Source organism: Camellia sinensis, chromosome 15, assembly GCF_055761805.1.
Source record: "Camellia sinensis isolate YWXY chromosome 15, ASM5576180v1, whole genome shotgun sequence".
Classification (NCBI taxonomy): domain Eukaryota; kingdom Viridiplantae; phylum Streptophyta; class Magnoliopsida; order Ericales; family Theaceae; genus Camellia; species Camellia sinensis.
The window spans coordinates 79,017,447-79,089,535 of NC_138975.1; positions in this window are offsets into that span (position 1 = coordinate 79,017,447).

Below are 72,089 nucleotides of genomic sequence, written 5' to 3' on the forward strand. Positions count from 1 at the left end.
CAAACTGAAATGGATCAAGATATTCTAATTCCTCATCTGGACAGATCTGATCACGTCCAAACTCCCGACCAAAGCATCATCAACCGATGCCAGCTGCAAATTTGCTACACACCCCATCTTAGTGCAACCCCTCTGTGGGAGGAACTCACTGGCTGTGAGCGGAAGAAAGAGAATCTAGCATTATGCTAGGGGCAAGAGCCCGCAATTTCTTATTTATCCATCAACCACCCAAGGGAGGGATAAAAAATGAGAGATTGAAGAATAGAGAGATGTGCGTTGAGGGAAAAAGTGAGGAAAAGGGCTTTTTCAGAAAAACAGAGCTTGAGGGCCGAGTAATGTGAGGATCACAAATGAGAAAGGGTGGGAAACAATACCCGGAGAAACAGGCTCCCTGTGCATGTCTGAGTGTCGTGTCTTTTGTTTTGTCTTGATTCTTGTTTTGAGTCGTTTCGAGTGTTTCTTGATGTGTTTAGGTTGTTTACCTCTTGTCTTTCTTTGTTGAGTCGTTATGCGCTGTGTTCAGTTGTAGGTTCAATACCTGGTTGAGAACTCATTTCCTAATTTCAAAAAAATTGTTTTGTGCTCAGAGTGCTGTGCCGTTCTCCACATTTGTGCAAAACAAGATTTTGTTTTTTAAAAAACCGCAAGGTTGAACCCAGGTCATATGAGAACAGTAAAACCAGGACCTATCTGAAACTATATGGGTTCCAGACTGCGAAGCAAAAGAAAAGAAGGAAAATCGAAGCATCTTAGTGTGTTTCGATTTCGGTACATGCCGTGATTGTACTCCGGATGTACCTCTTCAGGCCTTGTCAGTGCTCCGAAGTATGAGTGTATCTCAACCGCAAGCTTAAGCCTGCTTCAAGTCAGAATGGCAATTAAAGCAACAGCAGATGTTATCTCTCGCCAATATAAACAGGGTGTACCCTTTTCAAGCAGAGTGTGCTACAAACCCCTCCGAGAGGTAAATCGGAGGTCGTGTCTGGATTTAGTCTCGTTAAGGCTTGTATTTCCTTATTCAGCATTTCGTTTCAAACACGCTTTTGAAGTTGCACATTCGTCGCATTGTTATGCACACCATTTCTCGCATTATTACGCACACCATTCGTTGCATTGTTATGCACATCTATCTAGCATTGTTATGCTCGTTACTTGCATTATTATGCACATCTATCTTGCATTGTTATGCGCCCTTCCACCCACATTGTTATGCACCTTACTTGCATAGAACATGCATTTTATCGCACTATCTTGTGCACTTACACTTTGTATCTCATTCACACTATCTTGTGCACTCGCGTTGTCTAAACGCATCACGCTGTCTAGCGCATCGCACTATCTTGTGTATTCATACTGTCTTGTGCACTCGCGTTGTCCAACGCATCGTGTTGTCTAGCGCACCGCACTATTTTGTGCAATTTATCACTCGCGCTCTCTTGCGCACCTCCATCGGACTATCTTGTGCATTCGCACTGTCTTGTGCACTCGCGTTGTCTAACGCATCGCGCGGTCTAGCGCATCGCACTATCTTGTGCATTCGCACTGTCTTGTGCACTCGCGTTGTCTAACGCATCGTGCTGTCTAGCGCATCGCACTGTTTTGTGCAATTTATCACTCGCACTCTCTTGCGCACCTCCATAGCATTTTTTTGTGCATCTCATTGCATTTTGCATGCATTTCATTTCACGCTATTTTGCGCATCGCGCTATCTTGCGCACCACAATCGCACTGTTTAGTGCATTGCATTTCAATCGTGCTGTTTTGCACATCGCACTGTTTTGTGCATTGCATTTTATTGTGCTATCTTACGCACCTTACCTGCACTTGTTAGTGCATTGCATTATTCGCGCTGTCTTGTGCACCCTCTAGTCTAGGAGACCTTAAATCCTCTAAAGGTGCAATTCCTTTGGTGTTTATCGTGGCCAAACGACTCTCAGTGGTTTGGTATAGCCACCTGCCTGTGTTTGTGGTGAGTTCCTAGGGGACCAACTGAGACAGTGGAAACTAGAGTTCTAATGGTTTACGCCTAGAACGCAAAGGTTCAGGATTTTTGAGACAAAAGTCTGGTTTAAATACCCTAGGTATATCCTTGGCTTGAAATCTGTATGGCAGCCCTATAGATTGAGATAGCATGTATATGCGCCTCAATTCTGGATACCGAATCAACCTACCCTGTTGGAGAATAGGAAAAGCTGCGACCATAGCCAGGGAGAAAAGTAGTACTTGTGGTTCAACCAAGAAGAAGCAAAAGATCTCCAGCAGCAAGAGGTAGGTCATTGCCAATTGCCCCTGTAAGGTATCTTCGCTTCCTAACTACTACATCATCTAGTATGTATATTACATTGTACATAGCATACATTACATGCATTCATTGCATACAGAATATATATTGCATTGTAGTGCACTTCCACCTGCAATGTCATGCACTCTTCACTTGCGTCGACACGCATGTTTCGTTTCCACCTGCATTGTCATGCATTCCTCACTTGCGTCGACACGCATGTTTCACCTCCACTTGCATTGTACATTGCATTGTAGTTTGCATGCATTTACTGCATTATCCATCTATGACTTGCGCCTTTCCATGTTGAGCTTGGTCTGGTAAGTGCCCATACTTTTCACGTTGAAACAGGGTTATGATATTATGTGTACGAACCTAGTGTTGAGGGTGATGACACCGTTTCCGTGTTAAACGTGGTTTGTTTGTGTCCATGCCTTTCCTAGGCAAAACTTGGTTTGGCCGCGCGCCTTATCGACTGCATCCATTGCAATTTAGCTAATATGTATATTGCATTGTACATAGCACATATTGCATGCATTCACTGCATCACCTCCATCTATCACTTGCGCCTTTCCATGTTGAGCTTGGTCTAGTATGTGCCCATACTTTTCACGTTGAAGCACGGTTATGATATTATGTGTACGCACCTAGTGTTGAGGGTGACGGCACCGTTTCCGTGTTAAACGTGGTTTGTTTGCGTCCATGCCTTTCCTAGGCAAAGTACAGTTTGGCTGTGCGCCTTATCCATCGCAGTCATTGCATTGTAGTGTAGTGTGTTGCATCCAACATTTAGGATCACGGTCTTTCCTCAGCGGGTCATTCCTCACTTATATCATGCCACCCAATTACTTGTTTTATCTACGAAACGCATAGTTATGAGATTATGTGTGTGCGCCTAGTGTTGAGGGTGTCGGCACCATTTCTATGTCAGATGTAGTTTAATTTTTACATCTCCATCCCTTCATGATATTTGTATGGTTTTATACTGCTTGTGGTTTGATTATCTCATATGCATTGCATATCATTTGTATTGTTTCAATACATTATATATCAGTACATTATTTTGTAATATTGCATATCATCTTGCATCCAACCCGCATTGTTATGCGTCACACTTAGGTTGCATTGTCATGCATCCACACTTTGCTTGCGTTGTCACGCACTTTTCACTTGCATTGCTATGCATGTTGGTAACGATATTGTACTTGTTAAGTTTCATCCTCTTTCAGGCACGATATTGTGTGTACAGTTCATTTGAAGCTGGCACGACCATACAAACAACACATGTATTGTAATCTCCGCGTCAAACGTAGCAAGAATTACATAATTCTCTTACATCCTTTCTGCATTGTAATGTAGTTTGCTTTTTGGCTTGCTTAAAACTGTTACATTTATTGTATGTATTTTGCTTCGTTACAGCATCCTTTGCATGATCATAAGTTATGCTTGGCTTTGTGCATTGTTCTTGCATTTTTCCCCTGCCTTCGGGCGCATATCATCATCTGTAGCTTGTATGCTTTGCCTAAGTCTTCGGCCTTGTCAAAAATGGGTCGTCTCTGGGCTTTGACATTCACTCCCGTCATTGTTATGACATTCGAGTTCTGTCAAAGAGGGGCAACTGTAGACAACCCATTTTTCACCGTCCTCAAGACTTGGACGTCATCGTTTGAACACTCGATGATCATCCATGTTCGTGTTCGTCTTGAGTTGACGGAGGTCTCTGTCGCGCACCTTGGCTCAAGATCTCTCAACGTATTTGTTTTGTGCTTGGTTGGACCAAGGACTTGTGGTCTTTGCACCTGAGGGCGGGAAATGGCTTATTGGCCATCCCCACACCTCACCTTGGCTTGAGGTGTGGCTCTCCTTTTCTTGCTACCGGCCAAATATTTTGGTTGGTCGGCAATGTTTTTGGTCGACCGACCATTTTTGTTGGTCAATCGGCCATATTTTCCAGCCGACCTTTGTTCATCTACTTTATGCAGATATTTAGTGCCAGCTGGCACAGTTGGCACGCACAATTCCCTCCCTCCATACACGTGTATGGAGGGATTTGCCTCTTGGGTTAGCTTCTCTTAGAAGCTTTAGAATTGAACCTCTATAAGAGGAGAGCCCCTCCTCCCTCCTCAGAGGTTCCAGAGGTCTGAAATTAGGGTTAGAAATAGTTGTATCTATCTATCTCTATATCTCCCTCTCTTTACATATTTGTGTGTTTATAAGGTTGTTTTGTTCATACTTTTGCACACAAACACCTAGCATTACACCATCCTCTTGGAGCAGAGGTCCTTGGAGGTTGATTTTGGTGTTCTTGGGTTGCTTTGGACTCAAGAAGGTCTACAAGGGTGAGTGTTCTTGCTTTAGTTTCCCCATTTTTGCACAAGCTTTTAACCTATCTTGCATCTATTTTTAAGCTTAAGTTATAACTGGTAAAAGTTCTGTTTTTAAGTGCTTAAAATAGTTTTTTAAGATCACTTTGGGGTTTGGGGTTGTTTACCCCCTCTTAGGCCTTGTTTGGCGTTATTTTTGTGCATTTTTTGTGAGCTCCGGGACCACCTTGTATTGGCCTTCTCACCACTGAAGGGGATGGTGTTTTGAGGTCCTAAGAAGGAGAGGGCCCTCCCATCTCCTTGTTGTCTTCAATACTTGTCATATTTGCCTCATGTGTGAGCACCTTGTTTAAGTTCATGTTGGCCATGTCTTAGTTGATATTTGGTGTTATTTTGCCACGATTTACCTCTCTCCAAAGTTGGTTTAGACATGCCATGTATGCTTCATACACTTGTCATGTAATTCCATGTTTTAGCCTTAACATGCATCATGTTGTAACATGTGTTTTTAGCATGATTTTTGGCTCAATCTCATGAAGCTTCTAGCTTTGTTTTAACATGCTAAAGCTCTGATTTTGCTTTTTTTGGTCGTCCATGACTTGCTTTGTATAGCTACCATGTAATCTTGCTTGTTAGCTTCGAGTGTTGAATCCTCTAGCATGCTCCATTTGGATCATTTCAGTGGTTTGGCACCACTTATAATGCTATTTCAGTCCATATGTTATGCTTGTATGCTTGCATTTATAACTCCTTTAATGCTTTAAAGAGTTAGGGTTGTATGCCTCATGGATGTGTCATTTTGTATGCCATCGTTTCTAGGCATTTTGGGATGCTGTAGACACCCCATTTTTGACCATCCTCAAGACTTAGACGTCACCGTTTGAACACTCAGTGATCATACATGTTTGTGTTCGTCTTGAGTTCCCGGAGGTCTCGACTACGCGCCTTACCTCAGGATCTCTCGACTCGACTGTTTTGTGTTCGGTTTTGCACCAAACACTTGTGTTTTGCCTTAAACACTTGTGTTTTGCCTTTGAGGGGCAGGAAGTGACTTGTGGGCCATCCTCATACCTCACCGACCATGGATTGATGCCACCGACCAATGTTTTGTTGCCATCAGCCATATATTTGGCCGGTCGGCACTCTTTGTGGTCGGTCGACCATGTATTTGGCCATTTTGGCATTTTTGGCTGGCCGACCACTGTGCATCTGCTTTTGCAGGTATTTTCACGCCAACTGTGCTAGCTGGCATACACGTGTATGGAGGGATTTCACTCTTGCTTAGCTTGTTTCGTAAGCTTTGCAAGAGTGAAGCTCTATAAAGAGGAGGCTTCTCCCCCGTCCTCTAGGGTTACAATAAAAGGCTGAGGGAAGCTTTGGTTCTATGGTTGGCATGTGTATCTATTCTATCTCTATTTCTCCCTCTCTTTTGCTCTAAGTGTGTGTTTGTCCTTAGTTTTGCACTAGGACACCTACCGTTACACCTTACCTTGATTGTTGAGGGATTAGGGGTTGTCCTTGAAATTCTTGAGCTGGTTTGGAGCTAAGAAAGCTGCTGGAGTGATCCTTGTGAAGGTCTTCAAGGGTAAGATTCTTGCCCTTTTTACCCCATTTTTGCATAGTCTTTTTGCCTACCTTGTTTGCTGTTTCAAGCTTAGTGTATAACATATAAAAGTCTTGTTTTTACTTGCTTAAAATATTTGTTTAAGGTCGCTTTGAGCTTTGGGGTTGTTTGACCCCTCTTAGGCCGTGTTAGGCCCTATTTTTGTGCTATTTTGGTGAGCTCCGGGACCATCTTGTTTGGGCCTTCTCACCACCGAAATCTTAAGGGATTTCAATGGTAAGGATTGTGTCTTAAGGTCCTAAGAAGGAGAGGGCCATCCCCTCTCATTGTTGCCTTCAAAAAGTGCCATTTTAGCCTCATGTGTGAGCACCATTTTTAAGTTCATGTTGACCATGTCTTAAGTGTTATTTGTACTTACTTTGCCGTGATATAGCATTATTTTTACTTGGTTTAGACACACCACGCTTGCCTTGCATACATGTCTTGTAATGCCATGATTTGCCTTAACATGTACATAGCATTTAGACTACCATGCTCATGTGTTTTGGCCTAGCTTTGTGAAGCTTTTATGCTTGTTTTTAGTGTGCTTGAGGTCCGTTTTTAGTCATTCGGGTCGTCCATGCTTCACTTTGTATAGCTACCATGTAATCCCTCTTGTATGCCTTGAGCGTTGACCCCTCTAGCATGCCATCCTTGCTTTGTTTCAGTGGTTTGGAACCACTTGCCATGCCATTTCAGTCCTATTGGTGTGCTTGTATGCTTACATTTGATGCCCCTTTAATGTGTTAAAAGGTTGTTGTCTTGTGCCCCATGTTTGGACCCTTTTGTATGCTTGCCTGTTTAGACCATTTAGATGTCATCTAAGTGTGTCTTTGGTCTTATCTAGACCTGCATTGGGGCTGTTTGGAGTCCCCTTGGCCCTTTGAGTCTTGGTTGGCATGGCCATGGTTTGAGCCCTTTGGTTGGTCTCAAGCTTTGGGCTTGTTAGCATGCTTTGATTGCTTGGTTTAGATTGGTTTGGCACCATCCACATGTGTTTTTCAAAACTTAGTTTGCATGCCATGTGCTCATGATGTTCCTCTTTTAAGTGTGCTTAAGAGTTGTCTCTATATGCTTAAGTGTTGGACCTTGTATGCATGCATGCTTGTATGTGCATTTGGCCCCATTTCTTTAGCATTGGCCATTGTTTTGGGCTTGTTTGAGGGCTTCCTAAATTAGTTTAAGACCATCCTTCGCATGTGTTGCATGCTTGCCTTATATGTTGTTGCATATTTGGCCTTGTTCCATGCTTATTACATTACACATTTGCATGCTTAGGTTGTGATGCATTTGGCATGCATTCTACTTAACATGTTGTCCATGTTGCATCTTGCATGTTTGCATGGTTAAGATTATACTTTGCATGTTTGCTAACTTGTATACTTGCCCACATGCTCACGTTGCATACTAGCTCACATGCCTAGGTTGCATCGCATGAGCATGCATGCCTTGCCCCTTGATCAAGTGATAGAGATTGGGCCACTTGTTTGTTTTGGCGTGCATTGCATTTGAAATCAAAATGCACAACTCGGCCTCTTTGGCCATTGCGCATTGAAATGCACGATTGGTGGTCCGAGGGTTGAGTACCAAACTCCTTTGAGTCATAAACATGATAAGGAGTGTGGTTGGTGCAAACATTGCTTGAAATGCATTGCCATACCATGTTTTGCCCTCTGCTGCTGTCAAAACAGGTTTCTGCAGGAAGCTTTGGCCGGTCGACCACATACATTGTCGATCGACCAATGATGGATGGCCGATGGCTCCATTGATGGTCGATGACCACCCTGCCATGGCCGGTGATGATTCCTCATGGCCGATAGCATTCCCCAGTGTTCATAAAGTGCTCCTTGGGACTTTTGAAATTTCCAGAGGAGCAAAGGAGAGAAAATAGAGGCAGCTTGTGCATGGCATTGGATTTCCAGGCGAAGCCAATCTGAGCACGTGTGCATCCCTCTTCCCGAGGCCTTTTAATGCTTTCCTTAATTTTATTGATTTGTTAAATAATTAGGTGGCCTGTAAATTATTTAATTAGCTTGCAGGTTAATTGAATTGTATTATTCTTTTGGTCCCTCCGAGCGAGGGCGAATTTGTAATAAATGTGGGTGCGTGTGTGCATGTCTCCCAACCTCCACTTTTTTCTCCCTTTTACTTACCTGCTTTGATGGTTAGTATTAGGGCATATTTAAATTAGCATACCTTATGCTATGCATGTGTGCATTCATTCATCAGTATTGCATGCAACGGGCTCGACACATCATGCTAACTGCATAGTATTTCAAATTTAACTTGAATACATGTTACTTGTTGCATTCCACATGCCATCCTAGGATTAGCCGAGCCTATTCTAGTTACATTTTGTATGTGTTGCATTAGCCACTTAACATGGACTTGGATCAAGCATTTGATTGCTAACATGTTTTTTGTTTTGGCTCGGAGTACGCTGTAAGTATTTATGCTTTAACATCTCGCATGAGTGTGAATGTTAACATGACAGCATGCTTTCCATGTGGCTACGTGCTTATGTGATATTACTGCCTGAATGCCTGTGGGTGAAGGTTGGATTGCTCAAGTTGGAACAACTCGTTGAAATTCGTATTTTAGCCTACTTGCGAGTAGTAAATGTCAAACCATTTTTCGAACATATGGATAGGCAATGTTTTATTCCAAATTTGGCGATCTAGTCTATACTTTTGTGTTGTGCGCATCACATAGTAAGATTTGGCTAATAATCGGTTTAAGAACACATAACATTTTCAAAACTAGATATCATGGTTAGTGGAGGCCGATCTTCGGATCGGGCGAGCGGGGGTGCTCATAGCTGACCTTCCCCAATCGTACCCAAGTTCCTGAGCCGAGGCAACTTTGGTGATGATGGACACGTGGCCTTAGGCAAATGAGTCAGGGTTCCCTAAATTCTCCCAAAATAAATATTTAGGTGGCGACTCTGTATCTAGTAAAGCAGTCCATGCTTGGCACTTCTTTTCTAAAAATCTGTTTTCTCAAAATGATTTGCCGGATTTGGACTCTTTGGTTCAGATTTAGAACCGTGACAATTTGAGAGTCCGAACTATAGTGAGCCCAAATGAATAGAACGGGACTCATCCTCCCGGGGCGTTCGGGGATGCCTACAGTTTTGGGTGACTCCACTGGGGAGTTAGAGAACTTGACTCAAACTCATGATATCTTGTTTTGTTCACACTTATGTGTTTCTTTGCATTGCATGTATGCGCCTAGGACACCGTATTTGCCCTCTGCTATTCCTGAACGGTTTGCCGGAGGCTCGCTTTGTTAAGCGTACCATAAGGCTGACCGGTTACGGGCTCTGCCATGATGGGAACACAAATCCCGGTTTTACCGGGGCACCCTTTTGACTATTCGACCTAGTTCATATTCGAAATCTGTAGTGACTATTCCAAACTAGGACAGGTTGCTTACCCGATTATAGGTTGTTTGAAACCGCTGTGTGCGTAGTGAAACCCTAGTTCCTAACAAAATAGGACACGGAAACCCTACCCCAACATAGGGGTGCTTTGGTTCTCATTTACTTGCTATGTGCTTTTAGAATGTATCTCTAAAGGAACGCACATGTCAGTTTGCAAGTTTAATACCAGGCCTGAGGGCATCAGTATCAGTGTTTTGGGGAATCGGTTATATCTACGGGTATCAAATTCTGTTTTTTTTGGGCAGTGATTTTAGGGAACAGTGATTAGTAGTAGAGTACAGTTATTCAGTTATGTCTGTGTCTGTTCCGTTTAGGCTGAAATGTTGCGTGTTTTCTCTTTCAAGGTTCAGAGATTTAGTACAGAATAGCCAATGTTCTTCTTTGCTGAGACAAGACAGATATCTAATTCAACAGTCGTCGTTCAAGTTTAGCAAACTTATGATGACCCAAAGTTCAGAGGAAATCGTGGTTATGACACCCGCATTAGACCAAGAAATCACCCTACAAAGTGAGACCAATGTTGAAGTACCACATCCGTCCAGGTCACCTGCTGCGTGCCCGATCTGGGAACCCCAGATGTTTCAAGTTCGCGAACCCACCACGTTTGAGTTAATGGGAATGATTGGCGACCTCCAGAGATCTGTGGCCGATCTGGCATATGGAATGTCAACTTCGCCACTAGCTGCACCATATGCCGAGAATTTCATACCACAAGAGCCCCCGCTACTGGGACGAATTGTGATCGAGCTCAGCCAGCCTGAAGTTGTCCCAAGCTATGGCAATGACATGTCAACAACAACCGGGTTCCGCTCTGATATAGAAACCCAAACCCTCGATCAAGCTGAGGCTAGAGGTAAGAATAAAGTGGGAGCAGATGCTGATCCCGTTGAACAACTGCTGTGGGCAGTCAAGGCTTTGAAAGCCGGGGGGATGAATAAGCAACAAGTATTCGCAGTCATGACTAAAGCTGTGGATGATGCTTTCCCCACTCCAACCGAGGGCAGCTCAAGCCAAGCGAAAAATCGGGATAGGCCCCGTCATGCCAGAACAGTTCGTTCTGCTCCCAACCCTGCACCAGGAAAAGATCAGAAAGCCAAGGCAGTGCCTGCCAACCCTTTCGCTAGTGCGTCTAGCAAGAACCTTCAGACTTTGAAGTACCTGCCTCGAGGGCGCAGAGTCTTTCACGCCCTCTACATGCCTTTGTCTAGGGCATTTCAAATTTTGGCTAAAAAGGGGCATCTTAAACCCCTCGAGCCTCGACCTCTCTCAAAGAATCTCCCTCTTACACATCATGCTGCCTTGTACTGCGCATACCACCAGCAAACCGGTCACAGCACCGACGGTTGTTTCTGTCTTCGCCACGAAATGCAAGATTTGATCGACAATGAGGTCATCCTTCCTCCTACCTCAGCAAAGTCTGTTACCACTGAGCTGTTGGACTTCGAGGAAACTGCGAGTATGTGATCAAGGGTTGGACCACCTGCGGGCGGCGCTCGGTGTATTTCAGATGTGGCGTTTGGCACGCACTGTTGGGAGCATTTACAAATGCAGTTTTGTAACTTCTGGCTCTGGTGTCGAGTCAGTTCTTTGTTTTATTTTGAGTCTGTCTCATTGTCTTGAGTCAGTGTTTTTGCTTACGAGTCTGTCTTGTTGTATCGAGTCAGTCCCACTGTATAGAAATCAGGTGATTCCAGGGTTGTTGCCTTGGATATCATTATTTTGTTTTGTCATTATCCTTTTGCTTTCTTTTGAGTCTATCTCTGCTGTAGAGCCAGTTGCAACCAGGAAATCTGAATGAAACGGCTGCGGCTATCATGTTTCCGTGCTTATTGCTACTTTGAGCTAGTTGTGCGAGAGCATTTGAATGAAACGGCGGAGCATCTCACTTACTCTTCTGCACCTCGAATTCATTACATTGACCTAAGTTTTTGAAAACTTTTTTAACACTGTTTGTGATGAAAACGAAGAGGAAGGAATTCCTCGGGATTTGTAAAACTTTGATCATTTGAGAGAAAAAGAGGCGTGCACGCCCTTAATGATTGAAATCATGTTTGTCAACGTGAGTACTGAGAAGGACCCTAGCTTGATCCAGATTGGTTCCGCACTATCTTCAGCGCGAGCGATTTGTCGCTTTCTTAAAAACTTTCAAAAACAAAATGTTTTGCGCGGTCCTGCGAAGACCTGTGTGGAATCGCTCTTTACATTGTGCAGCTTAGGATCGCTCTCAGCCTCGAGACTTGAACCCTTGCTTTCAAACCTTGGACCTTGGGTTCAGATTGTTCAATGATAAACCGCAATGCAAGGCCTGTCTGGCCGGATTTGAAGCAACCCTCGAACAAGAGGCCAAGAAAGTCAGATCAAGAAGATCAGACCTCATCAGAAGAAGCTTGCAAAGCTAAATCAGAAGCGCCCCTCGAACTAGGGGCAAAAATGTCCGATGTGCTCGAAGAGTCGAAGATGGATCTTTCTGTAAATCAATACAACAACCACTCTCCTGAATATGGATGGCTTCAAAATCTTAAAACCATTTGGCATGGACTTATTACACTTTTACCCTTTGAGAGGCTCGCTGGGCTGAAAACCCGGAAGGGCGACCTAGGCAAAAGTTAGAGCAAGAGAAAAATACAAAAAAAAAATAAAAGAAAAAAATGCAAAAGGAAAGAGAAGAGAAAAGATGAAAGAAAATACAAAAAAAAAAAAAAAGAGATACAAAAAAGAGAGAAGAGTTGAAAAGAAAAAATAAAAACTGAGCTCGCAAGGCTGAAAACCCAGAAGGACGGCCTTGGCAAAAGTTAGAGCGTAAAAGGAGAGGTTAATACCCGAGTGTACCTTAAGCCGGAACTACGTAAGGCTTGATTCCCATGTTTGGGATACGTAGGCAACTTCATCCTGAAGTCCAACCCCACGCACTTTCAAAGTGACTGTGTCCATATATTTGTTTTGACCATCTTCGTCTTCTCTGTATCCGATAGTTCGGCTGCGATCATCACTAATGAGGACTGACTACAGTATGCTGCGGCGTTATCCACACAAGGGGCAACTTTCCGTTGCCGTGAGTCGCCATCCAAACCAGGGGCAACTTTCTATTGCCGTGCTGTACCCTTTGGAACAAGGGGCAATTTTCCATTGCCTCCGATCCGAGGTTGTGCATCTCGAGAGTAGGTTCTGTGCTCGTTGAGCAGTGGCCCTTTGCAAAAATGGTTTTTGAGAATTTTTACTGAGGTTGACTATTCTCTCGAAAATTATTCCATCTTTTCCAAAATTGGACCATTTTCTTGGACCCAAAAAAGGAAATTTTCCAGTGCTCATAGCCTGACTTGCATGATTTTAAATCAAAAAATCGAACAAGTATGTTAATCTAACTCTCATTTTGGTTAAAATTTGTTTTAGTAGAAAACCAAAAACAAAAAATCATCAAAATGATGAACTAGGGGCACAGTTGAGTCAGGCTTCCTGTCTTTCCCCCGTCACAGCATACTTGCCAAAAGGGCACAGCTGAAGCTGTCATTAAAGGGCTGGAAGCTCTCTCAACCTCTGAGCAACGAGGTATCGATCCAAGTGCGAAGCACGAACCATAATGGATCAAGACACTCCACTCCCTCATCCAAGGCATCAACTAAATGTCATCAAAGGAAATAGTTGTGAGCTAACAGTGTTGGGCAGGAGCCCACAACCACTTGTTTATTCACCGACCATATCTAGGGAGGGATAAAAAAATGAGAGAGTAAAGAATAGAGAGATGTGCGCTGAGAAAAAAAGTGAGCAAAAAGGGTTGTGAGAGAAAAACCGAGCCTGAGGGCCGAGTGATGCGAGAATCACAAATGGGAAGAGGGTGGGAAATAATACCCGGAGAAACTGGCTCCTCGTGATCTGAGAAGTCTCTCGTTTTTATAACGCGTCTGTGTGTCGTGTCTTTTGTTTTGTTTACCTTAACTCTTGTTTTGAGTCGATTCCGAGCGTGTCTCGTTGTGTTTAGGTTGTTTACCTTTTTGTTTTTTTTTATTGTCGAGTCTTTTTCGCTGTGTTCAGTCATAGGCTCAATACCTGGTTGAAAACCCTTTTCTCAAATCGCTTTGTGTTCAGAGTGCTGTGCCATTCTCCATATTTGTGCAAAACATGATTTGGTTCTTTTGTAAAATCGCAGGGGTTTCACCTGGGTCACTTGGAAACAGTGAACATATGGGTTTCGAATTATATCTGAGCGTGTTTAAGCTTTAGCAGCTTCCACCTTTATATTCCGTCTTTTCAGATTTGGACTATTTTCTCCGCGTGCAGAATAAACTAAGAATACTGTGTTATGGGCTATGGGTTCAGAATGAGCAGTTTTCAGAATAAGCAGCGCATTGTATGAGCTGTGTGTATGGGCTGTACGCAGATTAAACCAAGCACTGTGTTACAAGCCGAGTGTTCAGAATGAGCAGTTTTGTTGTATGAGTTGTTTTGCCATTGGCCGGTTCCTCATCTGATTATTACGATGCAAGTGTTTGATTTTCAGACACGAGATCAATCTCATTTACATTGAGGTGTAATATGATGCGATGCAATGCAATGCGTAGTAGGAAATACACAAATGTAACACTTTTCCAGACAAAAAGTTTGCTTCATTTCATCATTTTTCAAGTACAAAGTTTTGAAGAAAACAAAACCTGCCCGTGGCAGTACAAGGTACTCAAGCTACCAACAAAAAAAAAAAAAAGAAGAAGAAGAAAAAGTAAAACAAAAAGAAGAAAAGCAACAAAAATCTGGATCAACATCGATCATCTCAGGCCTGAGAGTCTATCATCGTCCTCTTCCTGGACGAAGGTCTAGGAGCATCGTCATCGGCTCCGCCATCTGAGCCCGAGGCTGAGTCATCTCCAGTCTCCTCCTCAGATGACTCTGCCTCTACCTCTGCCTCAGACTCACCATCATCTGGGATCGGTGCTCGAGAGCTACTCCCGGCATGAGTGTGCCCCGCCTTGGTGCGGGGATATACTGTGCCTCCTCGCCCTCCTCCTCGAGTAGGGACAAAAGGTCCAGCTGGAGCACCTCATGCATCCGACATCTGGAATAGAGACTGAAAAGCACCAATGGCAAATGCATCAGTATGCTACACAAAGCAGAGCATGAATACTGTGAGCAATGTATCAGTATAGAATACAATGTGTGAGTACAGTGTATGAATACCGTGAGCAGTATATGAATACAGAATGCAGTGTGTGAGTGCAGTGTATGAATACCGTGAGTAATGCTGTGAACAGTCAGTGGGCTACAGTGTATCGAATGCCGTGAGGGCCGTATATCAAGTACTGTGTTGATGGTGTGATGCATCAGATTATGCAAAGTTTGAGATGATGGTCAAAAGAACGTACCGGGATACTGTAAATGGCTAGCAGGTCGAAGCTCCGCTATAGCATCCCCATCATGGAGGTGTTCAACTCCAGGGACTGGCGGGTATACTCGGATGATGCCTGCAAAAGTGTTAGAACCATCAGTATTCTGCGGAATATCAAACGAAATGAAATGGAATGACAATGCAAGATACAAAATGCAATAGTACATACCGGGGGCAAGTCGTAGAACCCGACTAACTCGTGATCAGCCGGAGGGGGGGCAAAGGGGATCTGATAGGTCTCCCCACCCTGCCCTCGGCATGTCATCATCGTGGGCAGTGCTGGCCAACTAGCGGCCCGTCTTTTCCGGGTTCCATTCCAGCCACGGACCCGAGCCACCCTTGGCGCTTTTGCTCCCACTCCTGCCCTAGCCGCCGGCGCCGCTAGCATCTCTCTCTCTGCTCGACGGCCACTGCTCAAAGGCCACATGATGTAGGTCTGGACGTACTCTGTGTAGTCGCCCTCGCCCCTGAAGGCCTCAACATCCCAGCCGATCGTGTAATCGGCCATCTCCTCCAGGGTGTACCTCTCGGTGTCCCTCATATGGATAGGGGGCGGACCTAGAACTATCTGCTCTGGTAAACCCAGGGTCTGGTGCAGGAAACACTCACCCAAGTACCAAGCTCGACAGACCGGGCCCTCCAGCAAGATCCTAAACCGGGCGGTCTCCGCAGCACCGGCAAATCGCTCCCGAACCGCAGCTGGCAATGGAACCCGGGGCAGCCAGGTGATCTGAAAATGATATGCAGTCAGTTATCCACTGTCATTGAAAATACAGTGCAAAGTGAAGCTTGAAATAAACTCTAAAGTTGAAAATACCTCTGCAGCGGTAATGGTATCGAAGTAGCGGTGGAAGAATATGAACGTCTCTCGGGGTCTCCGCACGCATCTCACATCGAAGCGTCGAGAGAATGGAGCACCGAGGGGAGTCTCCTCATCGGGCACCGGCGCAAGCCTCGGAAAGTAGGCGTAGACCCACAACTGTAGAACAAATATCAGTATGCTTATCAGATAAAGCAGAATGCAGAATGAAGCAAAAATCACAGAACCGTGTATTGTGCAGTATATTGTGCAGAATGTACAATGTGTGCAGTGTACAGTCAGTGTAAAGCAGATTATACATGTACCGTGGGTGCAGTATACAGCCAACACGAAGCAGACCATAGTGTGTGCAGTGTACAGAGTACAGGGAATGTAAAGCAAAAATGTAAAAGAGGAAGAAAATGTACCTCCCAAGCCCGCCAGTAGCCTCCGAGCAACTGCCCGCTGCACCGGGAGGATGAGCTCATGTGTCCATAGAGTGTGGCCAAGGCTGCCCCACCCCAGTCGTAACGCAGGATCCGTGTGACGTCCACTAAAGCGCTCAACAGACAGAGAGGCACGGTGTTCGCCTGGTCGGCGAAAATGGTCGTCCCCAATAAGAACATGAGGAAGCTGCGTGCATACCGCTCCACCTCCTCCTGAGCCATCGGTGCCTCCTCAGCTAAAGTTGGCTGAATCCGGAACTGGTCCTCGAACCACGAGTATCTGACGAAGCCTGGACGAGTGAGAGGCGACAGCTCGCCGAGCAAATATATTTGAGCGGCCTCCCACTCATCCATGTCTATGTCAAAGGGGATCGAATCAGCCCTACCCCGATGCCGGTGAGCATCGAGAAGTCATAAGGAGTCATCGTCATGTCTCCCGTGGCAGAGAAATGGAAGGAGTAGGTGGTGTCCCACCACCTCTCCACCAAGTGGCAAGAAGAGGCCTACTCGTGGTAAGGCGTGAGAGTCCCCTGCAGAAGGCGCCGAAGCCGGCCAGGTCGACAATGTGACGGACTGCGTCCGGTAGCTCCATGTACCATCCGCGGACAGCAACATTCCCATACCCCTGGAAGGCATGGGAATCCCCCTGTGTTCAAAAGCAAACAATTGCGAAGCAATATTCAATGTACAGTTCTGAAGAGCATTAAGAATTGGTAACAACGCAGCGTGTGTGCACGTGTTCAGATTCAAACAGACATCAGGTGCCAGTGTGCTCGCAGTAAACTACAGCATATGATGTGTCAGTGTGTTTGAGTGGTTCAGTACAGATATAGCGTGTGTGCATGTGTTCAGATTCAAACAGACATTGGGTGCCGGTGTGCTCGCAGTGAACTATAGTGTATGATGTGTCGGGGTGTTTGAGTGGTTCATGGCAAATACAGTGTGTGTGCGCATGTTCCAATTCAAACAGATACCGAATACAGGTGTGTTCACAGTCAACTACAGCATATAGTATATCGGTGTATCTGGATCAAACAGTTAAAGGCAGAATCGACTATGGCAGTTAGGTATTCTACTTTGCAGAAAATGAAATAGGGAAGAATATACCTCGGAAGTGCCATATGAAAGGTGCGTCTCTGGCTTGCGCAAAAGCAGCTCTGGTGGCACCCTCCTGTCCAAACTCCTGAACAGGCGAAGTTCGTCAGGAGGCAGCACATGAATCGCCAGTCTGTAGGCCGCCGGATCGAACGACCGGATGTGAAGCAGCAAGAGCTCGGCCTCTGGGTCCATATCTATCTCCGGGGGAGCCCCACCACCTGGAATGTCATCCGCCATCTCTAGAATAGTGTGAAAATGGTCGAAAAGTGAAAATCGGGCAAAAATACGAAAAGTCAACTGAAAATTCAACCCCAGGAGGGTGAAAATGGCTGGAAAAGCCGAGGTATGGAAAAGGCACAAAGACCAAGGAAAACTAGGGGGAAACAAACCCCAAGTGGTGGAAATCGAGAAAAGGACACCGAAACAAAGATTTGTTCGGTTCAAAATGTTCGAAACACGAAGGTATTCACGAATCGAACAACGAAATGGGCCCTAAAACCGAGGAAAACAGAGGATGGGAAGGAGGAAAATGACCTAGGGAGAGAAGGGAAGAATTTTCGAGCAAGAGGAAGTGAGAAATATAAGGCTAGAAGCCCTATATTTAAAGACCCGTGCCGATTTGACCAAACTGCCCCGATTCAGGCAAATTTGGCCGGTCGGCTAAATAGATGGCCGGTGGACTTTTTTGGTGGCCGATGGATGGCCGGTGACCTCCTCCGATGGCCTATGAACCTCCTACACCTTTGTTTGGGTCTCTGATGTGATTTGGGGCCTCCATTGCTCAACACAGTGCAAGAGAGTGCATTTCTGAAGCTCCACCGGACTCCGTTTTTACCCCGGACCGTGTTTTCTGTGCGTAGCACTCGAATACGTGCGTGGCATATCCTTTTTGTATCCTTTTGTCTCCTGAGAGATTCGAAAGTTGCCCCATGTGCATATGTTACAATGCTTTGTCGTAAACACACGTTGAGTTATACGCCATTCCGCTCGTATTGCATTAGTATGCATCTTCTTTATGTCGCATTGTCATGCGCACTTCACATGCATTGTCATGCATTTCGAGCGACTCGTGTCGTCACACATTCGAGTTCACATGCATTGTCATGCATTTCGAGCGACTCGTGTCATCACACATTCAAGTTCACATGCATTGTCATGCCTTTCAAAAGACACGCGTTGTCGTGCATTCAAGATCACATGCATCATCATGCACTTTTCATACATTTTCAAAAAAAAAAAAAACTTTGCATATGTCCTGCATCATTGTATATTTTGCATATGTCATGCATCATTGTAAATAGTGCACATGTCATGCATCCCTTGTATATAGTGCATATTGCATGCATTCACTGTAAATATTGCATTATATACATTCCATTACATATTGTAAATATTGCGTTATAGCTTGCATGCATTCATTGCATCACCTCCATCCACGGCTTGCGCCTTTCCATGTTGAGCTTGGTCTGGAATGTGACCATATTTTTCACGTCGAAGCACAGTTATGATATTATGTGTTCGCACCTAATGTTGAGGGTGACGGCACTGTTTCTATGTTAGACGCGGTTTGTATGTGTCCATGCCTTTCCTAGGCAAGATACGGTTTGGCCATAGGCCTTATCCACTGCATCCATTGCATATTGTAAATATTGCATTGTAGCTTGCATGCATTCATTGCATCACCTCCATCCACGGCTCACGCCTTTCCATGTTGAGCTTGGTCTAGTATGTGCCCATACTTTTCACGTCGAAACGCAGTTATGATATTATGTGTCCGCTCCTATTCCACTGCTAGTATTGTGGTTTGAGGGTGACGGCACCGTTTTTGTGTTAGACGCGGTTTGTATGTGTCCATGCCTTTCCTAGGCAAGACATGGTTAGGCCGCAGGCCTTATCCATTGTAAATATCCATTACATTTCCTAGGCAAGACACGGTTTGGCCACAGGCCTTTTCCACTGCATCTGTTGCATTCTCCCCAACAGGTTGCATTGTACATAGCATTCATTGTATATAATGCATCGTACATAGTATCCATCCATTGCATATTGTATATATTGCATTGTAGATTGCATGCATTCATTGCATCACCCCCGCCCACGGCTTGCGCCTTTCCTTATTGAACTTGGACTGGTATGTGCCCGTACTTTTTGCGTTGAAGCACGGTTATGATATTATGTGTACGCGCCTATTCCACTGCTGGTATTGTGGTTTGAGGGTGACGGCACCGTTTCCGTGTTAAATGTGGTTTGTATGTGTCCACGCCTTTCCTAGGCAAGATACAGTTTGGCCATAGGCCTTATCCATTGTATATATTACATTGTAGTATAATTTGTTGCGTCCAGCATTTAGGATCACGGTCTTTCCTCAGCGGGTCATTTCCCCACTTATGTCATTCCACCCAATTACTTGTTCTTGTGTCCGTCTACATTACTCATAGTTCTGCATGTGTACACGCCTATTCCGCTACAGGTATTGTGGTTTGAGGGTTGCAGCACCTTTTCTATGGTAGATGGACTTTGTATGTCCATCATCCTTTTGACATTTGTGTGGTTTTGAACTGCTTATGGTTTGATCTTGTTTCAATTGCATTGCATATCATTTGCATTGCTTATACATAGTTTTGTAAATATTGCATATCATTTTGCACATAGGTTGCATTGTCATGCACTCCTACATTTGCATTGTTATGCATATTGCTAACGATATCGTACCTGTTAAAGTTTTCTTTCTTTTTCAGGCACGATATTGTATGTACGGTTCATTTGAAACTAGTGCAACCAGACGAGCCACACAGGTATTGTATTCTCCGTGTGAGACGTATCGAGAATTGAATAATTCTCTTACATCCTTTCTGCATTGTAATGTAGTTTGATTTGTGTTTGATTGCTTAAAACTGTCGCATGTTATGCTTCGTTACAGCTTCCTTTGCATGATCATAAGTTATGTTCAGTTTCTTGCATTGTCAGTTGCATTTTGCCCCCGCCTTCGGTGCATATCTTTATTGTCTTGCATGCTTTGTCTAAGTCTTCGGCCTTGCCAAAAATGGGTCGTCTCTGGGCTTTGACATTCACTTCCGTCATTGTTATGACTTTCCAGTTCTGTCAAAGAGGGGCAACTGTAGACACTCCATTTTTGACCGTCCTCAAGACTTGGACGTCACCGTTTGAACACTCGGTGATCATCCACGTTTGTGTTTGTCCTGAGTTCTGGAGCTATCGGCTACGCGCCTTACCTCAGGATCTCTCGACTCGACTGTTTTGTGTTTGGTTTTGCACCAAACACTTGTGTTTTGCCTTTGAGGGGCAGGGAGTGACTTGTGTGCCATGCCCACACCTCACTGGCCATGGATGATGCCACTGGCCAGTGTTTTGTTGCCATCGGCCATATATTTGGTCGGTCGGCACTCTTTGTGGTCGGTCGACCATGTATTTGGCCACTTTGGCATTTTTGGCGGGCCGACCACTGTGCATCGGCCACATGTATGGAGGGATTTCACTCTTGCTTAGCTTGTTTTGTAATCTTTGCAAGTGTGAAGCTCTATAAAGAGGAGGCTTGTCCCACCTCCTCTAGGGTTACCAAAAAAGGCTAAGGGGAGCTCTATTCTAAGGTTAGCATAGTGTATCTATTCTATCTCTATTTCTCCCTCTCTTTAGCTCTAAGTGTGTGTTTGTCCTTAGTTTTGCACTAGCACACCTACCATTACACCTTACCTTCATTGCTGAGGCATTAAGGGCTTGTCTGTGAAGTTCTTGAGCTGGTTTGGAGCTAAGAAAGCTGCTGGTGTGATCCTTGTGAAGAAGGTCGTCAAGGGTAACATTCTTGCCCTTTTTACCCCATTTTTGCATAGTCTTTTTGGCTACCTTTCTTGATGTTTCAAGCTTAGTGTATAACATATAAAAGTCTTGTTTTTACTTGCTTAAAATATTTGTTTAAGGTTGCTTTGAGCTTTAGGGTTGTTTGACCCCTCTTAGGCCTTGTTAGGCCCTATTTTTGTACTATTTTGGTGAGCTCCGGGACCATCTTGTTTGGGCTTCCTCACCACTGAAATCTTGATGGATTTTAGTGGTAAGGATGGTGTCTTAAGGTCCTAAGAAGGAGAGGGCCATCCCCTCTCCTTGTTGCCTTCAAAAAGTGTCATTTTAGCCTCATGTGTCAGCACCATTTTTAAGTTCATGTTGACCATGTCTTAAGTGTTATTTGTGCTTATTTTGCCATGATATAGCACTGTTTTTACTTGGTTTAGACACACCATGCTTGCCTTGCATACATGTCTTGTAATGTCATGATTTGCCTTAACATGTACATAGCATTAGACTACCATGCTCATGTGTTTTGGCCTAGCTTTGTGAAGCTTTTATGCTTGTTTTAGTGTGCTTGAGGTTTGTTCTTAGTCATTCAGGTCATTCATGCTTCGCTTTGTATAGCTACCATGTAATCCCTCTTGTATGCCTTGAGCATTAACCCCTCTAGCATGCCATCCTTGCTTTGTTTCAGTGGTTTGGAACCACTTGCCATGCCATTTCAGTCCTATTGGTGTGCTTGTATGCTTACATTTGATGCCCCTTTAATGTGTTAAAAGGTTGTTGTCTTGCGCCCTATGTTTGCACCCTTTTGTATGCTTGCCTGTTTAGACCATTTAGATGCCATCTAAGTATGTCTTTGGTCTTGTGCTGTTTGGAGTCCCCTTGGCCCTTCAAGGCTTGGTTGGCATGGCCATGGTTTGAGCCCTTTGGCTGGTCTCATGCTTTGGGCTTGTTAGCATGCTTTGATTGCTTGTTTTAGATTGGTTTGGCACCATTCACATGTGTTTTTCAGAGCTTAATATGCATGCCATGTGCTCATGATGTGCCTCTTTTAAGTGTGCTTAAGAGTTGTCTCTATATGCTTAAGTGTTGGACCTTGTATGCATGCATGCTTGTATGTGCATTTGGCCCCATTTCTTTAGCATTGGCCACTGTTTTGGGCTTGTTTGAGGGCTGCCTAAATTAGTTTAAGACCATCATTCGCATGTGTTGCATGCTTGCCTTATATGTTGTTGCATATTTGGCCTTGTTCCATGCTTATTACATTACACATTTGCATGCTTAGGTTGTAATGCCTTTGGCATGCATTCTACTTAACATGTTGTCCATGTTGCATCTTGCATGCTTGGATGGTTAAGATTATACTTTGCATGTTTGCTAACTTGTATACTTGCCCACATGCTCACGTTGCATACTAGCTCACATGCCTAGGTTGCATCGCATGAGCATGCATGCCTTGCCCCTTGATCAAGTGATAGAGGTTGGGCCGCTTGTTTGTTTTGGCGTGCATTGCATTTGAAATCAAAATGCACAACTCGGCCTCTTTGGCCATTACGCATTGAAATGCGCGATTGGTGGTCCGAGGGTGGAGTACCAAACTCCTTTGAGTCATAAACATGATAAGGAGTGTGGTTGGTGCAAACATTGCTTGAAATGCATTGCCATGCCATGTTTTGCCCTCTGTTGCTGTCAAAACAGGTTTTGCAGGAAGCTTTGGCCAGTCGACCACATACAGTGCCGATCGACCAATGATGGATGGTCGATAGCTCCATGGATGGTCGATGACCACCCTGCCATGGCCGGTGATGATTCCTCATGGCCGGTAGCATTCCCCAGTGTTCATAAAGTGCTCCCTGGGACTTTTGAAATTTTCAGAGGAGCAGAGCAAGGAAAACAGAGGCAGCTTGTGTATGGCATTGGATTTCCAAGCGAAGCCAATCCGAGCATGTGTACATCCCTCTTCCCGAGGCCTTTCAATGCTTTCCTTAATTTAATTGATTTGTTAAATAATTAGGTGGTCTGTAAATTATTTAATTAGCATGCAGGTTAATTAAATTATATTATTCTTTTGGTCCCTCCGAGTGAGGGCGAATTTGTAATAAGTGTGGGTGCGTGTGTGCATGTCTCCCAACCTCCACTTCTTTCTCCCTTTTACTTACCTGCTTTGATGGTTAGTATTAGGGCATATTTAAATTAGCATACCTTATGCTATGCATGCGTGCATTCATTCATCAGTATTGCATGCACCGGGTTAGCGCATCATGCTAACTGCATAGTATTTCAAATTTAACTTGAATACATGTTACTTGTTGCATTCCATATGCCATCCTAGGATTAGCCGAGCCCATTCTAGTTACATTTTGTATGCGTTGCATTAGCCACTTAACATGGACTTGGATCATGCATTTGATTGCTAACATGTTCTTTGTTTTGGCTCGGAGTACGCTGTAAGTATTTATGCTTTAGCATCTCGCATGAGTGTGAATGTTAACATGACAGCATGCTTTCCATGCGGCTACGTGCTTATGTGATATTACTGCCTGAATGCCTGTGGGTGAAGGTTGGATTGCTCAAGTTGGAACAACTCGTTGAAATTCGTATTTTAGCCTACTTGCGAGTAGCAAATGTCAAACCATTTTCCGAACAAATGGATATGCAATGTTTTGTTCCAAATTAGGCGATCTAGCCTATACTTTTGTGTTGTGCGCATCACATAGTAAGATTAGGCTAATAATCGGTTTAAGAACACATAACATTTTCAAAACTAGATATCATGGTTAGTGGAGGCCGATCTTCGGATCGGGCGAGCGGGGGTGCTCATAGCTGACCTTCCCCAATCGTACCCAAGTTTCAGAGCCGAGGCAACTTTGGTGATGATGGACACGTGGCTTTAGGCAAACGAGTCAAGGTTTCCTAAATTCCCCCAAAATCAATATGTAGGTGGTGACTCTGTATCTGGCAAAGCAGTCCATGTTTGGCACTTCTTTTCTAAAAATCTGTTTTCTCAAAATGATTTGCCAGATTTGGACTCTTTGGTTCAAATTTAGAACCGTGACAATTTGAGAGTCCGAACTGTAGTGAGCCCAAATGAACAGAACGGACTCATCCTCCCAGGGCGTTCGGGGACGTCTATAGATGCCATCTAAGTGGGTTTTTGGGCTCATTTTAGCATGTCATAAATCTGACTTTGGTCGCTTAAACCATGCCATGTTTGGTTGTCTTAGGTGTAGTGTAACACCTCTTTGGTGGCTTTGTATACCTCATGCCCTGCCCCTTTTGTTTTAGATTGTTTTAACTTTGGCCATTGCATGTTATAGGCTTACTTTGGCATGATTTGGAACTATTTTGGTCCACTTTGGTCATTTGCTTCATGTGTCACATGATCATGGTTTGAGTCTTTGGGCTAATTTCATGCTTTTTGTGCATGACTTGTTTGCATTATTAGGTTGATTTGGCATCATCCTTTGCATGTTTTCAGAGCATTAAAATGCTTTCCATATGTCCATGTTTGTCCCTTTTAAGTGTCTTTAAAAGTTACCCTTTTATGCTTAAGTGTTGGACCATTATACATGCATGTTTGTATGTGACTTTGTCCCTTATCCCTTAGCATATTGGCCACTAATTTGGGCCTATTTGAGAGCTGTCCATATTGGTTTAAGACCATCCTTTGCATGTTGTTACATGCTTACCTTGCATGTTGTCGCATACTTGGCCCCTTTGCATGTTGTTGCATGCTATGTATGTTTGTACGTCTAGATGATAGGACTATTAACATGTTGTTGCATGTTTAAGTGATATTGCATTTGGCATTCATCTTTGATTAAGTTGCTTAACATGTTGCTGCATGTCTTGCATGTTTAAATTGCATCTTGCATGCTGGTTTGCTTGCATACTTGTTACATACTTGCATGTTTGCATGCTTGTTCACATGCTCATATTGCATGCTTAGGTTGCATAGCATTGTGCATGCATCCCATCCCTCTTGATCAAAAATGATAGAGATTTGAGGGACCCTTTGTATGTTTTGTGTGCATTTCATTTGATATCAAATTGCACACTTGGCCTCCTTGGCCATCATGCATCGAAACGCGTGATTGATGGCCCGAGGGTCGAGAACCATGCTCCTCTAAGTCTCAAACATGCTAAGGAGGGTGGTTGTGCACACATTGCTTTGAAAATGCATTGCCATGTCTTGTCTGTCCTCTGTTGCAGCAAACCAGTATTCTGCAGGAAGAAATGGCCGGTCGGCAACTTTCAGTGCCAGCCGACTATCAATACCCAGTCGATGATCTAATTTTTGGTCGATGACCATAATTCCCTAGCCGGTGGTTCTCCCTCTTGGTCGGTGACCTCCCACAGTGCTCAGGGAGTAGTCCAAAAGTGACCTTGAGACTTGTGCAGTCCTCAGAGGTGCAGAGCAGTGTAAACAGAGGCAACATATGACATGGCGGTAGATTTTCGAGCGGAGCCGAGCATGCGTGCATTTATCCCTCTTCCCGAGGCTACTTTACCACTTTATTAGCTTAGTTAATTTGCTTAACTGGTTAAGTGGTCTGTAATAATTAATTAGCTAGAATAGTTAAATATTTATTTAATTTGTATTATTCTTTCGGTCCCTCCCTCGAGAGGGCGCAATTGTTGTAATAAGTGTGCGTGAGTGTGTGCATGTCTTCTAACCCCCACTTATTTCTCCATTTTACTTAACTGCTTTCAATGGTTATTTTTAGGGCACGTATCAATTAGCATACTTATGATAGCATGTTTGCATCATTCATCTGTATTGCATGCACCGGGCTTGGCGCATCATGCTAACTGCATTGTATTTCAATTTCAAGTTGAATACATGTATTGGATTGTCGCACCTCATATGCCATTCTTAGGATAGCCGAGCCAATCTTAGTTGCATTTTGCATGAGTTGCATTAGCCATCTTAACATGAACTAGGATCATGCATGATTACTAACTAGTTTATTGTTTTGGCTTGGAGTACACTGTAAGTGTTTATGCTTTAGCATCTCACATGAGTGTGAATGTTAACATGATAGCATGCTTTCCATGAGGCTAATTGCTTAGGTGATATAGCTGCCTGAATGCCTGTGGGTGAAGGTTGGATTGCTTGAATTAGGATAATTCATTGAAATCCGTGTTTTAGCCTACTTACGAGTAGCAAACTTCAAATCATTTTCCAAACAAACGGATATGTGATGCTTTGTTCCAAAGTAGGCGATCTAGTCTATACTTGTTTTGCTGCGCGCATCACAGAGTAATTCTAGCTAATTAATCGGAATAAGAACGCATGTGTTTTCAAAAACGAGATATCATGCTTAGTAGTGGCCGATCTTTGATCGGGCGAGCGGGGGTGCTCATTGCTGACCTTCCCCAATCGTACCCAAGTTCCCGAGCCGAGGCAACTTTGGTGATGACGGACATGTGGCCTTAGGCAACGAGTTAGGGTTTTCTAAATTTCCCAAAAATAAAACATTTAGGTGGCGACTCTGTATCTGGAAAAACAGTCCATGTTTGGCACTTCTTTCTAAAAATCTGTTTTTCAAAACGATTTGCCGGATTTGGACTCTTTGGTGATTTATCAATCTCATATCACACATTGTGAGATCAGATTAAGAACCGTGACAATTTGAGCCCGAACTGTTGTATGCCCAATGAACAAAACGGGATTCCCTTCTGGGATGTTCGAGGACGTCTACACTATGAAGCAGGGCCTCATTGATAATGAGAGAGAACAGCCCAAGAGAACATTCAACCGCAGTGCGAATGCAGGCACGAGCAGTGCTGCAGCTGCTAGATCTTCAGATGTGAGTATGGTTACCACCACTAATACCCCAAGAGCCCTTGCAGCTACGCCATTCACCGGTGCGTCCGGTAGTAGCTCGCAAACAGCCAGATACGCGCCCAAAGGCCAAAGAACCTTCACTCCACTATATATGCCCCTGTCCAAAGCTTTCGGGGTTTAATTAGAAAAGGGCACCTGAAGCCCCTAGAGCCGCGGCCATTGCTAGAAAAACTTCCCCCCTCCTATAACCCAGCGAAGTACTGTGCGTTTCACCAATAGCATGGTCATGACACCGACTAGTGCTATAGATTGCGTCACGAGATTCAGGATCTCGTCGACAATAGGGTGATCGTGCCTCCGGAGAAGCCACATGTCACATCCAACCCTCTCCCACCACATAACCAAGCTCCACCTCCCAAACACATTAATATGATCCAAACTGGGTTTGTGCCATACGACCCTAGTATATATATCACCTCTTCTCACCTACCCAAGTCGGAGGTGTTCATTCCTGACAGCACTGACTTGTGCGTGTTGGACTTCCCACAAATCCAACCTGGAATGGTGGTGGTAGCTGTCGAAGATGGAAGTGGGTCGATTGCGGAGGCAGATGGGAATGCAAATACAGAGCCGGAGGGGTCTGCAAGCTTCATGTACAACCTGAGCGGTTACATTACATCAGCAGGCCAGGCTAGGCCGAATGTGGAATTGCCAGTAGAGGCAGAGATTTGTGTGGTTCGGGAGGATGGACTCAATCGGGGACTAGATGACTTAGCAGACCTGGAGGAGGACAACACGAACCTTCAATTCTTCGACGAACAAGACTCAAGAGACGTGACAGTCAACTAGTTTGTTCGGATAGGGCAGCGGAGTCTACTGGGTGGCTTGACGACCAACCGGATGTATTTAAACAAACTCAGCTAAAACAGGGTCCGTCAAGGACGGGGACATCAATTGTGGCCGGAAGGACCGGGAATCTGGATGCATTGCCGGAGAGCGCCGGTGTTAAGAATTTCGTTCGGGATCTTGGCAATTTGAATATAGGAGATATGGAACAGCAAGCTGTGCTAAGGCAGTTTGAGCAGGAAATGATCGAGGATTCTGAGAGAGTCAGGAAAGCCAAAGCCCTTACGGGGACAGAACGTGCTGTGTGCACAAGAGCAGAGCATGCTGCGGACACAGGAACAGAAGGTACTGGGGGCACCGAAAACGTTTGTGACAAAGCCGGACAGGTGTCTGTCGGCTGCCGATGGCATGTGGTGGGAAGATGACGATTTATGTCTGGCCCACACAGATAAGGACTAGGGAAGTAACCAGCCGGATGATACCTGGTACATTGGCGAAGTAGATCACATGACTAAGAGCAGACGGTATTTCAAGCCCCCACACTTAGATCAGCCAGAAGCGTCCGGAAATGAGCAGAAAGATAAATTGCTCGAAGAGGAGGCTGTGCTGAAACAGCTGAAGAAGATACAGGCAGACATCTCCATCCGGGACTGCTTATGGCCTCGCGAGCCTATAGACAAGCCGTCCTATCTACAATGGAGAAAGCCAAACTCTCAGTAGACACCATGCCTGATGTCACGACCCGAACCCGCCCCCATGGGTTAAGGACGTAACCGGCCAGTAATCCTAAGATTACCTACGGCCTCAAACCAAACCAAGCGTATTTTAACAGAGTTAATGGGGGCCAAACGGAAGCAATTTAAAACTTTGTCCATAGAGCTGTGCTTACATGGCACATCAAAACAAACCATACATATGTACGTTAATAACTCACAACAGAAACATAGTGATATAGGTTCTGTACAAACAGGCTCATCCAAAACTAAGTCAACCCATAAAAACTATAAGCAGACATATACAAAACTTCGCCAACCTGACAAAATGCAAATACACAACAAAAAGGCGAAGGCTGACTCTCTCAAAACCTTAGTGGTTCCATACAGACTTCTCTGAGGCTGGGTCTGGAGTTCTCTTGGCTTACCTACAAACACATGAATGAGCGTGAGCGAAAGCCCAGTGAATAATATCAAATCAAATACAGAAGTTACATAACGATGTAGATCAACATGTTCCAAACGACCTTAGGCCCAATTCATATTTCCATTTAACAGATATATAACTATACGAAATTCAAACCAAGTGACTGTAGTTCTAAACATTCTGGCCCTTGGCCCATTTAAATTTCCATTCATGTCAAAACGGCCTTCGGCCCATTCATTTATGTCAAAATGGCCTTCGGCCCGTTCATTTATGTCAAAATGGCCCTCGGCCCGTTCGTTTACGTCAAAATGGCCCTCGGCCCGTTCGTTTACGTCAAAACGGCCTTCGGCCCATACATTCGTGTCAAAACGGCCTTCGGCCCACTCATTCATGTCAAAACGACCTTAGGTCCATTTATTTCTATCAAAACGACCTTCAGTCCATTTATTCATATCGAAACGACCTTCGGTCCATTCGTTCATGTCGAAACGACCTTAGGTCCATTCATATATGTCAAATGACCTTCGGTTCACTCATTCATTTCAAAACGGCCTTTGGCCCACTCATTCATTTCAAAACGGCCTTTGGCCCACTCATTCATTTCAAAACGGCCTTTGGCCCATTTATGCTTATCGAAACGACCTTGGGTCCATTTATGCGTTCATATCAGACTTACGTCCACAATCCCACAATCCCAATTAGCAATTCATAAAGCTTCAAAGGGAGTAAACAATTGTGCATTTACAAGCATTCAAATATCGATATTACTCACAGTGATCGGCTTGTGGATTTGCCCTGGAGCTTGACCCTACACGTTTCACGAACACAAAAGGGTCATTAACAGTTCAATCCGTTCTTTAATTCACATATTCCTCTTTAGGCTTTATTATCATCTCATTAACTCATTTACAATGCTTAACATATGCCTAAGAGTGCTTGCAAGTGAAAGAGAACGGAAAACAGAACACAAAATACAAAAACAGGATTTCAGAAAATAGGGTCCCCGCTCGAGCGTGGACTTACCCGCTCGAGCGGACCCTTAGGTCTGCGAAAGTACTGGTTGCCTTCAATTCCAGCTCGAGCGTGAACTCGGCCGCTCGAGCGGACTGCCTGTCTACATAGCTCCCCGCTCGAGCGTAAACTTCCCCGCTCGAGCGGGAACCATGTCTGCAGAAAATGCTGGGAGCTCGATTTCTCCGCTCGAGCGTCACTTCACCCGCTCGAGCGGACGACGAAAATCTGGGAATCCCAGGTTGAGTTCTTGAGCTCCATTCCGACTTTTAACCAACAAATCATGCATGTTGTAGCTCAAATATCACATATAAGTATACTAACAAGGTATAAACACCAAAACACCTTATTATGGAGCTCAATTTCAAGGATTAAACACTTGCATGTCTCAAATTGACACCAAACTCAATTCTATCATACATATTCATGCATTCAAAGCTCCCATCTTCAATTATTCAGACATGATGCCCATTAGTCTTCAAATTCATCAAAACCAACTCCTTTCATGTTCTAGATCACAAATTAATCTTCAATTCCCGGAATCACAACTCAAATTCATGAGTTAGGGGTTGGTTACTCACCTAGGAGCTTTAATCTTCCAAATTCTAGTCAATCCTTGAGTTAAATCTTCAAATCCCCAAGCTAGAGCCAAAAATTGCTCAAGTCTCTTCCTTTCTCTCTCTATAGCCGGCCTCTCTCTCACTCTCAAGTGTCTAACTCAGATTTTGAGTTTTTGAGAGAGCTAAAGGAGAGTGCAATGCAAATATACAACAAGCCCCACTAACAAATATTTTAATATAAAATAATGGGGCACTTAATTTATCAATTTAATCAGTTTAAATTGACCAGAATCAATTTTCAATTAAATTTCACCGTAGGCTCTAAAAATTATGCCAATCACAATGGCGTAATCAATTTCGGGTTCTATGGCCGATAAGGCCCTCAATTTAATTCCAAAGCGGATTATTCAAACAGATATTCCTACGGTGAACAGGTAGAATTCCAAAGTCGCATATATTCACATAATGGCACACAAAAATCATATCAAAACATATAGTCACATACATATTAGGGACCAATTAGCATACTACGGAACAGGGGCATTACAGTCTTCCCCCTTTTAGAAAGTTTGGTCCTCCAAACTTATTTTACCTTTAGTCGAAACAATTCGGAACACTTTTCATTCAATGGTTCCAATCATTCTTATGGCCATTCACTTAGTCTCAAAATCAAGCAACGCTCTATTCTCAATCAGTCATAGATTTCCCTTTTTCCGCCATACAAGGGTGCCATGCCAAAACTAGAGTGAGAGCTGTTGTTGGGAGCAAAGTTTGCCAACGATGGATAGATCTTTCCAACTCCCCTGAAAAATCTAATGCATATCTTTGGAGCATTCCTCCCAAAACTTTAACAGTTCTTCCTGATCGAACATCAATTTGCGGATGGAAAACAGCGCCAAATCATAATTCAGTTTAGCATCAAATTCATAATTTGTCCAGATCATATACAGAAATCATAAGTCATGATTAAGTTTACGTGATACATCCATTAGCATTAACAGAACAGAACGGAACAGAATAGAACAGAACATATACACGTGAGGTTACGAATAACCAGTTCCATAAGGGAACCTCCGGGTCCGGGTAACATAACAGAACAGGAGCTGAGCCCCCATTGCCTCTTGGAGGCTTTTCAGAATTCAAACACATTTTAGAATTTCTGTCTAAACAATAGATACTGGGACCCCATGTAACGAGCGATCTTATCGATGTAAACAGTGGCTAGTCTACAAGCATCATACAGAATTTTATAGGGAGAAATGTACAACTTCAATAATTTTACCTACAATAGCCCAAATGGGACTTATACCTTGGATGCTCAAGGTAGCCCCACAACGAAATTCGTAGCCACATATTCCCATTTCCATTCCAAAATGGAGAGAGGTTGAAGTAGTCCCGCCACTATCTGAAGTTCAACTTCGACCTGTTGGCGCTGAAAAATATTTAGGCATATTCACCAACTGCCCTCTTCAAGGTAGGTCACCAACATATTTATTTCAGTGTCAGCTAACTTTATCACAGAAGTTCGGTCTATTTCGTGTCACAAAAGTTCAATTCCCTGTTCTATCTAGTCTTTCCACATTATCTGATAGTCATCAAAAGCATAAGGCAATTCATATATTAATCCCCATGATGTCCAAGATAATATCAAAACAGTTAGTCACATGTTAGACCCAATTTACACATCCTCAGAGCCCCAATCACAGAATATAATGGCACTGAGCAGTTATTCACAAAACGTACTGAATTCGCACATTTCCGGATAATCAGGGTTTTTCAAAGCTTTTTGGATGTTAATAACATCTACATAATGCCAAGGGATGACATTCCAAACAAAACAAAGGAATAATCGTCTTGGAATTGAAGCACACCCGTTCGCGACCGTCGGTGGCCGATTCCAGATTGATTATTCAAACCCACCCGTACGAAACCGTCGGTGGCAAAAGGTATCTCAATCAAAGGTGCGACATAGGCTTAACGTCCCCTAGCACGAAAGGACACTCTAAGGGTGTCATCAAAGCAACACAACACCATTCACTATAACCTGATTTTCCTAAAATCTGGTAACACTGAAGCAATCTCTCCCCCTTACAAAACATGTTCTGATCAGTCAAAGACAAATGTTCAGTACTGCTCGAAATCAAATCAATCTACCTTCATCAGTGCCCATAGCATCAAACCAACCAGGATGGGACAATACACAAGCATCGTTCCTTAAGACACCCAATCACGGGATTTGTACAATTCAGTTCATCTATGACATATATGTCCTCAATAGTTGAAGGTTGGTTCTCAATGATGTTCATAGGTAGATCAATCTATTGACAGCCCACAAAAGGTCTTTCAAATAAGTCAAGCACTCCAAACGGATTCAAGTTTTGGGTCCATCAGTTTTCCTGCCAATAATAATCCGGTCATTTATTTATAGACAATTCTTAACCCCCTTTTACAAAATCAACTTAGATAGAGGTTCTCATCAATCAATCCAAGCAAAGGTCTTGTCAGATTAAATTAAACAAAGGTCCCGTCAAGTTACATCCAATGAGGGTTCTATCGGGTCAATTCAGACAAAGGTTCTATTGGATCGAGTCAGATAGAAGTTTTCTCAAATAGGGTACATTTGATTCTGTAAAGCTCATTTCGTTTGTTTAGGCACATGGCTGATAGTTTCACAATTGTCCTAAATTTATTAGTTCTCAAAGTCGTATCAGAATCATTCATCACAACTGTTCATATCAAAGTGTTTCAAATCACGTACAATACGGTATTGTCCACATATGTTCAGGTATAGTTACATAAGCATGCAAGTGTTCATATCAGGAGGTACGTATCATAATCAGTATAGCAGTTCCCAAATAAGCCTTACATGCAAGAACATGGTGCACAGTAATACATTATACAAAGTTCCTCGGGTACATACAGTATGAGATTGTTACGCAAAAGTTCCAAATTAGTCACATCACCCAGTCAACTTTCTACCAATCAAAATATATGGTCTCACAATTAGAGTTCATCATTTAGGGCGCTCAACTCGGTCACACGATTACAGAATCATAATTCCAGTGGTTTAGTCATTGAAGGCGGTGACATAATAAATCACCCTGAGCATAGGTGTAGATATATATGTGCATGTGCAGAGTCAATCAATATCCCAAAACGTATTTCACAAATTTCCCAAACGGGGCATATACCTCCAATGAATACAGTCTCGATCATGTGAGTCTAACCAATCTAGATACATATACAGCAGATATGAAATATATGCCGATCCGAATCAAATAATATCCCAAGCGAAGATGTACAAACGTACTAATTCAAAACCAATCAACACATAAGCATTCATTTGTACACAGTATAGATACCTGGGATGATGGTTACAACATTCTGAGTGCTTTCTGGGATGAGTGTAATTACTCCATCCTGAGTAGCAATTCCTACCACTGGTACGGATTTAGCCAAGGCAGAGGATTCATGCACATTTCGTTCAATCCGGGGACAGTTCCTTGCCGTATGGTCCATTTTACCATATCTATAACGAGCCCCAGAAGTCTGATAACAAACTCCTCGGTGTTTCTCACACTGGTGGTGGCAAAGGTTCTTGCCGTAGCGGCAACTGACACCGCTGTCTCAAGATCTCTGCCAATTCTTGTACTACTCTTTCCGGACTATCAAGTCGGGCTGTGGAAGAACCTTCCAACCCGTATGCCCTTAATTTGCCCATACTCTACACAAATTCTTATCAAACTTTACCAAATACTGGGATGCCCAATACGAAATTAAACACAAAATCACATGAGTACATTCGCACATAGGCACATTGTTATATTCTCCTTTCACATATCGTACGCAATTAATCACTTACGCAACAGATAATTGCATATTTATCAAATATCGCATGCTGAACATTTACTAAGTAATTATATACTCAAATCATGTTCATGTTTCACATAGACACCCGTAAGCAGAATTGAATGCACATCGACAACTTTTCATGATGTGCATTATAACAAAACAAACTTATTGTACACATTAGTGTAACAATTTATATCTCATATTCGAATCATGTGTGGTACTTCTTTTAGCGTGGCATATCATGTTGGTCAAGCATATCAACATATCTCATACATAGGCCACAGTATTATTTCCCCCGGGCGAGGGCCTGTGCCATGGTACTGTTTCCCCCGGGCTAGGGCTTCATGACCATAAGCCACAGTATTATGTCCCCTGGGCGAGGGCCTCCGCTAAGGATACCACAATTATGTTCCAAGAAAATTTGGACAATCATCCGTACAAAACATAACACTCCAGGGTACTTGTCATTTCATATCATTAACAAATATTTAAAGTTAAACATAGCTTTACGGAGTTCTTATTCACCGTCTGATTAAACTTGCATTATACAATATACAAAAGATTCTACAAATATGCATATACTAGAGAGCATATGTAACCAAACAGTTTGCAATGCAAGTATAGCACAACTTATAGCACATAATTGCCCAAATCAAAACACTTAAGCATATTCTCGATGCTTTCGAATTCATACTTATCACATGAATGCATCCTAAATCTTTTCTAGACGCTTATTGCTCTTTTGGACAAGTGCGTGAGTTATTAACTCGTGCTCTGATACCACTCTGTCACGACCCAAACCCGCCCCCATGGGTTAAGGACGTAACCGGCCAGTAATCCTAAGATTACCTACGGCCTCAAACCAAACCAAGCGTATTTTAACAGAGTTAATGGGGGCCAAACGGAAGCAATTTAAAACTTTGTCCATAGAGCTGTGCTTACATGGCACATCAAAACAAACCATACATATGTACGTTAATAACTCACAACAGAAACATAGTGATATAGGTTCTGTACAAACAGGCTCATCCAAAACTAAGTCAACCCATAAAAACTATAAGCAGACATATACAAAACTTCGCCAACCTGACAAAATGCAAATACACAACAAAAAGGCCTCATGCGTGAGACACAAGGGCTGACTCTCTCAAAACCTTAGTGGTTCCATACAGACTTCTCTGAGGCTGGGTCTGGACTTCTCTTGGCTCACCTACAAACACATGAATGAGCGTGAGCGAAAGCCCAGTGAATAATATCAAATCAAATACAGAAGTTACATAACGATGTAGATCAACATGTTCCAAACGGCCTTAGGCCCAATTCATATTTCCATTTAACAGATATATAACTATACGAAATTCAAACCAAGTGACTGTAGTTCTAAACATTCTGGCCCTTGGCCCATTTAAATTTCCATTCATGTCAAAACGGCCTTCGGCCCATTCATTTATGTCAAAACGGCCTTCGGCCCGTTCATTTATGTCAAAATGGCCTTCGGCCCGTTCATTTATGTCAAAATGGCCCTCGGCCCGTTCGTTTACGTCAAAATGGCCCTCGGCCCGTTCGTTTACGTCAAAACGGCCTTCGGCCCATACATTCGTGTCAAAACGGCCTTCGGCCCACTCATTCATGTCAAAACGACCTTAGGTCCATTTATTTCTATCAAAACGACCTTCGGTCCATTTATTCATATCGAAACGACCTTCGGTCCATTCGTTCATGTCGAAACGACCTTAGGTCCATTCATATATGTCAAATGACCTTCGGTTCACTCATTCATTTCAAAACGGCCTTTGGCCCACTCATTCATTTCAAAACGGCCTTTGGCCCACTCATTCATTTCAAAACGGCCTTTGGCCCATTTATGCTTATCGAAACGACCTTGGGTCCATTTATGCGTTCATATCAGACTTACGTCCACAATCCCACAATCCCAATTAGCAATTCATAAAGCTTCAAAGGGAGTAAACAATTGTGCATTTACAAGCATTCAAATATCGATATTACTCACAGTGATCGGCTTGTGGATTTGCCCTGGAGCTTGACCCTACACGTTTCACGAACACAAAAGGGTCATTAACAGTTCAATCCGTTCTTTAATTCACATATTCCTCTTTAGGCTTTATTATCATCTCATTAACTCATTTACAATGCTTAACATATGCCTAAGAGTGCTTGCAAGTGAAAGAGAACGGAAAACAGAACACAAAATACAAAAACAGGATTTCAGAAAATAGGGTCCCCGCTCGAGCGTGGACTTACCCGCTCGAGCGGACCCTTAGGTCTGCGAAAGTACTGGTTGCCTTCAATTCCAGCTCGAGCGTGAACTCGGCCGCTCGAGCGGACTGCCTGTCTACATAGCTCCCCGCTCGAGCGTAAACTTCCCCGCTCGAGCGGGAACCATGTCTGCAGAAAATGCTGGGAGCTCGATTTCTCCGCTCGAGCGTCACTTCACCCGCTCGAGCGGACGACGAAAATCTGGGAATCCCAGGTTGAGTTCTTGAGCTCCATTCCGACTTTTAACCAACAAATCATGCATGTTGTAGCTCAAATATCACATATAAGTATACTAACAAGGTATAAACACCAAAACACCTTATTATGGAGCTCAATTTCAAGGATTAAACACTTGCATGTCTCAAATTGACACCAAACTCAATTCTATCATACATATTCATGCATTCAAAGCTCCCATCTTCAATTATTCAGACATGATGCCCATTTGACTTCATATTCACTTCAAATAATGTAATTAGTGCTCATTCCCATAAAATTTAACAAAGACATGCTTGCATGTGGGATTACACTACCAATCTTTCACAATTTCACAAATTACATGCTAGATTTTGTGATTCCATAGGAGTTCTTTACATGCATGCACATATAGTCTTCAAATTCATCAAAACCAACTCCTTTCATGTTCTAGATCACAAATTAATCTTCAATTCCCGGAATCACAACTCAAATTCATGAGTTAGGGGTTGGTTACTCACCTAGGAGCTTTAATCTTCCAAATTCTAGTCAATCCTTGAGTTAAATCTTCAAATCCCCAAGCTAGAGCCAAAAATTGCTCAAGTCTCTTCCTTTCTCTCTCTATAGCCGGCCTCTCTCTCACTCTCAAGTGTCTAACTCAGATTTTGAGTTTTTGAGAGAGCTAAAGGAGAGTGCAATGCAAATATACAACAAGCCCCACTAACAAATATTTTAATATAAAATAATGGGGCACTTAATTTATCAATTTAATCAGTTTAAATTGACCAGAATCAATTTTCAATTAAATTTCACCGTAGGCTCTAAAAATTATGCCAATCACAATGGCGTAATCAATTTCGGGTTCTATGGCCGATAAGGCCCTCAATTTAATTCCAAAGCGGATTATTCAAACAGATATTCCTACGGTGAACAGGTAGAATTCCAAAGTCGCATATATTCACATAATGGCACACAAAAATCATATCAAAACATATAGTCACATACATATTAGGGACCAATTAGCATACTACGGAACAGGGGCATTACAGTCTTCCCCCCTTTAGAAAGTTTGGTCCTCCAAACTTATTTTACCTTTAGTCGAAACAATTCGGAACACTTTTCATTCAATGGTTCCAATCATTCTTATGGCCATTCACTTAGTCTCAAAATCAAGCAACGCTCTATTCTCAATCAGTCATAGATTTCCCTTTTTCCGCCATACAAGGGTGCCATGCCAAAACTAGAGTGAGAGCTGTTGTTGGGAGCAAAGTTTGCCAACGATGGATAGATCTTTCCAACTCCCCTGAAAAATCTAATGCATATCTTTGGAGCATTCCTCCCAAAACTTTAACAGTTCTTCCTGATCGAACATCAATTTGCGGATGGAAAACAGCGCCAAATCATAATTCAGTTTAGCATCAAATTCATAATTTGTCCAGATCATATACAGAAATCATAAGTCATGATTAAGTTTACGTGATACATCCATTAGCATTAACAGAACAGAACGGAACAGAATAGAACAGAACATATACACGTGAGGTTACGAATAACCAGTTCCATAAGGGAACCTCCGGGTCCGGGTAACATAACAGAACAGGAGCTGAGCCCCCATTGCCTCTTGGAGGCTTTTCAGAATTCAAACACATTTTAGAATTTCTGTCTAAACAATAGATACTGGGACCCCATGTAACGAGCGATCTTATCGATGTAAACAGTGGCTAGTCTACAAGCATCATACAGAATTTTATAGGGAGAAATGTACAACTTCAATAATTTTACCTACAATAGCCCAAATGGGACTTATACCTTGGATGCTCAAGGTAGCCCCACAACGAAATTCGTAGCCACATATTCCCATTTCCATTCCAAAATGGAGAGAGGTTGAAGTATTCCCGCCACTATCTGAAGTTCAACTTCGACCTGTTGGCGCTGAAAAATATTTAGGCATATTCACCAACTGCCCTCTTCAAGGTAGGTCACCAACATATTTATTTCAGTGTCAGCTAACTTTATCACAGAAGTTCGGTCTATTTCGTGTCACAAAAGTTCAATTCCCTGTTCTATCTAGTCTTTCCACATTATCTGATAGTCATCAAAAGCATAAGGCAATTCATATATTAATCCCCATGATGTCCAAGATAATATCAAAACAGTTAGTCACATGTTAGACCCAATTTACACATCCTCAGAGCCCCAATCACAGAATATAATGGCACTGAGCAGTTATTCACAAAACGTACTGAATTCGCACATTTCCGGATAATCAGGGTTTTTCAAAGCTTTTTGGATGTTAATAACATCTACATAATGCCAAGGGATGACATTCCAAACAAAACAAAGGAATAATCGTCTTGGAATTGAAGCACACCCGTTCGCGACCGTCGGTGGCCGATTCCAGATTGATTATTCAAACCCACCCGTACGAAACCGTCGGTGGCAAAAGGTATCTCAATCAAAGGTGCGACATAGGCTTAACGTCCCCTAGCACGAAAGGACACTCTAAGGGTGTCATCAAAGCAACACAACACCATTCACTATAACCTGATTTTCCTAAAATCTGGTAACACTGAAGCAATCTCTCCCCCTTACAAAACATGTTCTGATCAGTCAAAGACAAATGTTCAGTACTGCTCGAAATCAAATCAATCTACCTTCATCAGTGCCCATAGCATCAAACCAACCAGGATGGGACAATACACAAGCATCGTTCCTTAAGACACCCAATCACGGGATTTGTACAATTCAGTTCATCTATGACATATATGTCCTCAATAGTTGAAGGTTGGTTTTCAATGATGTTCATAGGTAGATCAATCTATTGACAGCCCACAAAAGGTCTTTCAAATAAGTCAAGCACTCCAAACGGATTCAAGTTTTGGGTCCATCAGTTTTCCTGCCAATAATAATCCGGTCATTTATTTATAGACAATTCTTAACCCCCTTTTACAAAATCAACTTAGATAGAGGTTCTCATCAATCAATCCAAGCAAAGGTCTTGTCAGATTAAATTAAACAAAGGTCCCGTCAAGTTACATCCAATGAGGGTTCTATCGGGTCAATTCAGACAAAGGTTCTATTGGATCGAGTCAGATAGAAGTTTTCTCAAATAGGGTACATTTGATTCTGTAAAGCTCATTTCGTTTGTTTAGGCACATGGCTGATAGTTTCACAATTGTCCTAAATTTATTAGTTCTCAAAGTCGTATCAGAATCATTCATCACAACTGTTCATATCAAAGTGTTTCAAATCACGTACAATACGGTATTGTCCACATATGTTCAGGTATAGTTACATAAGCATGCAAGTGTTCATATCAGGAGGTACGTATCATAATCAGTATAGCAGTTCCCAAATAAGCCTTACATGCAAGAACATGGTGCACAGTAATACATTATACAAAGTTCCTCGGGTACATACAGTATGAGATTGTTACGCAAAAGTTCCAAATTAGTCACATCACCCAGTCAACTTTCTACCAATCAAAATATATGGTCTCACAATTAGAGTTCATCATTTAGGGCGCTCAACTCGGTCACACGATTACAGAATCATAATTCCAGTGGTTTAGTCATTGAAGGCGGTGACATAATAAATCACCCTGAGCATAGGTGTAGATATATATGTGCATGTGCAGAGTCAATCAATATCCCAAAACGTATTTCACAAATTTCCCAAACGGGGCATATACCTCCAATGAATACAGTCTCGATCATGTGAGTCTAACCAATCTAGATACATATACAGCAGATATGAAATATATGCCGATCCGAATCAAATAATATCCCAAGCGAAGATGTACAAACGTACTAATTCAAAACCAATCAACACATAAGCATTCATTTGTACACAGTATAGATACCTGGGATGATGGTTACAACATTCTGAGTGCTTTCTGGGATGAGTGTAATTACTCCATCCTGAGTAGCAATTCCTACCACTGGTACGGATTTAGCCAAGGCAGAGGATTCATGCACATTTCGTTCAATCCGGGGACAGTTCCTTGCCGTATGGTCCATTTTACCATATCTATAACGAGCCCCAGAAGTCTGATAACAAACTCCTCGGTGTTTCTCACACTGGTGGTGGCAAAGGTTCTTGCCGTAGCGGCAACTGACACCGCTGTCTCAAGATCTCTGCCAATTCTTGTACTACTCTTTCCGGACTATCAAGTCGGGCTGTGGAAGAACCTTCCAACCCGTATGCCCTTAATTTGCCCATACTCTACACAAATTCTTATCAAACTTTACCAAATACTGGGATGCCCAATACGAAATTAAACACAAAATCACATGAGTACATTCGCACATAGGCACATTGTTATATTCTCCTTTCACATATCGTACGCAATTAATCACTTACGCAACAGATAATTGCATATTTATCAAATATCGCATGCTGAACATTTACTAAGTAATTATATACTCAAATCATGTTCATGTTTCACATAGACACCCGTAAGCAGAATTGAATGCACATCGACAACTTTTCATGATGTGCATTATAACAAAACAAACTTATTGTACACATTAGTGTAACAATTTATATCTCATATTCGAATCATGTGTGGTACTTCTTTTAGCGTGGCATATCATGTTGGTCAAGCATATCAACATATCTCATACATAGGCCACAGTATTATTTCCCCCGGGCGAGGGCCTGTGCCACGGTACTGTTTCCCCCGGGCTAGGGCTTCATGACCATAAGCCACAGTATTATGTCCCCTGGGCGAGGGCCTCCGCTAAGGATACCACAATTATGTTCCAGGAAAATTTGGACAATCATCCGTACAAAACATAACACTCCAGGGTACTTGTCATTTCATATCATTAACAAATATTTAAAGTTAAACATAGCTTTACGGAGTTCTTATTCACCTTCTGATTAAACTTGCATTATACAATATACAAAAGATTCTACAAATATGCATATACTAGAGAGCATATGTAACCAAACAGTTTGCAATGCAAGTATAGCACAACTTATAGCACATAATTGCCCAAATCAAAACACTTAAGCATATTCTCGATGCTTTCGAATTCATACTTATCACATGAATGCAATTTAATCAGTTTAAATTGACCAGAATCAATTTTCAATTAAATTTCACCGTAGGCTCTAAAAATTATGCCAATCACAATGGCGTAATCAATTTCGGGTTCTATGGCCGATAAGGCCCTCAATTTAATTCCAAAGCGGATTATTCAAACAGATATTCCTACGGTGAACAGGTAGAATTCCAAAGTCGCATATATTCACATAATGGCACACAAAAATCATATCAAAACATATAGTCACATACATATTAGGGACCAATTAGCATACTACGGAACAGGGGCATTACACCTGAGCAGCTGGTAGGACTGGTTTTTTCGGGGGGAGCTTCCCCGATGTTGACCTTTTTTGACAAAGAACTGTCGCCTGAGGGCGCAAACCATAACAAACCGCTCTCCATCTCTGTGGAGTGCAGAGGCAAGTGGGTACCGGTGGTTCTTGTCGATACAGGATCCGCTATTAACGTATGCCCGTCAAGGACAGCATACGCAATCGGGTTGAAGCCCGCGGACTTTGAGCCAACTGCCCGGGTGATACGGGCATATGACAATACAAGCGGAGAGGTGATGGGGACTGTGAGGATTCACACTAAGGTTGGTTCGGGACAGCATGAGATTGATTTTCATATCTTGGACGTTCCTATAACCTTTAATCTACTCGTAGGGCGGCAGTGGCTGCACCAGGTAAAGACAGTCTCTTCCACCTTGCATCAGATATTAAAATACCCTCACGGGAAGGGGGTGGCTATAGTTTTTGGGAATTCGTCAATCAATCCGCCACCGGAAGTGTCTACACCGGTTTTAGAAATTGAGCATGGCACGGAGGATGTATTCCTATTAGGATTCGCCCTAGCCGAGGCCCGGGTCCGAGTCGTACAAAACATCTTAGCTGTTGATGAAGGGGTGTATGTCAGCGCTCAGTCAGTGTACCTCATGAATAAGTTCCAACACATCCCCAGGATGGGATTAGGGAAGAGTGGCCGGAAAGGCATTGCAGTATCGGCCGAAGTGCCGCACAACCCGCATACCTTTGGCTTGGGTTACCTGCCCACCAAAGAGGATTGGGTGAGGAAAGGCAAGGAGACGGCCGGGAGAGCCCGAGTAAAGCAGACAGGGAAGCCTTATGAATTAATGCACTGACCCATCCAGGGTACCCTAAACGGATGCTTTGTCTGGGAGGGGGAGGATTTTCCATTCTACGACTTCCTAGAGCCAGGGTTGAACGCAGAGAAGCGCCGCTTACCAGGATTTGAGATCTTCTTTGACCAACAGTTATCCAGGGATGACGTTGCCGAGGAGCAGACAGACCCATCGGCCGAAGTTGAGCAGTGTGAGAAAGTGGATTCTGAGAACACCGAGATTGAAATGGGGGTAGCACTGGCTTGTCTACTTTCAGATCCTCCGATCGTACAGAAGTGCTTGTGGGATAACTTCTCGGTGTCCATGATCGCGAGTGAAATGGCTGCGAGCCCACCTTCAAGTATTTTGGATGCATCCATTGCACCTTCCCTCGTCTGGCAGTACGGGGAACGCTTCTTATCGAGCAGCACCGGGTCAGGTAGTAAGCCGAAACCTAATTCTACCGAGTCTATAGGGTTGGAATTAGGTTCCAGCTCATTTGAGTCTGAGTCCGGTATTCCTGGGAGTGATAACCCGGATGCCACAGTCCTGTCTAGGTCGTCTTTTTCTTTCTCTTTTGAGTCTGTTGTAACAGAAGAATTAGATGGACTGGATGGAACGATTAATGAGAATGAAGCGGCTATGGCCTTCGAGTATTTTTCTGTGCCTTGGGTTTATTGTATTAATCAGAACTTTCAAAATTTTTGTTGAAAACGACGAGGAAGAAATTCCTCCGGTTTTACAACGTTTAATTGATCAAGAGCAGGAGAGATTTGTTAAACCCTTGGTTGATGAAATCATCCAAATTAATGTTGGTACTAAGAAGAACCCGCGGCTGGTCCAGATCGGGTCCACGTTGTCTTCAGAGGAACGTGAGCGCTTAGTCGCTTTATTAAAGGATTTCAAAGATGTTTTCGTGTGGTCCTACGAAGACATACCTGGAATCGATCCTAAGATTGTACAGCACCGGATCCCTCTTGACCCAGAGGCCCGACCTGTCAAACAGAAGATTCAGAAGGATCCGCCCTGACTAGGCCATCAAGATCAAAGAAGAAGTCACCAAGAAAATCGACGCAGGGTTCCTACTGGTATCTGAATACCCAACATGGCTGGCCAATATAGTTCCGATGCCGAAGAATGATGGCAAGATTCGGGTATGTCTGGATTTCAGGGATCTGAACAAAGCCAGTCCGAAGGACGACTTTCCTCTGCCACATATCGATGAGTTAGTGGACCTCACTGCTGGGCATGCACTGCTTTTGTTCATGGATGGCTTTTCAGGCTACAACCAGATTGTAATGGCACCCGAAGACCGGGAGAAGACTGCTTTTACCACCCCGTGGGGGACCTACTGTTATAGAGTGATGTCGTTTGGGCTGAAAAATGTTGGAATCAACGAGCTGCGACCACAATATTACACGACATGATCCACAAGGAGGTTGAGGTGTACGTGGACGACATGATTGTCAAGTCCAAAGAAAGAGAGGGCCACTACACTGCCTTGCAAAAGTTTTTCCAAAGGATTAGGGAATTTTAATTGCTGCTGAATCCTTAGAAATGTACGTTCGGTGTTACAGTAGGAAAAATGTTGGGATTCTTAATTACACAGAGAGGTATCGAGGTCGACCCTTCCAAAGTCAAGGCCATCTTAGAAATGCCACCACCAAGGACTGAAAAGGAGGTGCGAGGCTTTCGAGGTAAAGTGCAATTCATAAGACAATTTATCGCTATATTAACCTTGACTTGTATTCACCCCAAAAAAACCTTGACTTGTGAACCACTCTTTGGTCTCCGGAAGAAAGGGACGAAGTTCCAATGGGACGGCCGATGCCAAGCTGCTTTTGAATAGATCAAGCTATACTTACAGAACCCACCCGTGTTGTCACCGCCTGAGCCGGGAAAACCGTTGATTTTGTACCTTTCAGTAACTGAGACTGCAATGGGCTGCATGCTTGCACAGGAGTCTGAGGATATAGTGGAGAGAGCTATCTACTACCTGAGCAAGAAGATGCTGGATTACGAAACTTGTTACACTTCGCTGGAAAAGGCTTATTCACCCAAAAAAAAAAAAAAGGCTTGCTTAGCCTTGGTATGGGCTACCAGGAAGCTGTGGCACTACCTGTTAGCTCACTCTGTAATGTTGGTTTCAAGGTTAGATCCCATCAAATATCTCTTCGAGAAATCGGCACTTATGGTTAGGCTAGCTCGTTGGTTGCTTCTGCTTTCCGAATTCGATCTGAAGTATGTGATGCGCAAGTCAGTAAAGGGGAGAACGGTAGCGGAGTTCCTAGCCGACCACCCAGTGGAAGGGGATGAAGTAGTTGAGTACCTATTCCCAGATGAGGCCATTTTGCATGTCGAAGAAAAATTTTGGACGATGTACTTTGACGTAGCATCAAACCAGTACGGGCATGGGATAGGGTGTTGTTGATAGCACCCGACAATTCCCGTATCTCTCTAGCATTTAAACTTTGATTCAAAGTCTCGAACAACGAAGCAGAGTATGAAGCGTGCATTGCTGGTTTAGAAGCCGCCCTAGAACTAGGGGCAAAATGGTTGGACGTCATCGGGGACTCGAACCTTGTTGTATCTCAAGCTAAAGAAGATTGGAAAGTCAAAGAAGAAAAGATGAGGATTTACCACCAGACCTTGGACTTGCTGATTCCTCAGTTTCACAAACTGAACTTCGCTCATCTGTTAAGACAAAACAACAGGTTTGCAGATTCATTAGCAACTCTATCTTCTATGATAGACATCCCTTTTGGAGTCCGGATGTGTCCGATCATCATTAACCAGAAGTTTGCACCGGCCTACGAGTCAATTGCTGCCATAGAAGAGGTTCAAGATGAGAACCCCTGGTATTACGATGCCTGGAACTTCTTGGAGAAAGAAGCGTATCCACTAGGGGTAAATGCCAAAGGCAAGAGGGCAATCCGAAGAATGGCTGCTTAGTTCATCATCTGCGGAGGAAAACTGTACAAGAGAGGTCATCTAGAAATGCATAAGCTGTGTGTTGAGGCTGAAGAGTCGAAGCGCCTAATGGAGGACATCCATGGAGGAGAGTGCGGAGTGCACATGAACAGGGTGATGCTAGCCCAGAAAATCCTCAGACAGGGTTATTACTAGTCCACCATGGAGGAGGATTGTATTGGCTTTGTTCGGCAATGCCACAAATGTCAGATCCATGCAAATCGCATGAACATCCCGCCGTCGAAGCTGTACAATATGACTTCGCCATGGCCATTTTCAGTTTGGGGAATTGATGTGATCGGGGCTATCACTCCGAAGGGGTCCAATGGGCATGAGTTCATTCTAGTCGCGATAGAATATTTCACAAAGTCGGTTGAGGCCCAATCTTATGCGGTGTTGAAGGCTTCACATAATGCAAAGTTTATCAGGAACAACATCATCTGTCGCTATGGGGTCCCGAACGAGATCATTTCAAATAATGGTTCCCACTTCAAGAAGGAAGTGATCGACTTGTTGGAAAAATTCAATGTGGCTTTTCACAAGTTATCTACGTATCGGCCGCTGACCAACGGGGCAGTTGAGGCTGCCAACAAGAACATCAAGCTTATTTTACAGAAGATGGTGGAAACCTACCGGGACTGGCCCGATAAGCTACCATTTGCTCTGTGGGGCTACCGGACTTTAATTAGAACTTCGACTGAGCAACTCTGTATTCATTGATTTATGGGATGGAGGCCGTTCTACCTATCGAAATTGAGGTTCCGTCATTATGAGTACTGGCTGAGTGCCAGATAGCTGAGGCAGATTGGCAGTAGAGCAGATTCGAGGAACTCATGCTCTTTGACGAGAGAAGGCATAAAGTACTGTACCATGTTCATGGTTATCAACGACGAATTGCCAAGGCTTTCGACAAGAAGGTTAAGTCTAGAAATTTGAAGGAAGGAGATTTGGTGCTCAAAGACAACCGAGCTCCCATCCACGACCCTAGGGGCAAGTTCAGACCTAATTGGACTGGTCCTTACATCATCAAGTCTATCTAGTCAGGTGGAGTTGTCGTTCTAATGGACCTAGATGGCCTAGAGTTCTCCCAACCGATTAACATGGACAAGTTGAAGAAATATTTTCCCTGAGAGGCTTGCTAGGCCAAAAACCCGAAAGGGCGACCTAGGCAAAAGTTAGAGCACAGAAAATTTGAAATTATAAAAATTGAGCTTGCAAGGTTGAAAACCAGCAAAGGGCGGCCTTGGCAAAAGTTAGAGCGCAAAAGGAGAGTGTCAATACACGAGTGAACCCAAGCCGAACTACGTAAGGCTGGATTCCCATCTTTGGGATACGTAGACAACTTCATCCTGAAGTCCAGCCATAAACATTCCCCCGATCAACTTTGTCCATGTGATCATGTTTGGTCATCTTTGTCTGATCCGCATTCAAGAACTTCGGTTGTGATCTCTGGTGCAGTGCTATTCAGACTAGGGGCAACTTTCTAGTTGCTGGGATCTGGGGTTGTACATCTCAGTGACAGATCTCAGGCGTGTCCAGTCCTGATCCATATCGAAAATGGTTCTGAAAAGTTTTAATAAAAGTTGTTTTTGCTCAAATTAATCTTTTTACGACTTTGACCATTTTTGGACCAAACGGAAAATTTTCAGTACCCACAACTTTCAAATTTTGTTGATTTCAATACACAGTTCTCTTGCTCTTGCATACAAATTGAAGTTGCTTTTCATTACATCCATAAAGAAAACTTGAAAGTTTTGATTAAAGCAGATAAATCCAGGGCATAGTCAGGTGTTCCCGCGTCCCCTCCCAGAGCTGGTCGAAGCCTCTGATGCCAAACTGGGCCCTATCTGTGCCTCTTCATTGAGCCAATCTATACATTCATCAGAAAGGATGTAACTGAAAGTGGGAGCGGGGGCCAGAAGCTCTCTCGTCCTACATGTCGCGGCATGCCGAGCTAGCTGTGCGCCTCGGACTGAAAATGCAGCTAGGTACTCTATCCCCTCTGCGGGGCAAATCTGATCATGGTCGAACTGGCGCTGGAACCGGAAGGGAAAGTAGAACACGCAATGTGTCAGGCCAATCAACTAAATCCTGGTCTGCCAGGACATGCTGTAGCTCATTACTGGTAGATTGAGCTAAGGACAACGCCAAGAAATACGGTCTGCAGACAAACTGCACATCCAGTCGAACCACCATCCCTCATCAAGGGCATCGTCTAGACGTCGCCGGAAGAAGTAGCCGCGAGCTATGTATGCTGGGCAAGAATCCACAACCTGCAAATTGTCCATCAACCACACCTGGGGAGGGATGGAAAATGAGAGAATAAAAAATAGAGAGGTGTACGTTGAGAGAAAAGTGAGAAAAGGGTTTTGAGAGAAAAATTGAGCCCGAGGGCCGAGTGATGTGAGCAATATATATGTGAGACAAGGTGGGAAACATTACCTGTAGCAGTAGTGGACTCCCCGCGAATCTGGTCGTCTCCCGACAATGGAAAGCGTCCAAGCCCATCAATGTCTCGGCCAGTGTCATGGCAATGCAGCTCTTATCCTCTTTTAAGCCTTGGGTAACTTCGATCAAACGAGTGCTAAACCCTCCCGAGCCTAGGGCAAGCAAGAAATGGGACAGCATACACAAGCAAAGCACATGTCGCCGAAAGCCCTACCAATGATGGTCACCACGGTCACCGGCATCGGAGAACTGACGAATCAAACTCGAAATGTCCAGGATTCTGTCACAAATCAATGACCGAGCGTCGTGCATAGTGAGCCCACACATTCGTCCTAAGGCTTGGGCGTGGCCGAAGCGAAGTTAGGGCAAGACTTCTTCGTCGCGCTCGGATTCCATCAAAGCTTGGAAGTCTTCAAAGGTAGGACACATCTCTTGCCTGCCAAAACTAAAGACATGTGTTACCGGATTCCAAAACCTTGCCGCGGCATGGAGAAATGGAAGGTGCAGTGGAGTACAACTCAGCGTGAATAGTGCATTAATGCCGAAGCCTCAGAAGTCCAACTTTTCTGAGCCATCTAAGGTGGCAATCCAAGTTGTGAGATTTTGGACGAGAAATGCCTCCATTTGATGAAAAATAGTATTGAAATGAGGAAAACTACGAAGCTGAGGCTTTTGTAGAGGATAAGGTGGTGAGTAGAAGACAGGTGTCAACATTCTGGAGGTGCTTGCCATTTTTGGCCGATCGGCCAAAATTAGTGTCGACTGACCATCCCTTTTGGCCGATCGGCGAAAAGTTGTGGCCGATGGCCATTTCTCATGGCCAGTGGGCTTTCTCCTTGGCCGATAGCCTTCCTTCTTGTCCCCTGAGCTGATTATGTTTGGAACATGCTGAGAACTTGTAACTAATTCCACTTCCAATACCTTTCGGTGATGTTTTTTTGCGAAGCCGCGCCTGTTACTGCAATTTGTTTATCGAGTTATTGTACATTTGCTTATCGAGTTGTATTTCACATTCTTTAAGTCTTTGCTTTGCTTATCGAGTTGTATTTACACTTGGTTAGCTTATCGACTTCTATGTTTTGATTATCGAGTTATTTTTGTCATTACTCAGTTCACTACCTGATTATTACGATACAAATGCTTAATTTTCAAAAGTTCAAATCTCATTTACGTTGTTGTGTAATGCGATGCGATGCATAAAATGCACAAATGTAACACTTCTTTAACAAAATAGCTGTTTCATTTCATCATGTCTGTTGCAGAAAGTATATAGTTTTGAGAAAGTAAAACTTGCTTCAGGCAATACAATGTGCTCAAACTACTAGTAAAAAGAAAAATAAAGCAAAGCAAAAGAGGAGAAAAGCAAAAAAAATGTCTGAACAAAGCAAAAAGAAGAAAAGCAGCAAGTGTCTGGATCAGTATCAGCCATCCTGAGCACGGGAATCTGTCCTGGTCCTCTTCCTAGATGAAGGTCCAGGATCATCACCGCCAACTCCACCATCGGAATCTGAGTCTGTGCTATCCCCAGCCTCACCCAGAGACGACCCTGCCTCCTTATCTGACTCATCGTCGCCTAGAGTGGGCTCTCGTGAACTGCTCTCAGCACAAGCGCGCCTGTGCCTGCCTCGGCTATGGATAGTCATCCTTCGCCTGGCTCCCCCTCCTCTTTGAGCAGGAACAGATGGCCCAGCTGGAGCACCTCCTGCAGCCTGAATCTGGAATCGGGCCTAGAAAGGACAAATAGCAAATGCATCATTCATACTACGCAAAACTGTATATAAATGTTGTGAGCAGTGTATCAGTACAAAACGCAGTGTATGGGTCCAGTGTATGAATGCCGTGAGCAATGCTATGAACAGTATATGGGTTGCAGTGCATCAGTGCCGTGAGTGCTGTGAATCAAGTGCCATGTTCATAATGTGATGCATCAGATTTTGTATGAAGCTATAGGCAGAGTTCGAGACTGCGGTTGAAAGAACTTATCGGGATATTGTAGATGGTCAATAGGTCAATGCACCGCTGCAGCATCCCCACCGCTGAGGCTGTCAACTCCAGTGACTGGCGAGTGTACTCGACAGAAGCCTGCAAAAGGGTTGAAGTCATTAGTATTCTGCGAAATATCAAATGAATTGAAATGACTGTACAGAGTGCAAAGTGTGATAGTACATACCGGGGTTGAGCCATAGACTCCGACAAGCTCATAATCAGCCAAAGGAGGAGCGAAGGGAATCTGATAAGTCTCCCCACCCTGTCCTCGGCATGTGATCGTCGTGGGTAGCTCTGGCCATCCAGCTCCTTGCCCTCTCCGAGACCCACTCTTGCCTCGAGCCAGAGGTGTCCTCGGTGCACTCACTCCCGCCACTGGTGCCGCTGGCCTCTCTCGCTCTACTCCACCAGCACCAGTCAAAGGCCGCATGATGTAAGCCTGGAGGTACTCGGCGTAGTCACCCTCGTCTCTAAAGCCGGCAAAGTCCCAACCGATGGTGTAATCCATCATCTCCTCAAAGGTATACCTCTCGGTATGCCTCATATGGATAGGAGGGGGCGCTGGAACTGGCTGCTCTGGCACGCCCAAGGTCTGCCGCAAGAAGCGCTCACCCAAGTACCAAGCGCGGCAGACTGGGCCCTCTAGCAAAACTCTAAAACGGGCAGTCTCTCGAGCACCGGTATACCGCTCCCGAACCATGTCAGGCAACGGGGCCTAAGGCTGCCAGGTGATTTGTAAACAAAACACAGTTTGTTATCTACTGATATTGAGAGTATAAAATAAAGCGAAGCTTAGAATAAACTGAAATGTTTGACATACCTCGGCTGCGGTGATGGTGTCAAAATAGCGGCGGAAGAACATGAAGGACTCTAGTGGCCTCTGCTCGCATCTCACATCAAAACGATGAGAAAATGGAACACTGAGAGGCATCTCCTCATCCGACACTAGAGCAAGCCTAGGAAAGTAGGCATACACCCACAACTACAAGAATGCAACAGAGCATATATGAGTTTGATTATCAAATAAAGCAATATACAGATAAAGCAGAGTGCGGTACGTGCAGTGTATTGTGCAGTGTGTGCAGTGTACAACCAGTGTAAAGCAGATTGCGTGCGCGCAGTGTATGTGATTTACAGATAATGAAAAGCAGAACTGGAAAGACAGAAAAGGAAACATGTACCTCCCAGTCTCGCCAGTAACCTCCAAGCAACTGCCCGCTAAGGCAGGAGGATGAGCTCATATATCCATAGAGAGTGGCCAAGCCCGCGCCACCCAGTCGTAGCGGTGGATCCGTGTCACATCCACTAACGCGCTCAGCAGGTAAAGGGCGACGGTGTTCGCCCGGTCGGCGAAGAGTGTGGTCCCCAACAGGAACATAATGAAGCCAAGGGCATACTGCTCCTCCTCCTCTCGGGTAGTAGGCGCTTGGATCCGAAAATGATCCTCGAACCATGAATATCTAACAAACCTTGCCCGAGAAAAGGGTGGCTAAGTGCCAAGTAAGTATAGCTGAGCGGCGTCTCACTCGTCCATATCTGTGTCAAAGGGGATCGGATCACCCCCTACTCCGATGCCTGTGAGCATAGAGAAGTCAAAGGGAGTCATCGTCATCTCGCCGGTAGTAGAAAGGTGGAAGGAGTCAGTGGTGTCCCACCACCTCTCCACCAGGGCAGCAAGAAGGGGTCTTCTCGCAGTGAGGCTCGAGAGTCCCATGCAGAAGGTCCCAAAGCCGGCCCGGTCGACGATATGACGGACCGCATCAGGTAGCTCCATGTACCACCCTCGGGCGGCAGTGTTCCCATACCCCCGGAAGGCATGGGAATCTCCCTGTGTTCAAATAAACAGTTGCGAAGCAGTGTTAGAAATACAGTGTTGAATGTGCTCAGAATTGATGAGAATGCAATGTGTGTGCATGTGTCCGAGTCTACACAAATATCGGGTGTGGGTGTGCTCATAGTGAACTACAGCGTATGATGTATCAGTACATTTAAATTGTCCAGTTGAGAATGTAGTATGTGTGCATGAGTTCAGATTTAACCAGATGTTGGGTGTGGGTGTACTCACAGTGAACCACGGCATGTGATGTATCAGTGTGTCTGAATTAAGCAGGTAAAGAATAGAATCGACTGTTGCGGTTATGTGTTCTACATTGCAGAAAATGAAACAGAGGAAGAATATACCTCAGTGGCGCCGTAAGACAGATGTGACTCTGGCTCACGCAGTAGAAGCTCTAGTGGCGCGCCAAGCGCATAGCTCTAGAAGTGGTGGAGGCTGTCAGGAGGAAGCACATGTATCGCCGGCCTGTAGGTCGCCAGATCAAATGGTCGGACGCGAAGAGGTAGGAGCTTGACCTCAGGGTCCATGTCCATCTCTGGAGGACTCCCACCCTGTGGAATGTCGTCAGCCATCTCAGAAAGAGAGCGAAAATGGCCGAAAGTGTGTAAAACGAGCAAAAATACCCAAAGTCAACTGAAAAGTCAACCCCGAGAGGGTGGAAAATAGAAGAAAAGGTCAGAGTGTGGAAAAGGCACGAAGATCGAGGTATGACTCGGGGAAAACAAACCCCAAATGGTGAAAACCAAGAAAAGGGCACCGAAACCAAGATTAGTTCGGTTTAAAGTGTGCGAAACGGTGAGGGTTTCGTAAATCGAACGACGAAAAGGGCCTGAAAACCAAGGAAAAACGAGGATCGAAGGTTGGGAAATCACCTAGAAAGAGAGATGAGGAATTTTCGAACTAAGAGGAAGTGAAAATATAGGGTTTGAGGCCTTATATTTAAAGACCCGAGTCAAAATGTCAAAACTGCCCCGACACAGCCGTTTTTGGCCAGTCGGCCAAATTGTTGGCCGGTCGGCTAAATATTTGGCCGATTGTCTCGTTTGATGGCCGATGGATGGCCAGTGGCCCCCCTTGTGGCCGATGCACCTCCTAAACCCTTGTTTGGGCCAAATATGATGTTTGGGAACTCCATTCCTCAAGGCAGTGCTAGAAAATGCATTTTTGAAGCTTAACCGGCCTCTGTTTCGACCTCGGACCGTGCCTTCTGTGTGCGATGCTCGAATACAGCTTTTCTTTGCACGATCATAAGTTATGCTCGGCTTCGTGCATTGTCTTGCATTTTGCCCCTGCCTTCGGGCGCATACCCTGTTTATCTTGCATGTTTGTCTAAGTCTTCGGCCTTGTCAAAAATGGGTCGTCTCTGGGTTTTGACATTCACTCCCGTCATTGTTATGACTTTCGAGTTCTGTCAAAGAGGGGCAACTGTAGACACCCCATTTTTGACCGCCCTCAAGACTTGGACGTCACCGTTTGAACACTCGGTGATCATCCATGTTTGTGTTCGTCTTGAGTTCCCGGAGGTCTCGGCTTGCGCGCCTTGCCTCAGGATCTCTCGGCTCGACTGTTTAGTGTTTGGTTTTGCACCAAACACTTGTGTTTTGCCTTGGAGGGGCAGGGAATGCCTTGTGAGGCATCCCCATACATCACCGGCCATGGCCAGAGGCCATCGGCTGGTGTTTTGTTGCCATCGGCAATGTATATTGCCGGTCGGCATTATTTGTTGCCGGTCGGCAGTCCATTTTATCAAAATGGCAATTTTGAGTGGCCGATCACTGTTCATCTACTTTTGGTAGATATTTTGTGCCAGCTGTGATAGCTGGCACCCACTTCCCCTCCATACACGTGTATGGAGGGATTTCCCTCTAAGCAAGCTTGTTTGGTAAGCTTTGCAACGGGGACTTCTAGGTTGGCAACTTTGAAAGAAAAAACCAGAGCTTATACATATACATACACACTCTCTCTCTATATTTCCCTCTCTCTCCTCCCTTGTGTGTGTTTTGTGGCCTAAAAGTGCATTTTTACCTTAGTTTTGCACTAACACACACACTACCACACCTTACTTCGACTTAGAGGGACTTTGAGGGTTGTTTGTTGAGGTTTTGGATTGGTTTTGGTCAATAGAGGGTGGCTGGACCAACTGTTCTTCAAAGGTTCTTCAAGGGTAATCACTTTACTTTAGTTTCTCCAATCTTGCATTGGCTTTTGACCTATCTTGCTTTCTGTTTTAGGCTTTGTGTATAACTGAAAAAAGCTTTGTATTTTCATGCTTAAGACATCTCATTGAGGTCGTTTTGGCATTGGGGGTCGAACTCCCCCTCTTAGGCCTCTTTTGGCCTCTTTTGGTGCCTTTTCTTTAAGCCTTGTTGACCTTTGGTGTATTGCTCTTTTCACCACTGAAATCCAGTGGATTTTCAGTGGTGAAGAAGATGGTTTGAGGTCTTGCATAGGGGAGGGACACCCCTCTCCCCTTTTGTCTCTCTTTTATCCTTGTTTTGGCTTAAAGGGCAACATGCATGCTTGACTGATTTTGGCCCTATTTTAGAGGTTTTTAGGTGTCTCTTGATCATAATATATCTCTATCTTTGGTCGGGTTTGTGGTCTTTTGCATGCTTAACACACTTGCTTTGTATTCCCTTGTTTGTGCCTAGAAATGCGTCATGACTTTTGATCAATATGCTCTCATATTTTGACTTCACTTTGTGAAGTTCTTGGCCATATTTTGTCATGCATGAGGTCTATTGGCCACTGATTTGGACTTGTTTAGCATGCTTGATGTAGTTGCTTTGCATTTTGGATCATGAACCTTGATTATACGAATCATTAACATGCCTAGCTTAGCCCATTATCATCATTTGGCATTAGTTGAGATCATATTTCAGTCCATATAATGTGGCCTTACATTGTCCTTTGTGTCTCTTTCAATGCCTCGAAGTGTTGTGTTTTCATGCCTTGAAATGCGCATTGTGTATGCCTATGTGTTTGCGTCACTTTGGGGCTGCCATACCAGTGGATTTTGGAGCTCATTTTGCATGCTAAAATTCTGTTTTGGTGGTATAGTTCATGCCATGTTTGTTTGGGTTAGTAGCAGTGGAGTGCCCTTTGTTATGCCTTAGCCTCGGGCCCCTTTCGATTTGCATGTTCGTAGTGCATTTCATCCATTGTTTGAGGCACTTTTGGCCACTGTTTATGGCAAGGTTGAGGTCTGCCATTTATGGTTTAAGTCCACCATTGTATGATTATCATATGCTTGTTGCTTATTTGGTTCATTATATGTTGTCCCATGCTAGCCTTATGGCATATCGGTCCATGTTTGCATCACATTTGCATCTCATATGGCTAGCATTTTGCATACTTAACATGATAGATTGCATCACGTTTGACATGTTTTGCATCTTAGCATCATGTTACATTTTGAGCCATGTTTGCATAACATGCATTGCATTGCTTGGTTTGGGGTGTCAAACCAAGTGTAAGGGATGAGGGGCGTTTGTACTTCGAGTGACAAAACACCCCTCAACCCTCGGTCACCGAGGCCCTCGACTTTGGCATGATAGGATCTTGGTCCTCATTTGTGTGTTGCATGCATTTGTACATCAAATTGCGACCTTGGCTCCTTGGGCTATCATGCATCAAATGCACTATTGATAGCCCGAGGGTCAAGGGCCATACTCCCTTGAGTCCGTTACATGATTGGGAGAGTAGCCATGCGTACACTTGCTTGAAATTCCATGCCATACACTGTCTGTCCTTGTTGCTGTCAAAAACCAGATTCTGCAGGAACTCTCTGCCGACCGGCAGTGTTCAGTGCCGACCGGCAACCCTTCCTAGGCCGATATCTTCATCAATAGCCGATGGATATTTTCAATGGCCGGTGGACATTTCCTTCAGCCGATGGTGTTCCACAGTGTTCAGGGGACCTGTCCCAGAACTTTGGCAATTTTCAGAGAAGCAGGGCAGTGTAAACAGAGGCGGCAGTGGTATGGTACGGACTTTCTAGGCGAGACGGGTTCGAGCATGCATCATTCGCGCATCCCAAGGCGGGGGCTATGGCCACCTTTCTTTTTGCATTCATTCTGTTAATTAATTAGAAATTCTGTAATAATTTATGTGTTTATTATTCGGACTGTAATATTTATTTGGACCCTCTGAGCGAGGGCAATTGTGTAATAAGTGTGCGTGAGTGTGTGTATGTCTTCCAACCCCATGTCTTTCTTCCCTTTTATTTACCCGCTTATGATGGTAAACTAGGGCATATTTAAATTAGCATACTTTATGCTATGCATGCGTGCATCCATACATTTGTCTTGCATGCACCGGGCTCGGCGCATCATTCTAACTGCATCTGTATTTTGATTCCAAATTGAATACGTGTTAGTTGCAGCATTTCACATACCATGTTTAGGATAGCCGAGCCTGTTTGGATTGTATCTTTGCATGTGTTGCATTAGCCATTTCAAATATGAACTAGGATCATGCATGTGATTACTAACTAGTTCCTGTCTTGGCTTGGAGTACTCTGTAAGTTCTTTTGCTTTAGCATCCTTGCATGCGTGTGAGTGTTGCCATAACATCATGATTACTATGAGGCTAGCTGCTTATGTGATATAACTGCTTGAATGCCTGTGGATGGAGGTTGAGTTACCTAAATTGAAAAAAACGCATTAAAGCTGTGAATTTTAAGCCCACTAGATAGTGGCAAAACCACCTTTTTCTAAAAGCCCACTTGAGTGTGGCAAAACCTGCATTTTAGCCTACTTGCGAGTAGCAAGCCATTTTCAAAACAAACATGAAATGTTTTTGCTCCAATTTAGGCGATTTGGTCTATACTTGTTTGCTGTGTGCATAACATAGTAATGCTAGGCTAATAAATGGAATAAGAACACATAACGTTTTCAAAAGCGGATATCACGGTTGGTAGAGGCCGATCTTCGGATCGGGCGAGAGGGGGTGCTCATAGCTGACCTTCCCCAATCGTACCCACGTTCCCGAGCCGAGGCAACTTTGGTGATGACGGACACGTGGCCTTCGGCACCGAGTAAGGGTTTCCTAAATTCCCCCAAAATAAAATATTTAGGTGGCGACTTTGTATCGGGCAAAGCAGCCCATGTTTGGCACTTCTTTTCAAAAATCTGTTTCTCAAAACGATTTGCCGGATTTGGACTCTTTGGTTCAGATTAAGAACTGTGACACAAATCGAGTCCGAACTATAGCGAGGGCCCCCCCACGCGGGCGCGTCTACAGCGAGTTTCGCAAATCATTATAAATGTGTTGCATTACAATGTAGTGTCCTGTTTATATTAAGCGCGTAGTGGTTATACTTCGTTTTGTTCTTGCATTTAACATGCTTCATCTTACTTTGTAGTTTCAAGTTTCTTTTGTTACACACATTGCTTGCGTTGTCGCATATGCTTTACTTACATGTTTTTATGCACCTTCTCGCATTGTTACACACATTGCATACATTGTCGCGTATGCTTTACTTACATGTGTTTATGCACCTTCCCGCATTGTTACACACATTGCGTGCGTTGTCGCGTATGCTTTACTTACATGTGTTTATGCACCTTCCCGCATTGTTACACACATTGCGTGCGTTGTCGCGTATGCTTTACTTACATGTGTTTATGCACCTTCCCGCATTGTTACACACATTGCATGCGTTGTCGCGTATGCTTTACTTACATGTGTTTATGCACCTTCCCGCATTGTTACACACATTGCATCCGTTGTCGCGTATGCTTTACTTACATGTGTTTATGCACCTTCCCGCATTGTTACACACATTGCATGCGTTGTCGTGTATGCTTTCCTTACATGTGTTTATGCCTCTCTTGTGTCACACATTGTATACGTTGTCGCGTTTGCTTTACTTACATGTGTTTATGCCTCTCTTGCCTCACACATTGTATACGTTGTCGCGTTTGCTTTACTTACATGTGTTTATGCCTTTCTTGCTTCACACATTGCTATACGTTGTCACGTATGCTTTACTTACATGTATTTTTGTTATGCACCACCATCGGCTTGCATTGCTGCGCATGCCCTTCTTGCATTGTTATGCTTGTTTCAAATCGCATTGTTATGCGCACACTTAGGTTGCATTGTCTTGCACCCCCTCACTTGCGTTGTCACGCACTTTTCACTTGCATTGCTATGCATGTTTCTAACAATATTGTACCCGTTAAGTTTTCTTTCTTCTTCAGGCACGATATTGTATGTACGGTTCATTTGAAGCTGGCAATACCAGACGAACCGCACGGTATTGTACTCTCCGTGTGAGACGTAGGGAGAATTGTATAATTCTCTTACATCCTTTCTGCATGTAATGTAGTTAGATTTGTATATGCCTGCTTAAAACTGTTGCATGATATGCTTCGTTACAGCTTTCTTTGCATGATCATAAGTTATGTTCGGCTTTGTGCATTGTCTCTGCATTTTGCCCCTGCCTACGGGCGCATATCTTTATCTTGCTATCTTGCATGCTTGTCTAAGTCTTCGACCTTGTCAAAAATAGGTCGTCTCTGGGCTTTGACATTCACTCCCGTCATTGTTATGACTTTCGAGTTCTATCAAAGAGGGGCAACTGTAGACACCCCATTTTTGACTGTCCTCAAGACTTGGACGTCATCGTTTGAACACTCGATGATCATCCATGTTTGTGTTCGTTTTGAGTTCCCGGAAGTCTCGACTGCAGGCCTTGCCTTAGGATCTCTCAACTTGACTGTTTTGTGCTTGGTTGTGGACCAAGAACTTGTGGTTTTTGCACCTAAGGGTAGGAAGTGGCTTGTTGGCTGCCCCTCAACCCACCGGCCATGGCCTGAGGCCACCGACCAAATGTATTGGTCGATCGGCCATTGTTTTGGTCGATCGGCCAAATTTTCTGGCCGGGGCCTTATCTTTGCTTTTTTCAGGCATTGTGCAAGCCAGCTGTGCCAGTTGGTGGGCACTGACTCTGCCCTCCATACATTTCATCCTTATACTTAGCTTTCCTTGGAAGCTTGGAATTGAATTTCCTATAAGAGGAGGGCCTCCCCTCCCTTTCCAGAGGTTGAGCCATCTGATATATGAGATATATATCACTCTCTCTATATATATCTCCCCTCTCTCTATATTTGTGTGTGTAATAGTGTTCTAAAGGGTGTTTTTGTTCATATTTTTGCACTAAGGCACCTAGTGTTACACTATCCTTTAGTTACTGAGGTGCTAAGGAGTTGTTTTTAGAGTTTCTAAGTTGGTTTTGATCAAAAGGAGGTGCTGGAGTTGGTGTTCTTGAAGTGTTCTTCAAGGGTGAGAAACTACTCTTTTATTCTCCATTTTTGCTTAAGCTTTTAGCAATACTTGCATGCTGTTTTAAGCTTAGTGTCCTACATAAAAAAGTTCTGTATTTTCATGCTTGAGATGTTTCATTAAGGTCACTTTTGTGTTGGGGGTTGTCCACCCCCCCTTAGGCCTTGTTTGGCCTCTTTCTTTTGGCTTTGAAACCTTCCAGAGGATTTTCAGTGGTGGAGAAGTGGTTTTGAGGTTTTGAATAGGGGAGGGACACCCCTCTCTCCTTTTGCCTCATTTGCTTGCATTAAGGGCTCATAAGGGTAGCATGTTTGCTTAGCTTTATTTAGCTCTATTTCAGAGGATATTTGGGGTTATTTGGTCTTGCTACACCTCTGTTTTGGGTTGGTTTGTTGGTCTCTTGCATGCACCATACACTTGCCTTGCAATCCTCCTATTTACCTAAACATGTATCATGCATTTAGACCATCATGCTTACATGTTTTGACTTAACTTTGAGAAGTTTTTAGCCTTGTCTCACCATGTATAAGCTCTGTTTGGTGTTGTCTTGGTCATGTTTGCCATGCTTTGTATAGCCACCATGCATCCTAGCTTGTTAGCATTGGGTGTGTGAGTCATTAGTACGCTTTACTTGGGCCATTTCAGTGATTTGGCATCACTTGTTATCATATTTCAGTCCATATCCCATTCTTGTATGCTTGCATTTACCATCCTTTCAATGCTTTGGAGAGTTGTCGTTTTACGTTCCATGTTTGGACCATTTTGTATATCTCCATGGTTATGTCCTTGGGATGCCATCTCATTGGGTTTTGGGGCTTATTTTGATACATTACAACTCTGATTTTGTTGGCCTAATTCATGCCATGATTGGTTGTAGTAGGTGTAGTGCATTTTCCCTTTCGGGCTTTATATACGTCTTGTTTTGTGCTCGCCTCTATAGTATGTTTTGACCTCATCCCATGTGTGCTCTAGCCTTGTTTTGGTCTGCCTTGGGACTTTTTTGGGTCATCTTGGCCCTTTGGGGCTTGGTTGATATGGCCATGGTGTAAGTCCTTCGGCTAGCTTCGAGCTTTAAGCCCATTAGCATGCTATGCTTGTCTTGTTTAGTTGATTTGGCATCACTTCTCATGTGATTTCAGAGCTTATCGCATTGCTACATTCTCACGTTTGAAGATTGTGCATTGTTGCATAGTGTTTAGACCAATACGTGTACATATTCGTTTCGAATGTTGGTGCCTTTTGGTTCATTTGGGGCATGCTTGCATTCATGATATTTGCATGCTTGTATTGTATCATGTTTGCATGTTTGGCATATTGCATGATGCCTAGCTAGTTGCGTCACATAACATACTTGGCGTATTCATGTTACATTAGTTTGAATTGCATGCTTAGGTTGCATTACATTTGACATGTTTGTTACCTTAGCCTTGTGTACATGTTTGAGTCACATTGCATTTTGGCATGGTTATCTTGCATTGCTTTACATTTCTATATCGCATTGTATTTAGCATACATGCATTGCATTATGTTCGGTTTGGGGTGTCAAACCAAACACGAGGAATGAGGGACTTTCGTACTTGAAGTGACGAAATGTACCTCAATCCTCGGTCGCCGACACTCTTGATCAAACATGATAGAGTTCTAGGCATTCATGTGTTTTGTTGCATTCACTCCACATTGATTTGCACACTTGGCACCTTTGGCCATCATGTATTGAAATGCGTGATTGGTGGTTCGAGGGTCGAGAGCCATACTCCCTTGAGTTTATAGTATGATAGGGAGGGTGGTTGTGCACACATCGTCTTGTAAATGCCTTGCCATGCACTGTTTGTCCTCTACTGCAGCAAAAACAGTATTCTGCGGGAAGGGATGGTCGGCCGGCCGTCTCAAGTGTCGGCCGGCTAACTTGACCTGGCCGAGGGCTCCACTTCTGGTCGGTGATCATTTTCCCACAGCTGGTGTTCCCCTAACTTGGTCGGTGACATCCCACAGTGCTTAGGGAGTGGTTTAGAAACATTCTTGGGATTTGTGCTGTCTTTAGAGGAGCAAAGCAGTGCAAACAGAGGCAACATGTGGCATGTCAACAGATTTCCGAGCGAGGCGATCGAGCATGCATCATTTAATCATTCCGAGGTGGAGCTGTAGCGGCCTCCTTTTTGTAATTCATTTGTTAATTAATTAAGGGTCTGTAATAATTAACTAGCTAGGGTAGTTGATTAATTATTCAATTTGTATTATTCTTTCAGTCCCTCCGTTGAGAGGGCGCAATTGTGTAATTAGCGTGCGTGTGTGTGATGCATGTCTTCCAACCTCCCTTTCTTTCTCCCTTTTACTTAACTGCTTATGATGGTTAGATTTAGGGCATGTTTCATTTCAATATCTTTATACTATGCATGCTTGCAACATTCATCTGTATTGCATGCATCGGGCTCGACGCATCGGGCTAATCGCATAGTATTTCAATTCCAACTTGAATACGTGTATCGAGTTGTCGCATTTCACATGCCATCCTTAGATTAGCCGAGCCTATTCTAGTTGCATTTTGTATGCATTGCATTAGCCATTGTTGACATGAACTAGGATCATGCATTTGATTAATAACTAGCTATTGTCTTGGCTCGGAGTACTAGGTAAGCATTTATGCTTTAGCATCTTACATGGATGTGAGTGTTGCCATGATAGCATGTTTGCCATGAGGCTATTTGCTTATGTGATATAACTGCCTGAATGCCTGTGGGTGAAGGTTCGATTGCTTGAATTGGAACAATTCATTGAAATTCGTGTTTTAGCCTACTTGCAAGTAGCAAACGTCAAACCATTTCCAAACAAACGAATATGCGATGCTTCGTTCCAAATTAGGCGATCTAGTCTATACTTGTTTGCTGTGCGCATAACGTAGAAAAAATTAGCTAATTAACCAGAATAAGAGCACATATGTTTTCAAAAATAAGATATCATGTTTAGTAGTGGCCGATCTTTGATCGGGCGAGCGGGGGTGCTCATTGCATGACCTTCCCCAATCGTACCCAAGTTCCCGAGCCAAGGCAACTTTGGTGATGATGGACACATGGCCTTAGGCACGAGTCAGGGTTTCCTAAATCTCCCTAAAAATAAATATTTAGGTGGCGACTCCGTATCTGGCAAAGCAGTACATGTTTGGCACTTCTTTTTAAAAAATCAGTTTTTCAAAACAATTTGCCGGATTTGGACTCTTTGGTGATTTATCAATCTCGTATTATACTTTGCGGGATCAGATTAAGAACCGTGACATTGAGTCCGAACTGTAGTGAGCCCAATGGACAAAACGGGATTTTTCCCGGGACGTTTGGGGACGTCTACAGCGGCGCCGGTCATCAATGATGCTAATGAGAGAGAATAAAGAGAAACACAATTGAGGGAGAGGAGAGACACAATAGATAAAGAGAGAGAGAGAGACAGAGAGAGAGAGAGATAATGGAGAAGTTGGTAGAGAGAGAAGTCAAATTTCTCTGTGATATATAGGTGTGGAGGTCGAAGGACCGTAGACATTATAAAATAATATTGTGGATCTTCCATTACTAAACATGGGAGAGGGACCTTAAACTAATTTTCTCAAAAAATTAATAACTTTTTTTGATAGTACAATTATTGCATTTTAAAAATATTAATTTTTTAAAATTACCCTTTGATAATTTATTTTTTTAAGAATATCAATTGTACTTTTTATATTATTAATGAATTTAAAATAAGGATAAAATAGTAAAATTATATTATTTTATTTCTTAAGTTTTTTAAAAAATAATATTTTAAAATAATAAAAAATAAAACAAAAAATTAACATTTTAAGAAGAAAAAAAATGTCTTTATGTAATAAGTAAAAAAAATCAATTTATTTCACACTACCCAAATAGGCCCTAATCAATTCATCATTAATATATATATAGTAACTTCTCTTCATTTTTTTTTTAATTTAAAAACTCAAATAATAAGCCAAATTAAACATCACAAATTTTTGCACACACATACCACCTTTTTAGCGTAAATCTTTTGAAATATTCAAGATGAGCCTCAAAATGACGTGTAATAGCCAATTATTTTTTGTGCAAATATTTTAAAATTGATTGCATCACATGCAGCAGTTTCTTTTGAGAAGTGATTTATAAGTCAATTTATTGATTTTTTAAAATTATTTGAATCATATTTACCTCTTTACTTTTTATACACCATCCATTCCGAAATAATAGTCCATTTTGAAAAATTTACTAACTTTTTTTGGTAGTACAATTATTACATTTTAAAAATATTAATTTTTTAAAATTACACTTTGATAATATATTTTTTTAAAGAATATCAATTGTACTTTTTATATTATTAATTAGTTTAAAACAGGGATAAAACAGTAATTTTATATTATTTTGTTTCTTAATTTTTTTAAAAAACTAATATTTTAAATTTATAAAAAATAAAATAAAATTAACATTTTAAGAAAAAAAAAAACGTCTTTACATAATAAGTAAAAAAAATCAATTTATTTCACACTACCCAAATAGGCCCAAATTAATTCATCATTAAAATATATATATATAGTATAGCGATCCCGGTTTTCCCTCCATTGGTTATTGTAATCCGAACTCGATTTCTGTAGATGTCAGTTGTTGTATTTGTTTCTTTCCATTCATTAATTCTTTGTATTGGAGTTTTAGGATGTGTTGGGCAGGTTTGTCATAGGTAGGTAGAGAGTTTGAACATATAGTTGCTGCCCAGAATTTTGTTCCTTCGCTCGAGCGAGGCTTTTGTCGCTCGAGTGAGATCTGTGTTTTAGATCCTTCACTCGAGCCAGGGTTCCTTCGCTCGAGCGAGAGTTGGGTGATGTGTCTGGTGGCTCGAGTGAGAAGTCTTGTGCTCGAGCGTACGTCTGCGTCTGGTTCTGGACCTGAAGGTTGTGATTCTTGGCTCGAGCGAGCTTTCCTTCGCTCGAGCGAGCGAGCTGTATGTTTTGGGTTTCTTCGCTCGAGCGAGCTTTTCTTCACTCGAGCGTGCTTCTGGGTTGCAGACCTAAAGCTTCGAATTGTTGGCTCGAGCGAGGCTTTCTACGCTCAAGCGAGGGTTCCTTGTGTCTGGTCGCTCGAGCGACCACTCCTTCGCTCGAGCAAGCCTCGAATATATCAGTAGACACAACAGCCATCTCCCTTACTTTTGATACACATTTCATTCCAAACCCTAGATCCGGCTCCGTCTCTCTCTACACACACCTTCTCTCTAGGGTTTCATCTAGTTTTTGAGTGTTTCTACCCTAGTCTCTTTGTAAGAAAGGTAGAGGGTGGCGTGGGCTTCATTTTAATCTGAAGAATAGTGGATTTGGAGCGCTTTGGGTTTTCACCATCTTCTCCATTTGGTTTCTCACTTCGAGGTAGGGGCATCCTACTCCTTCTTATGGGTTTTGACTTAAATATTTGTCATTTTGATTAGTTGGTGTTGTTGGGTAAGTTTGGAGAAAGATAGGGTTTGGTTTGTAATTTATAAAATAGGGGTTTTCTGTTTAATAACTCCATGTGTATTTACGGCCTTGGAAATATGAGTTTGAGAGTTAAATTGGTGGAATTTGGTCTTAGGATCAATATTTGAGAAAAATGGAGAATGCCCTAGTTTTTGTAATAAATTAATTTGTATAATTAATTTGGAAAAATGCGGAAATATGAAATTGAGTTGATATTCATGAAATTGGGAAATTATGAGATTGAAAAGTGTAGTTGGATAATTTAATCACTCACCTATAAAAATGTTGATATTTTATCTGTTAGATAAATTTACTATCTGTTTAGAGATAACTGCTTTGGGCTATCGGTGGAGGATAGTCTTGATTGTTGTAGACATTGTATGTTGATTAGGAAAAAACTGAAACTAATTACATTGAATATGTCATTAAGCATGACGGTTGGAATAATACATCGAATATGTGTATTGATTGATCATTGTATATGATAATTGTTTAAGTACATTGTTTATGTATATTTGTTTGGGAGGAGATAGGTGATGTACTCCATATGTACTCATATGCATAAATACTTTGCATATGCATCTTTGTTTGGGAGGAGATAAGGGATGTACTCCATATGTGTTCATATACTTTAACACATTGATTATGTATCTTTGTTTGGGAGGAGATAGGGGATGTACTCCATATGTGTTCATATACTTTAACACATTGATTATGTATCTTTGCTTGAGAGGAGATGGGGGGATGTACTCCATATGTGTTCATATACTTTAACACATTGATTATGCATCTTTGTTTGGGAGGAGATAGGAGATGTACTCCATATGTGATTATATGCTTAACTACATTGTATATGTATCCTTGTTTGGGGAAAGATGAGGGATGGACTCCATAGATAATTAAGCTGGCTAGAATGTCCGGGGTGAAAGTCCCGAAACCTTATGAATTGAAGTGCATGAATAGAGTTGTTAATTGGAGTATTAATTACATGAGTTGTAGTCTCATTTTGAATCGTGGATAGCGGGAGTATTAATGAATCGAGCTGTAGTCTCACCTAAATTGTTTGGTGAGATAATGAACCATATTGAGGAATTGAATTGGATAAATAAGGGAAGTGGATGGTAGCATGGAGGTAATTGTTGTCGGGCGATGAGAAGGGTATGAATTGGTCTACACGTGTTAATCATTTGTCAAATGATAACGTTTTAGTTATTTCTCATATTGGGTTTAGTTTATCTCTATTGGGCTTTGGCTCACCCTTCTTGGGACACCATTTTCAGGTACAGGAGACATGCCAAGTTCAAGACCTTTGCTTAGGAAGTTGTCGGAGTTGAAGACTCTATTTTGTTATTTGTTTTATTGATTTCATGTAAATGCAAGCCGAGGGCTTTACCTATGAAAGAGTTAAAACTCTTATTTTGTGTAACCAAGTAACAACTTAGAAAGATGTAAGCCCGCAAGGCATTCTATTATTGTTGTAAACATTTGTCACTTATATGAAATTCTCTTTTGTAAAATTAACTCTGATGTATGTATGGAAAAGTAATCTATCTATTATGTATATAGAACTGTTAGATGTTGGGTTTATGTGTTATTTGAGGGCGTTACATATAGTAACTTCTCTTCTTCTTTTTTTTTTTTTTAAATTTAAAAAAATCAAATAATAAGCCAAATTAAACATCACAAATTTTTGCAAACACATATCACCTTTTTAGTGTAAATCTTTTGAAAAATTCGAGATGAGCTTCAAAATGACGTGTAGTACCCAATTATTTTCAGTGTAAATATTTTGAAATTGATTGCATTACACACAACAGTTTCTTTTGAGAAGTGATATATAAGTCAATTTATTGATTTTTTTAAACTTATTTGATCATATTTACCTCTTTACTTTTTATACTCCATCCATTCCGAAATAATAGTCCATTTTGAAAAAATTACTAACTTTTTTTTGATACTACAATTATTGCATTTTAAAAATATTAATTTTTTAAAATTATCCTTTGATAATTTATTTTTTTAAGAATATCAATTGTACTTTTTATATTATTAATGAATTTAAAATAAGGATAAAATAGTAAAATTACATTATTTTATTTCTTAATTTTTTTCAAAAATAATATTTTAAAATAATAAAAAATAAACAAAAACTTAACATTTTAAGAAGAACAAAAAACGTCTTTATATAATAAGTAAAAAAAATCAATTTATTTCACACTTCCCAAATAGGCCCTAATCAATTCATCATTAATATATATATAGTAACTTCTCTTCATTTTTTTTTTAATTTAAAAACTCAAATAATAAGCCCAATTAAACATCACAAATTTTTACACACACATACCACCTTTTTGGGGTAAAACTTTTGAAATATTCGAGATAAGCCTCAAAATGACGTGTAATAGCCAATTATTTTCTGTGTAAATATTTTAAAATTGATTGCATCACATGCAACAGTTTCTTTTGAGAAGTGATTTATAAGTCAATTTATTGATTTTTTTAACTTATTTGAATCATATTTACGTCTTTACTTTTTATACACCATCCATTCCGAAATAATAGTCCATTTTGAAAAATTTACTAAATTTTTTTGATAGTACAATTATTACATTTTAAAAATATTAATTTTTTAAAATTACCCTTTGATAATATATATTTTTAAGAATATTAATTGTACTTTTTATATTATTATTTAATTTAAAATAGGGACAAAACAGTAAATTTATATTATTTTATTTCTTAATTTTTTTTAAAAAAAACTAATATTTTAAATTTATAAAAAATAAAATAAACAATTAACATTTTAGGGAAAAAAAAACGTCTTTACATAGTAAGTAAAAAAATCAATTTATTTCACACTACCCAAATAGGCCCAAATTAATTCATCATTAAAATATATATATAGTAACTTCTCTTTTTCTTTTTCTTTTTTAATTTAAAAAAATCAAATAATAAGCCACATTAAACATCACAATTTTTTGCACACACATATCACCCTTTTTGTGTAAATAAATATTCAAGATGAGCCTTAAAATGACGTGTAATAGCCAATTATTTTCAGTGTAAGTATTTTAAAATTGATTGCATTACACACAATAGTTTCTTTTGAGAAGTGATTTATAAGTTAGTTTATTGATTTTTTCAAACTTATTTGAATCATATTTATCTCTTTACTTTTTATACTCCATCCATTCCGAAATAATAGTCCATTTTGAAAAATTACTAACTTTTTTGGACAGTGCAATTATTGCATTTTAAAAATATTAATTTTTTGAAATTACCCTTTGATAATTTATTTTTTAAAGAATGTCAATTGTACTTTTTATATTATTAATGAATTTAAAATAAGCATAAAATAGTAAATTTATAATATTTTATTTCTTAATTTATGAAAAAAATTAATATTCTAAAATAATAAAAAAATAAAATAAAAAATTAACATTTTAACAAGAAAAAAAAAATGACTTTATATAATAAGGAAAAAAAATCAATTTATTTCACACTACCCAAATAGGCCGTAATTAATTCATCATTAAAATATATATATATATATATAGTAACTTCTCTTCTTTTTTTTTAATTTAAAAATTCAAATAATAAGCCAAATTAAACATCACAAATTTTTGGAGACACATACCACCTTTTTAGTGTAAATCTTTTGAAATATTCGAGATGAGCCTCAAAATGATGTGTAATGGCCAATTATTTTCTATGAAAATATTTTAAAATTGATTGCATTACACGCAACAGTTTCTTGTGAGAAGTGATTTATAAGTCAATTTATAGATTTTTTTAACTTATTTGAATCATATTTACCTCTTTACTTTTTATACACCATCCATTCCGAAATAATAGTCCATTTTAAAAAATTTACTAACTTTTTTGATAGTACAATTATTACATTTAGAAATATTAATTTTTTAAAATTATCCTTTGATGATATATATTTTTTAAGAATATCAATTGTACTTTTTATATTATTAATGAATTAAAAATAGGGATAAAACAGTAAATTTATATTATTTTATTTCTTAATTTTTTTTAAAAAACTAATATTTTAAAATAATAAAACTAAAATAGAAATTAATATTTTAAGAAAAAAAAAATGTCTTTACATAATAAGTAAAAAAAATCAATTTATTTCACACTACCCAAATAGGCCCTAATTAATTTATCATAAAAATTTATATATAGTAACTTCTCTTCTTTGTTTTTTTTTTTTTTTAATTTAAAAAAATCAAATAATAAGCCAAATTAAACATCACAAATTTATGCAGACACACATCACCTTTTTAGTGTGAACCTTTTGAAATATTTGAGATGAGCCTCAAAATGACGTGTAGTAGCCAATTATTTTCAGTGTAAATATTTTAAAATTGATTGCATTACACACAACAATTTCTTTTGAGAAGTGATTTATAAGTCAATTTATTGATTTTTTTTAAACTTATTTGAGTCATATGTGCCTCTTTACTTTTTATACTCCATCCATTCCGAAATAATAGTCCATTTTGAAAAAATTACTAACTTTTTTTTTATAGTACAATTATTGCATTTTAAAAATATTAATTTTTTAAAATTACCCTTTGATAATATATTTTTTAAGAATATCAATTGTGCTTTTTATATTATTAATGAATTTAAAATAAGGATAAAATAGTAAATTTATATTATTTTATTTCTTAATTTTTGAAAAAAATTAATATTTTAAAATAAAAAAAAATAACATTTTAAGAAGAAAAAAAAAATGACTTTATGAAATAAGGAAAAAAAACCAATTTATTTCACACTACCCAAATAGGCCCTAATTAATTCATCATTAAAATATATATATATATATAGTAACTTCTGTTCTTCTTCTTTTTTTTTCTTTTTTTTTTTTAATTTAAAAACTCAAATAATAAGCCAAATCAAATATCACAAATTTTTGCACACACATACCACCTTTTTATTGTAAATCTTTTGAAATATTCGATATGAGCCTAAAAATGACGTGTAATAGCCAATTATTTTCTATGTAAATTTTTAAAATTGATTGCATTACACGCAGCAGTTTTTTTTTTTTTTTTTGAGAAGTGATTTATAAGTCTGTAACACCCTCAAAATAATACATAAAACCCAACAATCTTGACATGCTTAGACATAAGAGAAATAAACATCTTTCCATTTATCAGAGTATTCATTACAAAAGTATTACATGTTGACAACAAAAGTAAATGCCCTACGGACTTACAACTTTCCAAGCCAGCACTTGGTTACAAGAACAGAGTACTAACTCAAATACATATTAAGCCCTTGGCTTGAATTTACATGTAATACATCAAAAGATAACAAAACAACAAAAAGAGTCTTCAACTCCCAGAACCTCCCAAGCTATGTCCTTGGAGGTGGCATATCACCTGGACCTGAAAATGATGTCTTATATAGGGTGAGCCACAACCTAGTAGAGATATCCTAAACCAATTATAAGCAATGACTAAAATAATAGCATTGGATAGATGGTTAATACTTAATAACCAGTTTATATCACTATGCAGTTGTCATGACCCAAACCCGCCCCTATGGGTTAAGGACATAACCGGCCAGTAATCCTGAGATTACCTACGGCCTCAGACCAAAACAGACATAACCTGTCAGAGTTAAGGGGCCAAACGGAAGCAATAAATAAAAAATTTATCCATAGAGCCGTGCTTATATGCACATCAACAGACTATATTCAGTTACGTTAATAACCCACAGTTCAAAAGTACAGTTTCACAAAATTCATTACAGACAGGATCGTCCAAAACGAGTCAACCTATAACAGACTATGTATAGACATGCACTAGGTCCTTGCCAACAAGACAAAACATAGGTACATAGTAAAAGGGCAAGGATGGTCTCATGCGCGGGGTACAAGGCTGACTCTCCCAAAACTCCTGTTGTTCCTAGCAGACTTCACTGGGGCTGGGTTTGGACTTCCCTTGGCTCACATACAAATACATGAATGAGCGTGAGCGATAGCCCAGTGAATAATATCAAATATAACAGTTACATAACAATATGTAGAACAACATGCTCCAAACGGCCTTGGGCCCAATTCATACTTCTGTTTAACAACCAAATATATATGTAACTATACGAAATGCAAGTCAAGTAACTGTAGTTCCAAACATTCTGGCCTTTGGCCCATTCGGGTTTCCATTCATGGAAAAACGGCCTTCGGCCCATTCATTCATGTCAAAATGGCCTTTGGCCCACTCTTTCATGGCAAAACGGCCTTTGGCCCACTCTTTCATGGCATAACGGCCTTTGGCCCACTCATTCATGTCAAAACGGCCTTCGGCCCATTCATTTACATCAAAACGACCTTCGGTCCATTCATTCTCATCAAAACGACCTTCGGTCCATTCATTCTCATCAAAACGACCTTCGGTCCATTCATTCTTATCAAAACGACCTTTGGTCCATTCGTTCTTATCAAAACGACCTTTGGTCCATTCATTTATTCCTGTCAGACTTTTGTCCACAATCCCAATTAACAACTCATAAAGTTTATAAGGGAATAACAATTGGACATTGACAAGCTTTCAATATTGATATTACTCACAGTGATCGGCTTGTGGATGCGCCCTGGAGCTTGACCCTACACATTTCATGAATACAAAAGGGTCACTAACAGTTCAATCCGTTCTTTAATTCACATATTCCTCTTTAGGCTTTGTTCTTATCTCATTAACTCATTTACAATGCTTAACATATGCCTGAGAGTGCTTACAAGTGAAAGAGAACGGAAAACGAATCACGGAATGCATGAACAAAATTCCAGTAAACAGGGTCCCCGCTCGAGCGTAAACTTCTCCGCTCGAGCGGACCCTTAAGGCCTGCAAAAGTACTGGTTGCACGAAAGGTGAGCTCGAGCGTGGAATAGAGCGCTCGAGCTGAAGGCCTGTCTACAAACTCCACGCTCGAGCGTGAAGTGTCCCGCTCGAGCGGACATCCAACTCTGCAAAAATGCTGGGAGCACGATTTTCCCGCTCGAGCGGCCATTACCCCGCTCGAGCGGACCTCAAAAATCTGGGTTTCC